Raw genomic sequence first — 72,089 nt, 5'->3', positions numbered from 1 at the left:
TCCTGTAATTACTTCCTGTGATACCCAACGTCTGCCGTTCACACCCCAGTGTCATCTCTGTTAAGGATCGTGTTACAACAGGATCAAAGCGTCACATTCCGTAATCCAGAATTACTAATTAACATTCCTTTGAGTCTGAGGATTACTTATACCTATTAATACCAATGAGATAAACAGGTGACAAGGATGAATCTACCCATCCTGTTATCTCAAGTCGGGTCCCCAATCCTAATGAACTCCTTTTCATTGGATCCACGTAACTGTCCAGATATCTGTATATATGAAGCTTGTGAGATCAGCTTTCTGTCGCGATAGAAGATATTGTTACATGCAAGTCTCAGCAGTGATATGTCAATCCTAAACATATTACTTGACTTGGGGTGGTTTTAAGTTTATTAGTTTATTATAAAGTTTCGTCTCACTCCATGCTTGTATGAACACTTTATAATCACTTTAAACAAACTTACGGATCTCCTTTTATTAGAATTTATTTAGTTCTTAAAAGGGATTGCCTTTATATAGTTATGAAACCATATCTCATTAAAACAAATGATATAAAGAACACTTCATTTACATTAAGTTTGTATCCTAGAACAATTGTCTATAGTGTTGGTCCCTTGTAGGGTTGCAAGTATAGTTCCAAGGGGGGGGGGGGGTTAGGAACTATTTAAACTTTTTCGCAATTAGGGCAGACTTTTTTTTCTAAGGAAAAAGATTTTAACAGCGGCGCTGAGTAAACAGCAAGATACTGGCTTAGTCAACTGGTGACTAGGTCAGTTTCTTAGCTTGAGTCAGGAGATAGCACTTAGAGTCTATTCCTGAGCTCAGATGTTTAACACGCACAACTCAACTTGACCTCTTTACTTGGTCAGTTTTTGGTTATTTTAAGCAAGCAATATATATAAGGAGTTAAAGGTAAGAAATACTTTACTTAGCAGATTTATCCAGGTTCGGCTTCTTCTAAGCCTACGTCCTGTCCCCGGAACACGTTCCGAGATTTCGAATCCTCTACTGAGCTCTTTAAAGGTAGAGCCTCAAACCTTTTACAATCTTAGCAACTGAGTATGACAAGAGTACCTTCCTCTATACCTCTACTCAATCCTAATCTCTTGCTGAGTACTATAACCGAGTACTCAGCCTCTCCTTTCTATTCTCTAGAAATGATAAGTGTTTTGTCCTATACAATGATTTGCTAAGACACTTTAGACGATTGAAATAATCACTCTAGACTTTTACACAGATGTATGAATTGTAGTGTAAGATTTGCTTTGCTTCTATGCTTGCAGAACTTGTGTAGAAATTTGGTCAGCGTAATGGCTTGATCAAGTTCTGTATTGAATGAAGCTTCTGATGGCCCTATTTATAGAGACGTCTGGGCATCGGTCATTTCGAATTTCGAAATAACCGTTGGAGGGAAACGGCTTCCTGTCGTTGTCATCCTGACTTGCTCAGAGCTCTCGGCCAATCAGATTTGTGTATCTTCTGTCCTCGGTCAGCTCAGCAGACTATCTCTCCTTTTATGGTAAAGTCAACTAGATAGCATACTGTGTCGTCTGAACTTTACCCAAAGTAGAAATACTTTGTCTGGAAGTTTTCCTTAGCCAGCTGCTGTCTTGTACGCTTTGTCGAGTCTACTCAGCAGCTTCATCTTGAAGTTGTTCCTGAAGGTCTTCTAGGTCCTTCTCTTGCTGAGTTGCGTTTTGTCCAAAGCGACAACGTTTTAACAAACGCGGGCCGAGTTGTACTGAGTTGTTTGACTTGGGCCTTGACTTCCGTATTGGGCTTGGGCCTTTTAATTCTTGTGTCTTATAAACAATTTTAACTCAACATTGAACAAACACATTAGTATAATAAATCAAAGCATTTAAACTTAGTGTGTTTAGAATATGTATTTCAATTATACTTAAACAATTTTGTCAAATCAAAATTATGTGGAAAGGTGTTTCAACAAACTCCCCCATTTTGATGTTGGCAAAACCATTCAGCGAGGAACTCAGTATTGAGCCCCCCCATGATAGTTGACCTATTATAACTTAGCAAACTCCCCCGTAAGGGTTGAGCTACTGACTTAGTTTTACTCTAAAACATTTAAAGGTTTAATTGAGTAAGTCTAAGGTCAGTTTTCAGATATAGGTCAGCTTATTCAACATATTCTATTTACTCAGTATTAAGTGGAAGGTTTAATCATTTTGAGTGCGCTGAGTAATTTGTTGTTCAATGAGTTCTTAACAGACAATGTTTTATAAACACATAGGTCAATGTCAAACATGTTATCAGCATTTGATTCAATCAGTAAGTTTTATAAGTCTTAAACATATCTGATTTAATTGAAGATACTTTAATAACTTATTACTTGGCATCAGATAAAGTAACTCGTAACTCATATAAAGAACGATGCAAGTAATTATATAAGTAGTCAATGCATTAGAAATAACAGAATTAGGTACAAAGGATAACATAATAGAAACGTTCTAGCCTATCTCTATTTCTTTTTCTTTTGCTGAGACTGACTACGCTCATGCTGAGCTCTAGCTGCTTGTTCTTTCTCCCCCATTTTATCAGCATCAGGAGGAGGAAGTCTGAAGGCATCAGTTAAGACAGCTCGAGTCAGTTCTTGAGACAGCTCCTTAAGTTTCTCAGCGCTTTTATTGACGCCATCAAAAATTGCAACTCCATCACCTGATACCTCTACGGGTATGTTTAGTTCAGCAGCACTGATCATGTTGACGTTAAACGCCTGAGCTTTGCCTTGCCAGATGAGTGCTTCAGTAAGACCAGCAAAGACTTGGTGAAAGGTCTTTAAAAGGGCTGTGTCGTAATACTGACGTTGAATATTGGTATGACGAATGTGGTTGAAGGTTTGTCGTGTGATAGACATCATCTCATTATGTTTCATTGCGTCAGTATCCATCTCTTGCTTATTCAGATTCAACAAGCGAACATCTTCACCAATTTGCTCCACTGAGCACTGATTGTAAGAGACCATTTGCTCATTGGTCTTGAGTTGCTCGGTGTGAAGCTGAGCAAAGAGCATCTTGACTTCAGATGAGGTGGCATAGTCGGTGTTCACAGCTGAAATTTCTGAACTTGTTGTTGTAAAGAGTTCAAGTGTTGCACAGTTGTCAGCTGAATTTCAGCCAGCCTGGCGATTGAATCCTGCTTAGCTTGCTGTGCTTGAAAAGAAATGATGACATTCAGCAAGTCCTTGAGTCCCTTAACTTCGTTGAGAAGCTGAGTGACCTGGGAGAGCTGAGTAGTCTCAATAGATGAAGACCCAGCAGCAGGAGGAGTGGACTGTTGAGGGTCTCTGATCAATGCTTGCACTGAGTCAATGATCTTTTTACCGGACTCAGTGGCATTCAGATAGCTTTGAGAGCCTTCAAGGACATCAGTGTGACCGGAAGGAAGAGGAGTGAAAGGAGTGACATGGTCAGTGACTGGAAGTGTTGTACTAATCTGCATTTGAGGTTCTGGGATAGTAGATTGATCGGCAGATAGATGAGTTGAAGAAGTAGTAATACGAATACTGTCTGTGCTGACGGGGGCAGAAGTGTGTGGAGTCAGCACCATGCTTGAAGAGATAGCATTAACAGTAATCGGCTCAACCTGACTGGTTGAGGTGGCAGAAGCATTTTGGTCGGCATGTTCCTGTTGGGAAGAAACAGAGGCTTGCTTTTCTAAGGATGCCGATGCAGTAGAAGTTGGTTGGCGTTTGAAAAACTTGAGCTTTACTGTGGAGGGGTCCTTGGTTGGCTTTGAAATAACAAAGTCAGGAAGAGTTGGTGGTGGCACAATAGGTTCACTGACAGTTTTCTCACTGGCCTTAACCAATTTTCTTCTTCTACGTGGTGGAGTGTTACCGTGAATAGCATCTCCTGAGTGAGAAGGAGAAGATTCGTGTTGCTCATCATGAGGTTGGTCAGTTTGCACTTGGACTTGATCAACATTGTGTTGGTCAAGTACTTGCTCTTCTCCAGCAGCATGCTCAGTCTCATGTTCGCTGGCTGTCTCCTCAGAGTCCTCAGCGTCATCCTGACCGCTGGCCTCTTCTTTTTCTTCTTCTTCTTCTTCTGTACTGTCACCATCAAGTTCTTCCTCAACTTGTGAGATGAAATGATCATCCAGTTGTACCTCATGTTCGTCATGCTCAGCTACTATACCTTGACACTGGGTGAAGTGAGAGTCACCAGGTACAACAAAGTCTGTAGGTATGGCGTTGAGGGGAGTCAGTGTAGAAGGCTTCTGCTTCTTCTGAGGTTGCTCAGTAGTTTCCTCAGTTCCAGGCTCACCTTGCCTGCTTCGTTTCTCAGCTGACTTACCAGCTGACTTCTGCCTTTTAGCTGGAAACTCAACATTTTTGGAAGGAGTCTCAGCAGCTTTTCTTTTTCGGGAAGCTGGGGCCTTAGTCCTTCTTCCTTGCTTTGGGACAGCAGTTCCCTCAGCGGCAGCAGCTTTACCTTTCTTCAAAGGCTATCCGAATTTTAATGCTCTCAGCGAAGCCGATGTGATCTCAGATTCTCGAGTCTTCTCTTCACCTCCGAGATCAACTTTGTGGTCAATCAGGATTCTGGTGATGATCGATCCTAGCCTCAGCGTACCAGAGTTGCATAGGAAGCCAGCGACAAGAAAAACTGGCATATTGATTGGTTTATACGTCAGCATATGCCAGATGAAGCATTGTTCGAAGTTCGTTGCTGAGGTAGTGCAGTTGATCTTTGGGTAGATGAAATAGGTCAGCAGATAATGAGCCATCTTCTGGTGCTGACCCATAGATGAAGCTGAGACTTCTCCTGAGTGACCCTCAGGTTTGCAGAAGTTGACCTCGTACCCAGTACCATCCTGATCTCCAGATCTTCTCAGCCTTGCTCCCTCAGTTTTTAATTTGAGCAGATTTCCTAAGTAGAGAGGGTTGATGAAGATGGTTTTCTCTTTCACCACTGTACACAGATAGTCAGTGTTGTCATTTGCAACGCGGAGGTTGTGGTAAAACTCCCTTACCAGGTCAGGGTAGGTGTCATCCCTAATCGAAAACAGCTCCGTCCAGCCATTTTGTGAAATCCACTCGCAGAAAGGTTGTTCGTTTTGTATGAAGGTTTCAGATACCCATCTTGAGGGCTCAACTTTCCATTCGCGGACGTTTTCGAAAACCTTGGTATAGGTCCTAACTTTTTCAGGCTTTCCCTGACCAGCTTTTCCTTTGCTGGGTGTTGGAGGATTTTTTGTAGGTTCATCGGAGCTAGGTTTAGAGTGACCAGCGCCGGAGATGTTGAGAGAAATCCTAGTCATTGTTGAAGATTTGAGAGCTTAGAGGGGTTTTTAGAGAGAAAGAATTTCTTTGCCAGAGAGTTCGATAAGCGTAAAGAATAAAAATGGGGAATTGCCCATTATTTATAGAGGTGAGAAATGGATTTTATCGAATCCATGTGTTAGTTTTGCCTCGGGATTGTGAACCGACAATAATCCTAGGTGGCTATACGCGTGCTTTTGCAATTATTCTAACGGATATAACACTCAGCGTTTAGAATACTAATCGTTTGATATTCTGAGTGGTCAGTATTGCATAATGGGATGATTTCTAAGTTTAAGTTTAAACTAACTTACTCAATGTGCAAGTTTACTCAGTATTTGCTGTTTAATTAATTTCAATGAGTACATAGCAAAACAATCATTCAGCATAGTAATTCACTCAGCATGCATATTCATTTAGTTCAGGAATTTACTGAAGAGGATTAAACATACCAATAGCTTCTCTCAGTATGCTGAACTGCTCACGGGCCAGTGGCTTCGTGAAGATATCCGCAAGCTGCTCGTCCGTTGGGACAAAGGTCAGCTTGATTTCACCCTTGAGTACATGGTCTCTAATGAAGTGATGTCTGATGCTGACATGCTTCATTCTGCTGTGTTGAATTGGGTTTTTTGAAAGATTAATTGCACTTTTGTTGTCACATTTGACTTCAATTGTCTTCGTTTGAACACCATAGTCTTCAAGCTGTTGCTTAATCCATAGGACTTGAGCAACACAATGACCAGCAGCAATGTACTCAGCTTCAGTGGTAGACAAAGCTACTGACGCCTGCTTTTTGCTGAACCAGGATACCAGACAGCTTCCTAAGAAGTGACATCCTCCAGAGGTGCTTTTACGTTCCAGCTTATCCCGTCCATAGTCAGCGTCAGTGTATCCGATGAGTGTGAAATCATGAGTATTGGGATACCATAAACCTGCGTTCACTGAGCTTTGCAAATATCTAAGGATTCTTTTTACATCAATGTAATGAGATTCCTTAGGGTTAGATTGATATCTAGCACAGTAGCATACTGAAAACTGAATGTTCGGTCTACTGGCTGTTAAGTAAAGTAGAGAGCCTATCATACCTCGATATAATTTGCTGTCTACTGACTTACCATTCTCGTCAGCGCAGAGGACAGTGTCAGTGCCCATAGGAGTGGATATTGGCTTACAATTTTCCAAGTCATATTTCTTTAATATCTCCTTGGCATATTTGGCTTGACTGATGAAGATGCCATTCTTTCCTTGTTTAATTTGAAGACTGAGGAAGAAGTTGAGTTCTCCCATCATGGACATTTCAAACTCAGTCTGCATTTGTTTGCTAAACTCCTTGCACATTGATTCGTTAGTTGCACCAAATATTATATCATCAACATAAATTTGGGCCAACAGGGTATCTTTACCCTTTCTCTTAATGAATAAGGTTGTATCAGCTTTACCCCTGACGTAATTTCTAGTCAGCAGGAAACTGGTCAGCCTCTCATACCAAGCACATGGTGCTTGCTTGAGGCCGTACAGAGCCTTTTTGAGTTTATAAGCGTGGTTAGGGAATTTATGGTCCTCAAAACCTGGAGGTTGATTAACATAAACCTCCTCGTTTATAACTCCATTAAGAAATGCACTTTTGACATCCATTTGGAATAATTTAAAGTTCATGTAAGATGCATATGCACATAGAATTCTAATTGCCTCTAGCCTTGCCACTGGGGCAAAGGTCTCACCGTAGTCAATACCTTCTTGCTGACTGTAGCCCTGAGCTACAAGCCTTGCTTTGTTCCTGACTACATTCCCTTGTTCATCCATCATGTTCCTGAAGACCCATCTTGTTCCAATGGTCTTTTGACTCTTTGGATGAGGCACTAGCTCCCATACATCGTTTCTTCTGAATTGATCGAGCTCCTCTTGCATTGCGTTCATCCAGAATTCATCGTACTCAGCTTCAGCGAAATTCTTCGGTTCTTGAACTGAGACGAAAGCAACATTGCTGAGGTACTTCCTGAGTTGATTCCTCATCATCAAGGTATTCCCAGCAGAATCAAGGATTGCACTTTCTGAGTGCCCTCTTGGAATCCTTATCTCTTTAGGTAGATTTATGTCTTGTGCTGTCTGTGTTTCAACAATCTCTGCAGAAGTAGATGGGTCAGTAAAAGTAATCTTAGGTTCACTCTTACTCTTAGTCAGCCTTTTCGTGAACGACTCAGTAGCTGGTTCTTGGTCAGCGGTTACTGAGTGTGGATCATCTTCGGTCAGCGGCTGGTATCTACCTGCAGGGTTAGTTTCATCGAACTCTACATGTATTGACTCTTCTAAAACTTGAGTTCGCTTATTAAAAACTCTGTATGCTTTGCTGTTTGTTGAGTAGCCCAAAAAGATAGCCTCATCAGCTTTTGAGTCAAACTTTGCTAAGCTATCTTTGGTATTTAAAATAAAACATTTACAGCCAAAGGCACGAAAGTATCCAATATTGGGCTTTCGTCCTTTCCAAAGTTCATAGGGGGTTTTCTTTTAATATAGGTCTAACTAGAGCCCTATTAAGAATATAGCATGCTGTGTTAACAACCTCTCCCCAAAAATACTTTGGAAGCCTATGCTCATCCAGCATTGTCCTGGCTATTTCAACCAGAGTTCTGTTCTTCCTTTCTACAACCCTATTTTGTTGAGGTGTTCTAGGAGCAGAGAAATTGTGGTCAATGTCGCTGGCTTCACAGAATTCAACAAACTTTTGGTTTTTGAATTCTCCACCATTATCGCTACGGATGTGAGCTAATTTTAGGTCTTTATCATTTTCAATTTTTCTAACCAAATTTGAAAATGTCTCAAAGGTTTCATCCTTGCTGGTCAGCAAGATGACCCACGTATACCGAGAGAAGTCATCTACAATGACCAAGGAAAATCTTCTTCCACCCAGACTCAGCGGCTGGACTGGATCGAAGAGATCCCAGTGTAGTAACTCTAACGGACGCTTAGTTGAGACAATATTTTTGCTGTGAAAAGATTGTTTGGTTTGTTTTCCAGCTTGGCAAGCGTGGCATAATTGATCTTTTTCAAATTTAAGTTCAGGCAGTCCCTCAACCAATTGCTTTCTTGCTAATTTGGCCAGGAGGTCCATGCTTACATGACCAAGTCTCCTGTGCCATAGCCAGGAATTCTCTTCCTTTGATACTAAGCACACAGTTTTTGAAAACTTATTCTCTAAGTCTAGCATAAAGACATTATCTATGCGAGGGGCATTTAAAATTAACTCATTTGTTTTACCCTCGTATATTTTACATCCAGTAGCATCAAATATAACTTTTCTCCCATTGTCACATAGCTGAGCTACACTGAGTAAGTTATATTTGAGTCCGCTGACTAGGGAGACAGATTCAATAGTAGGATTACCTCCGATGGTTCCTGACCCTACTATCTTACCCTTCTTGTTGTCTCCAAAACTTACACTTCCTCCTCGTTTATGCTCAAACGTGATGAACTGAGTTTCATCACCAGTCATATGCCTCGAGCATGCGCTGTCAATATACCACATATTTGACTTCTCAGCACATCTCAGGCTTACCTTCATTGTAACTAGTTACTTTTAGGTACCCAATTCTTTTTGGGTCCTTGCTTGTTAGGTGCAATAGGTAAAGCATCATATTTTATTTTATGGCGACATACTTGGACAGTATGGCCATTCTTTCCACAGAAGTCACAGCTGACCTTCTGTTTAGGATGTTTCACTGACTTGTCAGCACCCCAGTGCTGAGCGTGGCAGCACACCTTAGTGGTGTGTCCTTTCTTCCCACAAAAGTCACACTGGACTTTTCGCTGGGGATTCCATTTCTGCTGAGTACCTTGGTACTGAGTTCTCAGAGGAATGTTTCTTTTATTTGGAACCTTTAGTTGGTTCTGGATAGTTGTGACGTCCTTTCTCAGTTTCAATGAAACTGATTGGACTTCAGAGACAGACTCATGTATGATCTTCATGTTATCATGCAGAGTTGAATTGTCCTGAAGAAGGAATCCGAGGTCACTCAGTTTGACCTCTTCCACTTCATCACAGCGCCTGCTGAGTGCTCGAACTTTCTTATTACACTTATTGACAAGTGTGTAGAGATCACTCAGGGCATTAACCATATCGTTTCTGAGCTGGGGAAGAGTAATTACCTCATTTGATTGCTCTTCGTCATCTGATGCGACGGATAGGTCAGCATGCTCAGAGACGCACGGCTCAGCAAGTTCATCAGCCATGAAGCATATCTTCGCTGACTCGGTGGCCTCAGTTTCTATAGATGAAGACTCATCACTGTCGCTCCATGTAGCCACCATTGCCTTTTTGCCGTTCTTCTTGTCTTTCCTCAGTGTGGGGCAGCTTGACTTAATATGGCCGGTTTGATGGCACTCAAAGCATGTAATGGGCTTTGAGCTGTCCTTTTTGTATTTGCTATCGCTTGAGTCAGCTTTATACTTATCAAACTTTCTGTAAGTCTTCTTAGAGTATTTGTCATTCTTCCTGAATAGCCTTTTCATCTTCCTTGTGAACATGGCCATCTCCTCATCATCAGTTGAGCTCCCGTCAGTGGAGTCAGCTTTCATGACAAGGGATTTCTGCTTCTTGTCTTCAGATTTTTCCTTCACCTCAAAGTTTTTCATAGATATCTCATGGGTCAGCAATGAACCGATGAGTTCGTCATATTTGTAGCTGGTTAAATCCTGAGCTTCCTCAACAGCTGTCTTCTTTGCTTGCCAGTCTTTAGGAAGACTCCTGAGTATCTTTTTGACTTGTTCTTCCTCAGTGAAGATTTTCCCAAGTCTCTTGAGCTCATTAATGATGTTGGTAAACCTTGCATTCATGTCTGAAATGCCCTTATCATTGTTCATCTCGAACAGCTCGTACAGTCTCATCTGCTGATTCACCTTGGACTCCATTACTTTATTAGTTCCCTCGTAGGTGACTTCCAGCTTTTTCCAGATCTCTTGTGCCAACTCACAACCTGAGATTTTATTATATTCTGCAGCATCGAGCGCACAGTGAAGCATATTGATAGCCGAAGCGTGATTTTGGAGCTTCTTAAGATCATCCTCTGTCCATTTGGCCTCAGCTTTTACAACTGTTTGGCCAGCCACAACTTCGACAGGTACAAATGGGCCTTGGACTATAAATAGCCAGGCACTCATGTTTGTAGCCTGAATGAAGTTTTTCATCCTATTCTTCCAGAAGGTATAGTTAGACCCGAAGAATAAGGGAGGCCTAGTAATGGACAGCCCCTCAGGCAGTATCTGAGTTGTTTGGTTTCCAGGGAGAAACCGAGTGCTGTTTTCGCCCATGGTAGGGATCAGCTCAAGGTTGTTAGACCTTTTATAGTGAGCTTTTAAGCTCTGATACCACTTGTTGGTCCCTTGTAGGGTTGCAAGTATAGTTCCAAGGGGGGGTTAGGAACTATTTAAACTTTTTCGCAATTAGGGCAGACTTCTTTTTCTAAGGAAAAAGGTTTTAACAACGGCGCTGAGTAAACAGCAAGATACTGGCTTAGTCAACTGGTGACTAGGTCAGTTTCTTAGCTTGAGTCAGGAGACAGCACTTAGAGTCTATTCCTGAGCTCAGATGTTTAACACGCACAACTCAACTTGACCTCTTTACTTGGTCAGTTTTTGGTTATTTTAAGCAAGCAATATATATAAGGAGTTAAAGGTAAGAAATACTTTACTCAGCAGATTTATCCAGGTTCGGCTTCTTCTAAGCCTACGTCCTGTCCCCAGAACACGTTCCGAGATTTCGAATCCTCTACTGAGCTCTTTAAAGGTAGAGCCTCAAACCTTTTACAATCTTAGCAACTGAGTATGACAAGAGTACCCTCCTCTATACCTCTACTCAATCCTAATCTCTTTCTGAGTACTATAACCGAGTACTCAGCCTCTCCTTTCTATTCTCTAGAAATGATAAGTGTTTTGTCCTATACAATGATTTGCTAAGACACTTTAGACGATTGAAATAATCACTCTAGACTTTTACACAGATGTATGAATTGTAGTGTAAGATTTGCTTTGCTTCTTTGCTTGCAGAACTTGTGTAGAAATTTGGTCAGCGTAATGGCTTGATCAAGTTCTGTATTGAATGAAGCTTCTGATGGCCCTATTTATAGAGACGTCTGGGCATCGGTCATTTCGAATTTTGAAATAACCGTTGGAGGGAAATGGCTTCCTGTCGTTGTCATCCTGACTTGCTCAGAGCTCTCGGCCAATCAGATTTGTGTATCTTCTGTCCTCGGTCAGCTCAGCAGACTGTCTCTCCTTTTATGGTAAAGTCAACTAGACAGCATACTGTGTCGTCTGAACTTTACCCAAAGTAGAAATACTTTGTCTGGAAGTTTTCCTTAGCCAGCTGCTGTCTTGTACGCTTTATCGAGTCTACTCAGCAGCTTCATCTTGAAGTTGTTCCCGAAGGTCTTCTAGATCCTTCTCTTGCTGAGTTGCGTTTTGTCCAAAGCGACAACGTTTTAACAAACGCGGGCCGAGTTGTACTGAGTTGTTTGACTTGGGCCTTGACTTCCATATTGGGCTTGGGCCTTTTAATTCTTGTGTCTTATAAACAATTTTAACTCAACATTGAACAAACACATTAGTATAATAAATCAAAGCATTTAAACTTAGTGTGTTTAGAATATGTATTTCAATTATACTTAAACAATTTTGTCAAATCAAAATTATGTGGAAAGGTGTTTCAACATATAGGACACTAAAACCCCAACATCCTTGGGCACGCCGGGTTCTACCGAAGATTCATCAAAGACTTCTCAAAGATCGCGCTACCTTTGTCAGCTTTGCTACATAAAGATGTAGAATTCTCGTTCGATGCAAGATGTCTAGAAGCTTTTGAACTGTTGAAAGGCAAGCTGATCAACTCGCCCATACTGGCAGGACCCGACTGGGAACAGCCGTTTGAGATGATGTGTGACACTAGCGATACATGTGTGGGAGCTGTTCTTGGGCAGAGGATTGAAAAGAAGTTCAGACCTATCTACTATGCAAGCAAAACATTAACCGAAACCCAATAGAACTATACCACTACCGAGAAAGAGCTCCTGGCAGTAGTGTATGCTTTCGACAAGTTTCGCCCCTATTTGGTTCTGTCAAAAGTCATTGTTCACACAGACCACGCCGCGCTACGCTACTTGTTCACGAAGAAGGATGCAAAGCCAAGATTGATACGGTGGTTACTCTTGCTTCAAGAGTTCGATCTCGAAATTAAGGATAAGAAGGGAACAGAAAATGTAGCAGCTGATCATTTGTCAAGAATTTCTCACCAAGGCCACCAGGAACAACCAGAGATTTTGGAGAATTTTCCTGACGAGCGTCTGTATGCCATACAACCTGCTCCATAGTTTGCAGACATCGCCAATTATCTGGCCAGTTCACCTAAACCTCACAACCTGTCCACTAACCAAAGGAGGAAGTTCTATTCTGAGATAAAATATTACTTTTGGGAGGATACCTATCTCTTCAGGCTATGCACCGATCAAATTATTCGCAGGTGCATCTCTCACGAGGAAGGACAGGCTGTTCTGAGCCATTGTCATGACAGAGAAGTAAGAGGACACCATAGTGCCAGCAGGACTGCAGCCAAAATACTTCAATCAGGTTTTTTCTGGCCAACACTTTTTAAAGATGCCAACTTATTTGTTCGCACTTCCAATGAGTGACAACGAACATGCAATATTTCAGCTAGAAATGTCATGCCCCTCAATAACATAGTTGTTTGCGAAATTTTTGATATATGGGGCATAGATTTCATGGGACCATTCCCTACATCTTTTGGGCATAAATATATCTTAGTAGCGGTCGATTATGTAAGCAAATGGGTTGAAGCAATGGCTAGTCCCACCAATGACGCCCGTGTGGTTGTAAAATTCCTGAAAAGGCTGTTTGCCCGATTCGGTGTCCCACGAGCGGTCATTAGTGATCAAGGAACCCACTTCTGCAACGCTAAATTTGAGAATCTGATGGGCAAGCTTGGAGTCTCTCATAGAATTGCCACACGTTACCATCCACAAACTAGTGGACAGGTTGAGATTTCAAATCGAGAAATCAAAAGAATTTTAGAGAAAACTATTGGCAATTCTAGGAGAGACAGGGCAAACAAGCTTGACGATGCTCTCTGGGCGTATAGGACCGCATATAAGACACCCATAGGAATGTCCCCGTTTAGATTATTGTACGGTAAGTCCTGTCATTTGCCGGTTGAAATGGAACATAGGGCCTTTTGGGCATTAACTTTCTTGAATTTTGAGCAACAAGCTGTGGGAGACCAAAGAAGACTGCAACTCTGTGACATGGAAGAATTCAGGCTGTTTTCATATGAAAACGCAGTAAATTACAAAGACAAGACTAAGATGTGGCACGATAGAAAAATCCAGACAAAGACATTTCACGAAGGACATAGAGTTCTTTTGTACAATTCAAGACTCAGGATGTTCCCTGGAAAGCTAAAATCAAGATGGTCGGGGCCGTATCTGGTAAACAAGGTGTTTGGTCATGGAGCAGTCGAAATTGGCAAGGAGGGTCATGAACCTTTCAAAGTGAACGGGCAAAGATTGAAGCCTTATCTCGAGAATGATCACACAAGGAAGATTGACACAGTCCACTTCCAGGATCCCCCTAGCCAATAGACTCAATAACAGGGTGTTCGCTACAAACACCAATTATAGCACAAGTAACATTGCATTTTAAATATTTTACTTTCCCGTTTGTCAAATATTATTTAGCATAGTTTAGTTAAGATCAATTTTGTGTCATATGATGGTCCGTAATTTCGGTGATTCCTGTGCAAGCAAAGACGTGAAACTTTTACCATGCCTTATGGGTCCAGTTTTACATTTTTACTTGTTCAAAGTAGGAGAAATAAATAAATTTTTGTTGAAGAGCAACCCTTGGGAAACGGGAAGCGCACTGTGGATAGAAAAAGTAAACATCCAATCATCTGTCGCTTGGTACTATGGATATCCTACTAATGCACCCTTTCTCAGTAGAACCAAAGTGGGTAGGGGAATAGTCCATTCAAAATTAGAAAAGTAACCGTTTGCCACACCAGGAGTCTCTTCGACTGGACGTGCCTTTTGCCAACCACTCGTACAGGTGGCGTTCAATGGAACGCTATCATAATAACGGTTTGGCAGCAGGCCGTTCCCTCTTCTCCCTACTTAAAGAAACTGACCGCTTTAGCACCCTTATTAACATCTGCTTCACACACATTTATTTCACACTGTTCCCTATATATTTTTTTATGTGATAGTTATCTCTGGGAAACCCTATTTGAGACGATAGCACATGATGAGAACTCGAGGATCAGGGAAGCAGGTTAAAATCGAAGACACTAAGAAAGACAAAGGAAAGAGCAAAATGGTTGGCACAAGCACGGTTTGCATTTGTCCCCGACGAGAAATTAGTAAAGAAGTTGTCCCAGTTCAAGGACGCCGCCATACAACAATACCATGATGATCTGGCTCAGCTCGAGTTTGGACTAATACGAACTGTGTGCTGGGATACATTGAAAAAACTTAAACTTGCTGAACGAGTGAGGAAACTCATGGAGGCGGGACATTTCGGGTGTTTCTTTGAGATGAAAGAACCAGCGTATAAAGAACTCACCTTGGAGTTTCTTGCAACTTTCAAACACAATCCCGAGATCACCGACCCTGACGAAGAAGGAAAATTTAGTTTCCGGCTCATGACCCACACTCAACGGCCATCCTTGAACACATTCAACAATCTCCTAGGAGCGGCGGATGACAACGACTTGGAGTCTGAAGGGTATAAAGGGGCGTTCACGGAAACCCCTGATGAGTTCCACCCTTCGACTTTCTGGCATTCAATCTCGGGCCAGCCAAATTATGATGGTAGTGCATCTAAGGCGTCTGGTATTGAGGACTCAGCTATCAGGTATCTGCATAAACTGGTCTCGGGCACCATTTTCACATGAGAGAATCAGGCCACTATCCCTCATGCCGACCTTACCGCTCTGTGGAGTATGGTGCAAGGGCGCAGAATGAACCTGGGCTTTTGGTTCGGGGAATATATTAATGCGTTTGGTAGGAAGAACTCATCAGTCATATGCTGTGGAAGTATTGTGACTCGTATAGCGGAGGCAATTGGGGTGTTCAAGTCAGAAGATAAGAACCGGCTCACGGTGGTTAACCACCTGGACCAAATAGATTTGAAGAGCCTTCAGAGCATGTTATTTGGAAGGATGGTAAACGGAAAATGGGTCTGGATGTCAGACTTTGTGGAGGCAAAAAGGGCTGAAGGAAGGAAGAGGAAGCATGCGCCCGCGGTATTAGTATCATCCGAGTCGGAGCAAATCGAGCAAGCTAAAGATTTGGGCTTTTATCAGAAATGTGCTAAGCTCTCCACTGAAGACGTCCTTACCAAGTTCCACGCCCTGTTTGCTCAAAACCAGGCCAACAGAGAAATGATATTTGCTCTTGAGCGAAAGTATGCCGAGAAGCATGAGGAGATTGACATGCTCAAAACTCTCTGTATAGAGGAACATGGGAAGGAGAGTCCATGAGGTTTTTCGATTAAGAGTCCGGTAAGAACTAAACTTAAAACACCTGCCAACGCTGCTACCTCCTCGAAAGGGGATGGCTCTAGTGCCGCTGCGGATAGAGAGGTTGATTCCTCTCTCTCCCCACCCGTATGATCCTTCAAATATGTCGTTGTCCTAGTATCTGGTAACATTTATCAACCTTCTTTTAAATTTTTGCACACTCTGTGGTTTATCATGCCGATATTGTTTATCTTGCGTGCCTTCTTATTAACATTGCGGACAATGTTCCATTCTAATTTGGGGGTGGGGAATTACAAATTACAATATCTGTATGATTAAACATGATAAAAGCTTGAACAAGTTGTTAGGGTAGTTCAATTGTATGAATAACAAGTTATCCCTTCATGATGCTCATTTCCTAGTACATATTCTCGTGTTTCGATTGTTTTGTTTCTGCAGTAATCACTGAACAGACTGTGCTTGGTATGAGTGAAATGCATGGTGATAGCCTAGTGTTTGATTTTTATCTTCCCGAGTCGGGAAGTTCCAAAATTTTTGAAGTTTTAAATCAACTCTCACAAGAGGAACCCTTTGCCTTAATGCACAATCCCCAAAAATAGTGAGAACTTGAGCCTGCAATTGCATTTGAATATGCATTGAAATTTTTTTTGAGTGGGCCAGCACTTACCATCTTTAGGGAGAGTTTGCTTTGGTATGCCCTGTTGAAATGGAAATATAATTTTTGACAATCTTAGGATGAAAAAGGCATTTAGATCCCAATTCACTACACAAAAAGCCCACCTGTGCATTGCACTCACACTTTTAGGTATCCAACTTGTGCCTTAGCCTATTCTTTCTTAAACAACACACCACTAAAAAGAACCCTTTCCCTTCACTATTATCCCAAAACACCTTGAATCTGTCTCATGCCTCAAAACAAGCTGCTCTAATTAAAGAGAATATGAGTGTGTGAGGATAAATTGCTAAAATAAAGACATTTGGGGGATGATGTTGGAGTGAGGAAAGAATAAAAATCTTTGAATAAAGTATTTTCAATTTCTGGACACGTGTTCATATCTTGAGCCGGAAATAAAATGTTTGGATGGTTGTCTTTTGTGTGTTTAAAGAATAGTTTGGCCAATGTTGTGAAACAGGCCGTGTTGTGTATTTAGGTTGAGGCAGAATTGCTAAGTGTTGAGAACTGAGTATAGTTAGAAAGCATGAAGACATGATTCTTACACTTAAATAGCCATTCACTTCCATACCTTAGCCTTAGCCTAACATCACAACCTGTGTTCAAGACCTTTGGACTATGTTTGGAGAATTTTTGATCCATAAGACATAGGACCGAAAAGCAAACTCGCGCCCTAATGGTGTATTTACTGAGTTGAGGAGTGAAATTGCATTCCCTTCCTTATGGCGAATAAGTTCCATACGAGAGAGGGTGAAAAATTCCATTCCTTGGTGAGGCATGACAGGCAAACATGTTGTTCTTTGTGAAAATTGAGGTCTAATTTTAAGCTTTAAGGAAATTCTCGAGTAGGGTACACAATCTAACACTGGCATAACCTCATCAAAAGATCATACTTGCAAATAGTCTGTTAATATCTCGTCAGATCAAAACGATTATTATCACCCTCTCTTATCTCTGAAACACTCAAAAATCCTGTTTCCATATTCTTTCATTCGTAACTCTTTTTCCTTTGGATTAACTTGTTTCTATCTGTTGTTTACTTGAGGACAAGCAAAGATTCAATTTGGGGGTATTTGTTAGACATGAAATTGACTACATTTTAACGTATTAATTATAATAAATTAAGGGTGTTTTGATGTTTTATTACAAGAAAGAAGGTCTTATAGATGATTTTATGCAAATAAGGAAAGATTTAGTCGAACAGTCTGGAAGCAGCCTGTTTCGCACTTTCCATGAGGAGATTGAGCCATTCTTTGATCCAGCGGTCAAACGCCGGACTTCTGATGATGGATAGCGATAGGACGGGAAGTAGGTATGGCAGTAGGTGCAGGCAGAAAGGCGGATAAGTGCAGTCAGGAAGCAACAAGTGAAAAGAAAGCTTGACCCTTGAGTGTTCAAGGGTCAAAATGATCTTCACTACTTTTAGCATTTTAGATTTATGAACAATTGACTTTGATTTCTAATATTTTGTGCGGATACTTTTAGTACCGTATTGTCCCTGACCTGTCCTTTATATAGATAGAGTAACGAAAGGAAAGGGATCAGATCTTTTATTAAACTACAATATAGACTTTTGCATCGGAAAGAAATAAAAGCTCCATAGATGGAGTTTCAGAGTTTTGAACCAACAGATTGCTCACTCGCCCATATGAGTGAGTAGTCCTTTTGAATAGGCTCGACCAGTTGGGGCCGGTGATGTAAGTTTCTTAAGTCTATTAATGAATGAATGGTGTTTATTTCTGAAGTGTTTGATGAGGATTTACATTTCAGTGCTTATGCATATATGATTGTGTTAGATGAATGATAGGACACTGCTTTCATCTTCACCGAATTCTCTATCAAACATCCAACCCCGAAGCAGACATGTTAGGTGGTTGTATCAAGGGTTTTCTAATCTAAAATGATGCTTCGATCCTAATGCAAGAAAGAATAAGCTTTTAGGACGCTATTGGTTTTAGTAAGTCTTAGAATCTTAAGAACACACGAGAGTTGACTTAAGTGAGCATTAAAGTAGAAACCTTGGCTTCATCTGCATCATTCATGACTGATTAGGCTGTTTAGGAGCTTAAGGTAACCTGTTCCACTGTGCTGAGCCTGTTCTACCTCTTTATCATTATCAAGTAATCATTTTTATATGTAAAACCATTTGGTTAGCCACAGTTTTCAACATCTCTCAACATTCATCACTATAAAGAAGTCACACCTAACGAACACCTTATTCTACAACGTTTTTCTAGTAAGATTTAGTCCTCAATCCCCGTGGAGACGATACTTAACTTATCACTTTATTACTTGTATCTAGTACACTTGCTAGAGTCTGTTCGGAGGACAACAGACACCAATCCTCCAATGAGGCCAATGCAGCTGGTCTGTTATAAACTGCGGGGACTTCGCTCAGTTCTGTGTCAATGGAATAAAGAAGTGTTTAGGAATTTAGACAGAAATATTATAGCCAGCCAAGCTTCTCTAGATTCCATACAGATGGAACTTACCACCTCAGGATTTACAGAGGAACTTCACAAATAGGAACTGCTAGCGTATGAACTACTTGATCAGCATCTTTTTCAAAAAGAAATTTACTTGAAAGAGAAAAGTCGGGTTAAATGGTTGGAGGCCAGGGACAGGAACAATACCTTCTTTCACAGGATGGCCAATCAGAGACGGGCAACGGTAAGTATTTCTTTGATGAACATCGAGGGGGAAATTCGTACAGATAAAGAACGAATTGCGAGTCATATAACTGATTATTTCGATAATCAGTTCAGAAACCCAATGGAGGTGCCAGCGGACCTATCAGTCGTCAATGAGATTATCCTGAACTTGGTCACTTCTGAGATGAACGTAGAGTTGCTGTGATGCCCGTCTGATGATGAAATTAATGCGTCAGTTGAGAGTATGAGTGCGGGAAGTGCACCTGGGCCAGACGGATTCACAGGGAAATTTTTTCAAGCTTACTGGCACATTGTTGGGAAAAATGTTTGTCAGATGGTGATATGGTTTTTTCGCACAGGAATTATTAGCACAAGGCTAAACTCAAACATCATGGCTTTGCTTCCAAAAATTGAAAACGCTATGAGCATTGATGAGTACAGGCCAATTGTGATGAGCAACTTCGGATTCAAAATCATTTCCAAAATATTAGCTGACAGATTAGCTATGGTGGCAAGCTTGATAGTTTCCCCAAACCAGTTTGGGTTCATAAAAGGAAGAAATATTCATCAATGCATCGCATTGGCATCATAAGGGATAAACAGTTTGCAGAAGAAGAGCTTCGGGGGGAATATGAGTCTCAAAATTGACATTTCAAAGGCGTTTGACACGCTGGATTGGAATTTTATCTTAACAGTGCTCGAAGCTTTTGGTTTTTCTTTGCAGTTTCGGGATTGGATTCTGAATATTCTCTCCTCTGCGCAAATTTCAATTATCACTAGAGCTGGCACTAGGGGATACTTCGCCTGTTCTAGGGGCATCCGTCAAGGAGATCCTCTCTCTACGATTCTTTTCAGTTTGGCTGAGGATTTTTTGAGCAGGCTGCTAAATCGCTACACTGAATTTGGGAAGCTGACCCCATCTGTTTACTCTAGCTCTTACAACATGCCAACCCATCTTATGTATGCAGATGACATTCTCCTTTTTTGCAAAGCCTCTACCACTAACGTGCAAGTATTGACATCAATATTTGATCTTTATGGCAAGATCTCAGGCTAGAGGGTGAACTGGAGCAAATCAGATTTTTTTTTTGGTGATAGCATTACCCAGCGTCGACGAAGAAGGCTTTTTGAGCCGACGGATATCAGAATTGGTAAACTGCCATTTATATACTTAGGGGCGCCATTGTTTGTTGGGGCTCCCAGAGCAAGGTTTCTCTCCTCTATCGTAGATAGAATTGCTGGGAAATTCGCGAGATGGAAAGGCAGTGCACTGTCAATGGCAGGGCGATTAACTCTGATAAAGACGATAATTACGGGCTCCTTAACACATACTTTCATGCTTTATAAATGGCCATCCACCTTGATAAAACGAATGACGAAATACATGAAGAACTTTCTTTGGTTGGGATCAATCACTGGAAGGAAATCAGTTACTCCATCTTGGGCCTCTTGCTTAAAATCAATGTAGGAAGGAGGACTTGGTATCAAGAGTCTGGATGTCTGGAACACTGCGCTCATTGGGAAACTTGCTTGGGGAGTGTTGGCTGAAAAATATTTATGCCTTAAGGTTTTACATTCCCGCTTTATAAATTTGGCCGGCCTTCCAAGGAGAATACCCGCTCTCTCCTTTGTCTGGTGCTCTATCAAAAATGTTTACAATACTTTGCGAGAGAATTGTCAATGGCTGTTAGGGGTGGATACAAATCTCTCCTTTTGGAATATAGAATGGATTGTTCCAACCATTGCAGACCGAATGGGGATCAACATGTCTGAAAGAGCTAAGCTCCACGATAGCACAAGGGACTTCCGCTTCCATAATAGCTGGCGTGATATGCCGGAATTAAGCTAAGGTGTTTCTGATGAGGTAGAACGGATCTGAGGTAGCGGGGAGGAAAAAGATAGATGTTGCTGGAGACCGGCATCTGATGGGATATTTACAGTGAAACTCTTCTATAAATGGTTGCGGAATCCGCCACAGCCTCAACCGGTTAACTTGATCTGGCAACCTAGCATACCGCCGTCATATTCGATGATCCTTTGGCGAACTTACATGGGGGAAAATACCAACATAGGACCTCCTGAAGGCTAGGGGGATGGTGATAGTTTCCCGCTGTTGTTTTTGTTTGGTGTAGGAGGAGACGATTGAACACCTAATGATGAGATATGATTTTGCACAGCAGATTTGGCATGGCATTGCAACGTTATTTGGGAGACGGATAAGGCGTGATGGTAATATCTTTGAAACAGTTGATGATGCAATGAGAATGTGTTTCAGCCCGCAAATAAAAAACCTATGGATAAGTGTGATTATACATGTATTTTGGGTAATCTGGAGAGCTAGAAATGCTTGCTTCTTTGATAATGTGGTGCCAAACATTCATGTAACACTCAGACTACTTTGGACTCAAATCCGATAGACCGATCTCTTGGGAAGAGGCACTATTTGGAATGCAATGACTGAAAATAAAATACTTGACTCGCTCGCGCTCACTCCCAGGCTTCAGCATGCCCCGAGGATTATCCCGGTTAGATGGCAGACTCCACCTGTTGGTTGGGTAAAGGCAAATACAGATGCATCAGTCATGAACTCAACGGCTGGTTGTGGGGGAATTTTCAGCGACAGCTCGGGTCGGGCACTGGGAGCGTTCACCTTTCCAACGACTGCACACATCGTCCACATAGCGGAGCTACAGGCGGCAATTACAGCAGTTGAGCATGCTCATAGATAGGGTTGGTATCGGCTTTGGATTAAAACCGACTCGTCGTACGTAGTTACAGTCATGCGATCACGCACGAGCCGCGTCCCGTGGCAATTTGTTGCTGCATGGTCAGATTGCAAAAATAAATTGGAATGTATGCAGGTCACTATATCCCACATCTACCGTGAAGGCAATCAAGTTGCTGATTGTCTTGCTAACTATCGCCGAACCAGTACAAGAGAGGATTGGTGGGATACCCCGCCTGATTTCTGCAAATTTTTGCTCCAAGACAATGTCTCTGGCAGGGCCTTTTTTAGGTTCTCCTAAATTGGACAATATTCTTTGATTCTTTAATTATGTATCTATTTTTTCTTTCTTATTAATAAATCGGGTCGGAGATTTGCTCCCTCCTCACTTCCAATCAAAAAAATCTTTTATTTGGATACGATAAGTCTCTAATTTTTATTTTGTCTCATTAAACTCTTAATGACCAAAAACATCAGTTTTGAACGTAAAACTTGGTGAACAAACTGTTATTCACTTTATATTCGTTCGAAATTTGTATTTTCATAATTTGAAAGCAAATTTTAATATATGTAATGTGATTATAGGAAAAGGGTAAAAATATAATATTTAACACTGTTGAAATAAATAACGCAATTTTAACTGAATTAGATGTTCGTATTGAACTAATTTAATAAGCAATGGTTTGATGTGACGAAAAATAAAAAACTTAATGTGTCTAAATAAAATAGCAAATACTTAATGATCAGGGGCGGAGAGAGGGCCGGGTCCCTCCGACTGCCAGAACCACCATGGTCATGACTAGTTTCGGCCACCCGGTCTCCACAAAATTTGAGGTTATGGTGGTTCCGACCTCCCTGTTTCCAAAAAATTTAGATCGGGTGCTGAATTAGTATCCAAAATTGGCACAGGTTCTGTTAGGTCTTTTTTAAATCCAAAATTCCTGTTTTTTTTTTTGCTTGTTAGCCCTCATTAAATCCAAATTTCTAATTTTTTTTGGGTATGTTAGACCCTTCTTAAATCTAAATTTCTATTTTTTTTATCTATTAGGCACTCTAAATCCGAATTTTTTCTATTAGCCACCAATTTAGCAAAAAATAATAATTTACACACCATTTATAGAATAGGCCCTCCAACCGAACAATCATGTATTCGCCATTGTTAATGAATTAAAAAATCAAAAATCAAAGAACTCAAGTATATAATTAATCTTAAACCTGATATAAACGAAATCTAGTTCAATTAATTAATTCAAATTTAGAATTTGTGTATTAAATTAATGATTTATTTATTTATTATTAAATTAGTGTAATATAAAAAGTAATTTGGATGAATATGGAGAGTGGGTAGTTCGCATGAATTATCTGGATATATGAATAAAACAAAATAAATAATATAAACAATAAGTGGATGAAAATAAGGGTTTTGTTTGCAGTATCCAGAATTGTGATCATTGAACCCTAGCTACCCACTTTACAAGTACTATATATACTTGCCTCTTCATTAATCTTTTTTATAGCAGTGCATGCATCCTGTGATATCATATTATCTATACATTCTGTTGCAACTGTCAAGTAGCGGTTGAAACCCGAAATACGGTGGTGTAGCAGCTTTAGCCGTTTTGGAAACGAAACCCGTTTCTCCTTTTCCTGTTTCTCCTTCACCTTCCATTCATCTGGTATGTTTCTCCTTCCATTGTTTCTCCTTTTTTTTCATTCTTAATCAGTATATGTACTGTTGTTTCTCCTTCCATTCATCAGGTCTGTATTTCATTCTTAATCAGTATATGTCTTGTTGTTTCTCTTTCCATTCATCTGGTATGTTTCTCCTTCTATAACCCTTTATATTTTCAAACTTTTATATTTTGAAACCATTCTATTACAGTCTGATTTTCCTTAAGTGTATTATTAATCTCTAATATTGTTTACAGTGATATTGCTTATACTGATGTATTAAACTTTTAAACTTACTTAAAGTAATGTACTTCAATTTATTCAAAATTACCTATTGCTCTCTTATTTACAAAAACAAAAGTTCTGCTAATACTCATCTTTTCATGTTAGTTATATATAATTTTTTCCATTATATTTTTCTAAAACATAAAGTAAAATGAATTTATAAACAAATTCATTATTTCGTATACATACACACAACAAAAATGATAGATTCATATATATGAAAGGTCTGTTATATAGGAAATATGTATATGTAGTCTATTAGGAAATACGTGATTAGACTTAATTTTTGTAATTAGCTAGTCTTGTGTAGGAATATGTGTGATTATAGTTTCCATATAATTTTAATAGTGTGGTGTATATATATTTGTTATACTTTCTGAATAAAGTCATGTTATCACACTTTTTTTAAACAAAAACCCTTTCCCACATATATTTATTCTTCTTTTTCCTTTAAGATATATATGATATAACCACTACCCATGTACTCAATTATCGTCCTAGATAATTGTACCCACGTTCAGCACGATCATTTATCGATAACTCACAGGTAACTTCCTCCCTTATTCCTATAAATAGGTTTAAAGCTGAAGAGGAAAGGGTTGGCTTTTGGAGAGGAAAAAGAATACTATATTTTACGATATCTGACTTAAGCATCGGAGCGTTTGTGGGAAGACCGCTTCCCACACTGTAACAGGTTTAATCCTCAAGGAAGATCAACCTTCGCCAGGGATGATCAACCTTCATCTAGAGACGTTCAACCTTCATCCAGGGACGTTCAACCTTCATCCGAATACATTCAACCTTCATCCAGGGACGCTTAAACTTCATCCAGGAGGTTTGATCCTCAAGGAACGTCGACTGTCATCATTCTGATTGGAAGGACCGCCTTCCTTCAGAAGTTCAACGATTGATCTCCCATCTTACAAATTTATTGTTTAGTTCAGGCTACAACAATTGGCACCGTTTGTGCGAAACGATCAAAAAGTCATTCATTCAACATTATCTACTTTTCGTAATAAAAAAGATGCCTCCCAAGAAATCTCAAGTTCCACCTTCTCAAGCATCGCATATTCCGGACGAACACGATGCACATCCAACCAATGAAGAAGAACGTGTTGAAAATGTTGAAGACCAACACGGGCCGTCAAGAACAAATCCACCTACCGTCCCCTTGGCGGATTATGAAGAGTTGAAGAAAAATTTTGAAGAAAACAATAATCAACTCCAAGAATTAATGCTTTTTGTCCAAGAAGAAATGCGAGACAAAGAGTTTCGAAACAAGGAAAAAGGTCATGAGGTCGAGTTACCACACGATGAAATTGAAGTCTCAGAACCACATGAAGGAGGAAAGCGCAAGGGAAACAACTTAAAGATCCATGAAGTTGTGGAAAGTTCTTGCAAAGAAAATTCGAAGGCACATGAGAAAGCCAGAGAAGAATCCTTGTTCAACGCGAAAGAGACAGTAGACCTTAAGAAGATGATTGAAAAGGTGCTAAAACAAAAAGAAGCTAGTTTCGAGCAATGACGAACAAGCAGCAAGGAAAATTCCTTTTTCGGGAGAGATCATGAATAAACCTCTCCCTCAAAAATTCAAGATGCCCCAACTCGCCACTTATTCCGAAAAGGGTGATCCCTACGATCATATGCAGAAGCGGTAATGCTATTACATGGATGGGAAGATGCCATAATGTGTTGAGCTTTCTCCCTCACTCTATCATATCATGCTTGCGCGTGGTTCAATAGCTTAAAGGAAAGCTCCATCTCTAACTTTGATCAATTGAGAAGAGAATTCATAAAAGCATTCATCATCAACACCAGAAGGAAGAAGGATGCGACGTATCTCCTCACAATAAAGCAAGATGAAAAGGAAAGTTTAAAGGACTACATAGAAAGGTTTCGCGTTGCAACTCTGGAGATTCAAGATCTCCAAGCTGGAATGGCAGTTGCACGAATACTCCAGGGAACGAGATCATGAGATCTCTAAAAATCTCTTTCTTATGATCAACCCTAAACCTTGGGAGATTTGTTCAGCCCGGCTAATAAGTTCATCCTTTCCGAGGATGTGATGAAGAACATGGGGGCGAGGAAAAATCAAGATAGGAAAAGAAAGGAAAGGGACGAGGTTGGTGATGTAAAAAAGGGAAGAAGGAACGAAGCAAGACATGCTCCAAGGCCGAAATATAAGAATTTCACACCTTTACTCCAACCACGTTCTAATATCCGGGCATCCAAGGGACGATGGGCAGAGTGACGTATGCTTATTATCGATTCCACAAGATTCATGGTCACTCAACTGATCGATGTAGGCAATTGATGAATGAAATAGAGTCATTGGTACGACAAGGTAAGCTTGAAAATCTTGTCTATAATGTGGAGAAGGGAAAAGCCACAAAACCCCAACGAAGAAAGGTATTTGGAAAACAGAGACAAGGATGGTTGAACATACACCAAAGGAAAGGAAGATAAGAAAGATAAAGCCATAGCCCTTGATAACAAACCGGCGTATCCAACAATAAATGTTATCTCCGGAGGGGAAACTTTAGCCGGTGAATCCTCTTCATCAAGGAAGGCCTATGTTAGACAAGCTTATGAAGTCAACAATATGATGAAAGCCCAAGAAGAAGAGTCCATAACCTTTACCCCGGCAGATCCAGGAAATGTAGTGATACCCCATGATGATGCAATGGTGGTTTCTCCTACCATAATGAAGTTCCCAGTGGAAAGAATTCTCATTGACAGTGGGAGTTCAGTCAACCTCCTCTATTGGAATTGTTTCAAGAAGATGAATTTATCTCTGGATAGATTGAAGAAGGTGTCAGCCCCACTCTTTAGCTTCTCGAGGGAAGCTGTCCAAGTGGCAGGGTCTATCCAATTACCAATCAAGTTGGGCGATGAGCCTTGTAATGTTACAAGGATGGTGAATTTTATGGTAGTAAAATCTATATCTCTAGCCTACAATATGATACTAGGAAGTCCATTAATTATTAGCAGGGGAGCCATGATATCATCGGGAGACTTATTGACGAAGTTTCCTACACCAAGCGGTATAAGGCAAGTGAGAAGAGAGCGAAAGAAAGCTCGCAACTGCTACATTTTTTCCATTAAAGGAAAAGCATGGTGCAAGTGCAGAGACGATGGTGATTTCTGAAGAATTTGACAATAAGCCAAAACCAAAGCCAGTTGAAGAAGTTGAAGCGATACCGCTGACAGAAGATGATCCAGAAAAAAATAACATATATTGGAAGTAAAATGGCAGAAGAAGTGAAGGGTGAATCGCATGCCTTAAGAGGAACATGGACGTGTGTGCTTGGGTTCCTACAGTTATGCCTGGCATAAGCTTGAGGGTAGCTTCCCACCACTTGAATGTTGATCCAAGCATCAAGCGAATCAAGCAAAAGAAAAGAAGAATAGCTCCAGAGAGGCAAACGGCTTTAGAAGAAGAAGTTGACAAGTTGCTTGAGGCAAACTTTATTCGAGAAGTTTATTACCCAGATTGGCTTGCAAACATTACGATGGTGAAGAAACCCAACGGAAAGTGGAGAGTATGCATAGATTTCACTGATCTAAACAAAGCTTGCCCGAAAGATTCATATCTGTTGCCCCAAACTGATAAGATGGTGGATGAAACATCTAGCTATAAGATGTTGAGCTTTATCGACTCATACATAGGGTATCATCAAGTAAAGGTGAACCCTCCCGATGAAGAGAAAACTGTACTTATCACTGAAAGAGGAACCTACCGCTACAAAGTTGTGCCTTATGGGCTTAAAAATGCAAGAGCCACATACCCTATAATGGTTAACAAAGTCTTCAAATCTTTGTTGGATAATACCATAGAAACTTACGTAGATGACAAGATTATCAAAAGTAAGAAGGGTGAATCACATGCGAAAAAGCTCGACAAAAGTGCTCGATGTATTGAAGACCCACGCTATAAAGCTAAATCCTAACAAATATACTTTCGAAATACAATCAGAAAATTTGTTAGGTTACATGAGAACTGAAAGGAAAATTGAGGCAAGTCCAGAGAAAATCCAAGCCATTTCAGAGATGAAGCCTCCTACGTCCATTAAAGAAGTTCAACGCCTAAGATGGAATGCAAATTACTTGAAGCTCAAAGCAATTACATTGTACAATGCTCATTATGAATAAAAGAAGGTCAACCGTCATCGAGGAACCTTTGTCATCATTCTGGTTGGAAGGACTGCCTTCTTTCAGAAGTTCAATCCTCAAGGAGGTCCGATCATCAAGGAGGTTCGATCATCAAGAAGGTTCGATCATCAAGGGGGTTCAACCCTCAAGGAGGTTCAATCCTCAAGGAGGTTCAGTCCTTAAAGAACTCGACCTTCATCATCATTCTGGTTGGAAGGTATCCCTTCCTTCCGGAGTTCAATCCTCAAGAAGGTTTGGTCCTCAAGGAGGTTCCATCTTCAATAAGGTTCGATCCTCAAGGAGGTTCAATCCTCAAAGAACTCGACCTTCGTCATCATTCTGGTTGGTAGGTACGTGTTAGGCATGAAATTGACTTAGTTTAACATAATATTTATATATGATTTTGGGTGTTTTTTACGTTATATTGCAAGATAAAGGACTGATTAATGTTTTTTATAGGTGAGCATTGATAAAAGCCAAACTCGCTGGAAACAGTTTGTTTCGCTACCGCCAATAAGGAGTGGAGCCTTATTTTGATCCAGCGGTTAAGCGCCAGATACTCAATGACGGACAGCGACAGATCAGAGGTGGCAGAGGCAGAGGCAGAGCAGCAGGTGGAAAAGTGTTAAGGTGGCATTACTCAAAGAAGCAAGATGACATGAAGTATCAACCCTTGAGCGTTCAAGGGTCAAAAAGGATTCCGAATCATTTCACTTTATTTTTGTTTTAGTATTAGTTGACTTAATTTCTGTAAAGGTACTTGACTTGTACCAATTTTGTCCTTGTCTTTCTCCTTTAAGTAGGCGTAGCGAAGGAAAGATAACCAGCTCGGATAGTTTTAGTTTTTAGAGGATAGTCAAGTTCTTTTAGAAAAAGCTTTTGAAGAGAGCTCCAATGGAGTCTCTGAATGTATTAAGAACAACCGATTACTCACTGCTCGATATGAGTGAGTAATCCTTTTGAATGGGCAAGGCCAGTCCGGGCCAGTAATGTAAGTCTTATTTCGTTTCAATGAATGTGTTGCATTTTGCCAATGTTGTGATTGATGAGGATTTAACTTCTGTGCTTCGGCATTTATGCATGTGATAGATGAATGTTAGGAAACTGCTTGCATCTTCACTGATATCTCTATTAATCTCATAACCTCGAAGCAGACTTGTTAGATGGTTATGTCGAAGGTTTTCTTAAATAGAAATGCAGCTTCGATCTTAATGCAAGAAAGAACGTATCTTTAGGACGCTAAAGGTTCTAGTAAATCTCAAGAACTTAAGAACACACGAAAGTTGACTTAAGCGGGCATTAAAGCTGATACTTTGGCTTCGTTGGCATCATAACTAATTCATTGGAATGTTGTAAGACTTAGCACAACCTGTTCGGCAGTGCCTAGCCTGTTTTATCTTTTAAACTGTCTTCTATTTGTCATATCTCTCATAACTTTAGCACACTATTGTTCTAACCATCTCACTCAAACACTCAATCCTACAAGAAAAAAGATACCTTCACACACACACTCTGTTCAGCAACGATTTTCTCGTATAATTTTGATCTCAATCCCTGTGGATACGATACTTGAATTATCACTTTATTACTTATATCTAGTACACTTGCTAGAGTCACACCAGAGGACAACAAGTTTTTGGCTTCGTTGCCGGGGATTAAGCAACAAAATTTATCTGAAATTTCTGTGAAACAGGGTGTTTTTAATCCGTTTGCTAAGGCGTGCAGGAAACAAAGAAGTGCTTAACCTGTTTATGCATAGAGCTGAACCTCCTGTTTTTCCTATCGATCTCGAATTAGAGAGGACGTGTAGATGACACAAAGCGGGAGCTCGACGTGCTAGATAGAGAGAAAGACAAAGAGAGAGAAGAATGGCTGGAAGGGTACCACCCGAGCAACCAGTTCAACCAAACCAAGAAGAAGAAGGAGAGAATAACAACCCTCCTGTTATGCGAATCAGAGACTATTCGAGGCCAACCACAGAGGGAAATTCCTCATGTATCGTGTTACCCAACGAGGGGAACAACATGTTCGAGGTGAAAGGGTCTATGATACAGATGATCCAGGCCTCAGTACAATTTAATGGGTTTCAATCTGAAGATCCAAATGGGCATATTCAAGGATTCATCACGTTGTGCAACACATTCAGGTCAAACAGGGGTGTTTCTGACGACGTAATCAGATTGAAGCTGTTTCCTTTTTCCCTAAGGGATAAAGCGAAGAATTGGTTAAGAAATTTATAGCCAGGAACAATCACAAGTTGGGAAGAGATGGCGCGAGCCTTTCTGATGAAATATTTCCCACCTCGACAGGCCATAAAACTGAGAAATGAAGTGTCTCGGTTCATACAAGAAGAGGATGAGTCGCTGGCAGAAGCCTAGGAGAGATATAAAGAATTATTGAGAAGGGTGCCAAATCATGGTATCCCTATGTGGATGCAAGTGCCAAATTTCTACAATGGTGTGACCAACATTTACAAAATTCAAATCGAATCCATTGCTAACGGTAATCTAGAAGATCTCGAGCCACAAGCTTTGTATGACCTTATTGAGAAGGTAGTCAGCACAAGCTACAGCTGGCACTCAGCCAGAAGTGAAGGGAAAAAGATGGGAAATGATGATGTTGTGTCAAAATTGACCAGTCAGATAGAACAGCTTGCTCGACAGCTGGGAAAGATAAATGTGTCTTCGATCCACAATGAACCACCATTCAATGACATTTGTGATTTTTGCGGAGGAGCTCATTTCAATATAAATTGTCCCGGAGTTAAGCAGGGAAAGAGCGCACAGGCTGAATGTGACTACGCAGGGTATAATCAAAGGAACCAGCCTAACCGCTATTCTAACACATACAACTCTGAAACCAGGAACCATCCAAATTTTGGATGGACAGGCCAACCAGACCAGCTGGGGCAACCACGGTATCAAGACCAGCCAAGGTATCAACAACAGCAGGGAGGACAGTACCAAAGACAGCCTCAGTAGCACTACAAGCAACCTGTACCACCAAAGGAAGACGTAGAGCCAGATATGAAAACAATGATGATACAGTTCATGAAACAGACACAAGCATCAATAAAAAGTCGGGAAACACAAGTTCACCAGATAGCTGCATCCACGTCAAAAGGAAAGGGAATAATGCCGAGCAACACAGAGCCAAATCCTAAGGGCGACGTCATGGCAATCACCCTAAGGTCTGGTAAGGAAACTCAACCAAATGTTTTGACTGATAAGAATGCTGAGTGTGCAGGAACATCCAAGGAAGCTGAAGGGGAGCAGGAATAAGCTGCTCCTAGTGATGAAGAAACAAGGAAGACAACCTGTGCAAGTAAGCCGGATCAAGAGGAAAGCGAAAGAATGTATAAACCACCACCGCCATATGTTCCACCTGTGCCATATCCAACGCGTCTAATCAACAAGAAGCTGGAAGAACAGAATTCGAAAGTGTTGGATACCTTTAGGAAGTTATACATCAACATTCCTTTTGTAGAAGCACTGGCACAGATGCCGTCATACGCCAAGTTCCTCAAAGACATCCTGTCAAACAAAAAGAAGTTGGAAAACATTTCCATGATACAACTCAACAGAGATTGTTCGTCTATACTGCAGAACAAGCAGCAGCTACCTAAGAAGCTAAAAGATCCAGGGAGTTTTTCTATTCCTTGTTCAATTGGAAAGCTAAATATTGAAAATGCACTATGTGATCTAGGAGCTAGCATAAATCTGATGCCTTATTCTGTATATGCTAAACTTGGATTAGGAGAACCCCAACCTACTCATATGTCTATTCAGTTAGCTGATCGTTCAGTATGCTATCCTAGGGGGGTTGTGGAAGATGTGCTAGTCAAAGTAGGGAAATTTATTTTGCCCGTTGATTTCATTATAATGGACATTGATGAAGACTTGCATGTTCCGTTCATCCTAGGTAGACCATTCTTAGCCACGGGGAGAGCATTGATAAATGTAGGCGAGGGACAATTATTTTAAGGATTAATAGGGAAGAAGTCATCTTTAAAATGAACGAGGCAATGAGACGTGCAAATAATAATGATGACACATGTTGTTTCTTGGATGACTTTCAAAGTCTGTCTACTTTGCAGGAACAGGACACTCTAGAAACTTTGTTGGAAGAAGAGGTGAACATATGCGAAGGAACAAGCTGTTCCATAGAATCCAATCTACCGGCATCTCCTTTCGATCCTACTGTTCCTACTCATCAAGAACCACCGGAGATACCAACTGTGCCGGTGACTAAACCAGAATTGAAACCGTTGCCTGCACACCTCGAGTATGCGTTCCTTGAACCACCCAGCGGAAGTCCGGTCATCATATCCTCAAAGTTAACTCCTGATCAAAAGGCGCAACTTATGGCAGTTTTACGAAGAAACAAGGATGCGATCGCATGGAAAATTGATGACATTAAAGGAATCAGTCCTGCAGTCTGTGTTCACAGAATCTTGATGGAAAAGGAGCACAAACCAACTATTCAACCGCAACGCAGACTAAATCCCCACATAAAGGAGGTTGTGCGAAAAGAAGTGATCAAGCTTCTCGATGCTGGCATTATTTACCCAATCTCTGATAGTGTGTGGACAAGCCCTGTTCACGTGGTGCCAAAAAAGGGAGGAACAACAGTAGTCCTCAACGAGAAAGACGAGTTGGTGCCCACAAGAACGATTATAGGGTGGAGAGTTTGTGTTGATTACAGAAAGCTCAACGAAGCCACGAGGAAGGATCATTTCCCTTTGCCCTTCATTGATAAGATGCTAGAGCGGTTAGCAGGATATGCATTCTATTGTTTTCTCGATGGATATTCAGGATACAACCAAATCGCAATTCACAGTGAAGATCAAGAGAAGACAACGTTCACATGTCCGTATGGGACCTATGCCTACAGAAGAATGCCGTTCGGGCTGTGCAACGCTCCAACAACTTTCCAAAGATGTATGATGTCCATTTTTCATGACATGGTGGAGCGGACTGTAGAAATATTCATGGACGACTTCTCGGTTTATGGAAACTCATTTGATAGCTGTCTAAACAACCTCAAAGCTGTGCTTGTGCGGTGCAAGGAAACTCACTTAGTCTTAAATTGGGAAAAGTGCCACTTTATGGTCACGGGAGGAGTTGTCCTTGGGCATAAAATTTCAGAGAAAGGGATGGAAGTGGACAAAGCGAAGGTGGAGGTGATAGAAAAGCTAGCTGTGCCTGCCAATGTAAAAGATGTGCGAAGTTTTCTGGGACACGCATGGTTTTATCGCAGGTTTATTAAAGATTTTTCAAAGATTGCACTACCATTGTCAGCATTACTTCATAAGGAAGCCGAATTCTCTTTCGATGCAAACTATTTGAAGGTGTTTGAGCTCTTAAAGACCAAGCTGATCAACTCGCCTATACTGGCAGGACCAGACTGGGAACAACCTTTTGAGATGATGTGCGATGCAAGCGATACTTGTGTGGGGGCTGTCCTTGGGCAAAGAATAGAGAAAAAGTTTAGGCCAATATACTATGCAAGCAAAACGCTAAACGATGCCCAGCAGAATTACACAACTACACAAAAAGAGCTTCTTGCAGTTGTGTATGCCTTCGACAAATTTCGACCTTACTTGGTGTTATCTAAAGTAGTTGTACACACAGACCACGCTGCACTATGCTACTTGTTCGCGAAAAAGGATGCTAAGCCGAGATTAATCCATTGGCTATTGTTACTCCAAGAGTTTGATCTCGAGATTAAGGATAAGAAGGGAACTGAAAATGTCGCGGCTGATCATTTGTCAAGGATTTCTCACCAAAGTAGCCAGGAACAACCAGAGATTCTGGAAAGATTTCCAGATGAGCATCTATATGCCGCACAGTTTGCGCCGTGGTTTGCCCATATTGCCAATTACCTTGCAAGTTCGCTCAAGCCACACAACCTGTCCACGAATCAAAGAAGGAAGTTTTTTTCTGAAATTAAATATTATTTTTGGGATGACCCTTATCTTTTCAGGTTATGCGCTGATCAAATCATTCGGAGATGTATATCACAAGAAGAGGGACAGGATGTTCTAAGCCACTGTCATGACCGTGAAGCTGGAGGACATCATAGTGCTAGCAGAACTGCGGCCAAGGTTCTTCAATCAGGTTTTTGGCCAACTCTTTTCAAAGATGCCCATCTATTTGTTAGCACTTGTAATGAGTGCCAACGAACAGGCAACATCTCGGCTAGGAATGCTATGCCTCTCAACAACATAGTTGTTTGCGAGATTTTTGATATTTGGGGCATAGATTTTATGGGCCCATTCCCTACATCTTTTGGGAATAAATATATCTTAGTGGCTGTAGATTATGTGAGCAAGTGGGTTGAAGCAATGGCTAGTCCCACCAATGACGCCCGTGTGGTTGTAAAATTCCTAAAAAGGCTGTTCACCAGATTCGGTGTCCCACGAGCGATCATTAGTGATCAAGGAACCCACTTTTGCAATGCCAAATTCGAGAAGCTAATGGGAAAGCTTAGAGTCTCTCACAGAATTACCACACCTTACCATCCACAAACAAGTGGACAGGTAGAGATCTCCAATCGTGAAATCAAAAGAATTTTAGAAAAAACTGTTGGAAATTCTAGGAAAGACTGGGCAAACAAGCTTGACGATGCTCTTTGGGCATATAGAACAGCCTATAAGACACCAATTGGAATGTCTCCGTTTAGATTGTTATACGGAAAATCTTGTCACCTGCTAGTAGAAATGGAACACAGGGCCTTTTGGGCATTAACGTTTGATGACAAGTAGAGAAATTCTGATCAACTTCCGTCCCTGTGGGGGCGTCGTTGGGTTCGACGGGGGGAAGCTCCGATGCCAAAGTCAGTAAGGAGGAACAAAAGGGCAAACTGAATTGACAAAGGGTAAGGGAATGTGTGTACCTGGATAGCCTGAGACGTAGGCTATATATAGCTAGAAAGTTGTAACCTTCAGTAACTAGAAAGTCTCCATTAATGTTCCATTAATGGCGGTTACAAGTTATCCTTAAGCTGGCGGTTAGCTAATTGATAGCTCATTAATGGTCTTTATGGCCAGGTCGGCTCAGCCGTTATAATGGCGAATGAGTTTCCAAGGAGATTCGCCTCATAGGTTCGCCGGCGGGTCTCTTTTAATGGGCCCTTGGAGATCCGGTGATCCGCCAGGCGGATCTCGTCAATACGCGGCGTTTCCTTAGGTGAATATCCCCCTAAGTCCTCGGGATAATATCTCAATGTTATAAGAAGTCCCCCCTAAGTTCCCTTAAAGTCCTTTAGGGCTTTTGAGCTTCTACGCGCCGTCATGACTACCTGCATTAATGAGCACTCTGTTCGATGCCAATCGCAGAGTGACACGTGTGACAAGCGCCTTGTCCAAGGAAAGAGAAGATGCCTTCTTCTTCTTTCTCTTTCTCTTTTTTCCCCATCTCATTTCATTTGCCTTTTCACTGCTTCGAAGCTTTTCCTGGGAGTTTCAGAGTTCCTTCAAAGCTTTTTTACATGTAAGTTCATCTTTTCTCATTCTATTTTCTCTGAATGTTTAAGAGTTCTTCGTCTTCTTCTAGGTCAACCTCTGAGCTTTTTAATTTGACCCCTCCTCCCGAAATTCTGGTTAGTTTTAGTTGGACCACATCATCATCGGAAAATTCATCTTCCTTCAAGGACACAACTTGCTCCGATTTAGCTGAGTTACGTAACTCGGCGTGTAATCGCTACCAAACTCGGTCTACTAGGAGTCAAATTCATTCTTCTCCGGCCACCGGAGCCACGCCGACAGTAGGTTTTAGGCGTTCTTTGGGAACAATGGCCTCTTCCTCTTCCCAACCTAGGAAATCCCCGAGCGGAGTCCACTTCGTCTCGCATGAGTGCCACGGATCTGGCGGATCTAGCGATTCGCTTTCCTTGGATTAATAACTATGAGACTCAATTAGCGGCGGCTCATCAACGTCCCTCCTGTCCGCCAAGTGGCTTTTTAACTGTGTACTGTAGTCACGTAGAGAGAGGGTTCCGACTTCCTCTTCCCAAGATGATGGCGGACATCCTTTCTTATTTTGATATCACCGCCAGCCAACTACACCCCAATGGCTGGTTGGATATTGCTTTAGATTGCTATCTAGCTTCAAACTTAGGGGTAGTATACACTGGGCGGATCTTTAGAGCTTTTCACAAACCGTCGAAGCAAAAGTCTGAGTCGTTCCTTACTTTTGCAAAATTTGGAGTGTATTCGCCATTCAGTGGCAAAATGTCTAATGTCCACTGTTGGGATGAGAAATTCTTCTACGTGAAGATAAACGAGGGCGAATCATTGGGTTTTCCAACATTATGGAATCCCAAACCTCTGCATATGGCGGGTGATATGCGAATACTGACGGCGAGTGATGAGGTAGTGGCGGACCTCATGAAGAGTGTCAAGGCGGATGCCTGGACATATGCGGATGCTTTAGCGTTCATGATGAGCGATATTCCCATGATTCACAGAGATGGGGACAAGTTCATTTACTCGAAGATTACACAGTTTGATCAAGGTAACTTTGTTTTCTTCTTGAACCTTGATTACTTTATTGTTTTCTTTGGCAGGGGTTTATATAAGGCCAATCACGCTCTTGCAGAGAAGCGTAGGAAGTTGTTGGAGGACGAGGCCCGCAAGAAAGCTCAGGTGGCGAATCCTCAAAAGGACACGGGGAAACGTCTGGCGGATGCAATGGTTGATCCGCCTCTGAAAAGGAGGAAGCCTCCAGCTTCCGGGGGTCCCAAGTTTATGGCGAACGCCATGCGATCCGCCATGCCTGCGGGAGAGATGGAACAAGTAGGTCGCCCCTATTTTTTGCCCGTTCATTATGTTTAGAATTTAAGTTTTGATCCTTACTTCTCCGTGCAGACGGCGAAGCCTGACCTAGGCAAATACTGGTCCGCTAAGTATGGGGCCGAGGGATCCTTAGAGAATGAGTCTGTTATCAATGACTTGGATGAGGCTCTGGGTCAATTGGGCGAAGTGCAGAGAAATCAGAATCAGATTCGCAGATCGATTCATGCACAAAAGGGGAAGACAGAGCTTCTTACGGTAGGTCCCCTTATTAGAAAGGAACTTTGTCAAAAAAAGCTATACCTTTGTTCTTTCATTTTTGACGAAAGGGTTTGCCCTTGACAGATGTATACTCGCATTCGTGCTATGGAGGCGGAGCTCCTTCAAGGTGTGGCGGATAAGGCTACCATAGATAGGCTGGAGAAGGAAATAGCCGATGCCAGGGCGAATATAGCATCCGCCACGACTGTCATGGCCCTCAAGGATGCCGAGATAAAGAAGCTGAAGGAGAAGATTGAGGCTGATGCCAAGGAGCTCGAGAATGCTGTAGGAGAAGCTGAGTACATGGCTGGCGAGCAGGCTTTCTTTTACAGCGAACTGATCATGGCGTATGTCTCGCTGGCGCATCCTGAGATCGATTTCACAGATCCGCAGTTCGCCGTTCCAGAGCCAGAAGATGTTCTTAAATTTAACAAAATTCCTGACATCAAGGAATACCTCCGAGACTATGTTCGGAAATGGATGAAGGGACCCGTTGAAGAAAGTAAACCTGCCACCACCATCCAACTAGTGGATCTTAAAGAAGTGCCCCCGAAGTCTGGTGAGGAGCTGATAATCGATGGCACCGTTCTTCCTGGGGAAACACTTTCTGTGAAAAAGGAAGTCCCCTTGGCGAGCGTATCCGAGGCTGTCGAGAAGGAAGCCTCTCAAACAGGTGCTTCTCAAGCGGGTGCTTCTGGCGAGAAGAATGTTAAGGAGGATGCTCCTGTGATTACTTGATGTCTTTTTTGTTTTGTAAAACTTGTTAAGTACAATTTGTTTAATCCTCATGGTAGCTATTTGTTTTACTTTTACATTTGTGTAAGTAAATATATAAGCGTCTAGGATTTATTTTGGAGTAGGTGGCCAGCCATACTCCATTGTGCGAACCTTTAGAGGAAGTTGTTTTGAAGCTGTTTTATTCCTTTAGAGGAAGTAAAGCCGCCTTCAGGGATCATCTTGCGACCTATCTTTGAGGTGAAGTGATTCGCCTAGAGGACTTTGTAAACCCTTCTTTGGAAAGGGAGTAAGAGAGTGTAAAGACCTTGCGTCCAAGGATCGTTTTAACTCTATCTCAAATGGGGATCCTCTAGAGATGGATCCGCCCATGAGACTTGTCCTCTTATCTTTGAGGAGAAAAAGTAGCTATAAGATAACAGTCCTTTATCAATGTGGAGAGCGTTGGATGCCCCCCTTCTTTTTAAGACTGGAATATTTATATTGCTGCAATAAAATATTTTAAAAAGAACATAGACAATAGAACAATTGATGTTTATTGATAGGAGAAATGCCTTATTACAGCAAGTTGGTCTTACATGTGAGCCTCGTTAAAACCTTTAATAAGAAAAACCACATGGGAAAAAAGCTTACTAAAGGAAAAAGAGTACTCAAGACCGTATGTACATCTTATTTTCTGACAAAGTATTTGCGGAGATTTTGGAGGTTCCATGTGCGTGGTAATGTGTTCCCCTCCATGTCTTGAATCTTAAATGTGGCGAACCCAATCTTGTCTACTATTTGATATGGTCCGGTCCAGGTGAGCCCTAGCTTGCCCTTCCCTTCTCGAGACTGGATTTTGTCCGCCTTGCGAAGCACAAGGTCTCCTACATTCAGGTCTACAGGTTTGGCATTTTTGTCATGGTAAGCGGCGATCCGCTGCTTGTATGCCGCCATACGTACATAAACCTTGTCTCTTCGCTCCTCCACTTGATCAAGACTCTCTGTTAGTCTGTGGTTGTTGGCCTCCTCGCAATAAAATGCAACTCTATCACTTGGGACTAGTATTTCAACCGGGATCACAGCTTCCACGCCATGAGAAAGGGCAAATGGTGTTTCTCCTGTGGCCGTTCTAGGAGTGGTGTGATACGCCCATAAGACGCTTGTGAACTGATCCGCCCACTTCTTATCATGTTCCCCCAATCTTTTCTTTATTCCTTTTACGATCGTCCGATTCGTAACTTCAGTCATACCGTTGGATTGAGGATAATAAACGGAGGCGAATTTGTTTAAAATGCCCAATTTCTCACAGAAAGTTTTGAATTGTCACAGTTGAACTGTGTTCCGTTATCAGTGATGATGGTGTGGGGTACGCCATATCTTCCCACGATATTGTCTTTGACAAATTCCACCATTCGTTCGGCCGTGATGGAGGAGACAGCTTCGGCTTCTACCCATTTGGTGAAGTGATCTACTGCCACTACCACATATTTCCTCTGTCTACGAGTTGGAGGAAACGGTCCGACGATGTCAATTCCCCAGATGGCAAAGGGTCGCCCTTCAATGATAGGCCTCTGGTGATGCTTGGCCGTGTGTGATTCATTCGCATGAATCTGACAACTATGGCATGATTCCACCAATTTTTGTGCGTCAAGCTCGGCAGTGGGCCAATAAAACCCTGCTAACCTGGATTTTTTTACGATAGTGGCGGATGCCTCATGGGCCCCACACGATCCCTCGTGCAGCTCCTTGAGGACCTGTTGTCCCTCTTCTGGTAGAATGCATTTTAACCATGGATGGCTAAATGACTTCCTATAGAGGCAATCATTGATCATGGAGAAATAGGCCGCTTTTCTAACGATCCGCCGAGCCTCCTCCTTATCGATGGGTAGAGCTCCCTCTGACAAATACTGGCGAAGGGCTATCCGCCAATCATCTTCTACCGTTGTGAGTAGGGATACCTCTTCGGAGATGAATGCCGGAGCTGCTTTAACCTCAAAGGGACACTGCGGATCTATCCAGCTTTCTTCATTGGAAGCCATTTTTGCTAGATGGTCGGCTTCAGTGTTTGATTCTCGGGGTACGTGGACCAATTCCCATTTGGTTTCTTTAGCTTCGAGGTAGTCCAACAACTTTTTGACCTCGGTAACGTATTTGGCTAGAACGTCATCCTTCACCTCATAATTTTTGATCACTTGGTTGACCATCAACTTGGAGTCACTATAGATCACGATCCGCTCGGGAGTGATTTCTTTAAGCAGGCGTAACCCTAATATTAGAGCCTCATATTCTGCGGCATTGTTGGTGGCATGGAAATCCAACTTTGCAGCGTACCGTAATTTTATGTATTGGGGGCCTTTGATCACGATACCTATGCCAGCTCCCTCCGCAGAGGAAGCCCCATCCGTGTACATCGTCCACTCCTCTACTTGAGATTTAGGGAGATTCACCCCTTCTTCTGTGAATTCATTCACAAAGTCTGCCAAGACCTGACTTTTTAAGGCGGTCCTGCTCTCATATCGCACATCAAATTCTCTGAGGCGAATTGCCCATTCCATCAATCTCCCTGAAGTGTCCGGCTTTTGCAATACCTTTCTCATGGGTATATTCATACGAACTATGACAGTGTGGGCCTGGAAGTATGGCCTAAGGCGGATTGCCGTGGTGACGACGGCCAGAGCCATTTTATCAAGTTTAGAATACCTGGTTTCAGCATCCTTCAATACTTTGCTCACATAATAGATAGGATACTTCTGGTCATCCTCTTCTCTTATCATGACTGTGCACACAGCTTTCTCCGTAACTGAGACATACATGTAGAGATTTTCACCTTTTAGAGGTCGCTCATCATGGGCGGTTCCGTGAGAAACCGTTTGATCCCCTCGAAAGCCCTTTCACAATCCTCATTCCACTCGAATGCCTTTTGCTTCTTGATGACTTCATAAAAGGGCTGACACCTACGAGCTGAACAGGAAATAAACCTGCCCAAGGCCACGATCCGCCCGTTGAGGCGTTGCACTTCCCTAATGTTTCGTGGTGCCTGCATTTCCAGAACGGCCTTAACTTTGTCGGGATTTGGGCTCACTCCTTTTTCGCTAATCATGAATCCCATGAACTTTCCATATGTTGCGCCAAAAGTACATTTTTCCGGGTTTAGCTTAATATTGTGGCGTCGGAGTACGGCCAGTACCTCCCTTACATCATCAACATGCTTTTCCACAGTGGTGCTTTTGATGATCATGTCATCCACATAGACAGAGTAGTTATCACCTTTGCTTTCCGCGAATATTTTGTTCATCATCCGCTGATAGGTGGCGCCTGTGTTCTTAAGCCCAAAGGGCATGACCTTGAAGCAATAAGTGGCTTGGTGAGTCACGAACGAGGTCTTGATTCTATCTGAAGGCTCCATGGGGATTTGATGATAACTCGACTTCATGTCTGTGAAGGAATACATAGCATGTCCAGCGGTTCCATCTACGAGTATGTCAATACATGGCAAAGGATAATTGTCCTTAGGACAAGCTTTGTTGAGATCCGTAAAGTCGATGCACATGCGGTAGGATCCGCCTGCCTTCTTCACCAAAACGACGTTCGCCAACCATTGTGTATAAAGGACCTCTTCAATGGCGTCCGCTCGTTGGAGCTTGGTGATCTCTTCCTCTATCACCTTCTGCCTTTCAAGGCCATGGTTTCTCCGTTTCTGAGCTACGAGAACTGCATCTTTGTCGATGTTAAGTTTGTGAGTGATCACATCTGGACTGATCCCTGGGAGGATCTCATCTTTCCATGCAAAGACGTCCTCCGCTTCATGGAGAACTTTGGTGATTGCTTCTTTAATTTCGCCTTTGAGCCCTTTAGCCATTCGGACCTGCTTTTCGTCTGCCATGTGGTACATTTCAGTCTCGCCCAAGGCCATTATGACGAGTTCCTCTTCATCTTCGTCCTTAGATTGGGGGTGGATCATTAGTGATGCCGAATATGTCTCCTGAGCCATCTTTTGGCTCCCTCTGATCATTACGCCACCTTTGGTCGTAGGGATATAAAGAGTTAAGTGGCGTATGGAGATGAGGGCAGCTGCCTCGGAGATAAAGGGCCATCCGAGTATAATATTATAAGCTAACTGACCATCCAAGATAGAAAATTCCAGATCACCCCTCCAGACCTGATCTTCATCTGCTAACTCACAATCCAACGTTACCTAGCCTTTTGTCTGAATGGTATGTCCTGTCACTCCCAGGATATCCACTACAGTTGGTTCTACTTGGACTGGATCGACCATGAGTTTGGCGAAAGCTCCTCTTGTGATGACATTGCATGAGCTCCCAGTATCGATCATCACCCTTTTCATCTCCCAGCCTTCCATCATCATAGTAATGACCAAGGCATCTGCATGAGGAGAGATCTCTGGTCCTGCGTCTGCAAATGGGCGATTCAGCGATGTCCTATCAAGAGCAGTGGTTTTTGCCTTTTTCAGTACTGGTTGGTATCCAGGTCCGCCTGCTATGACATTGATGGTCCCCTTTCCTTTTTTCTTAAGGTCATCCTTGGATCTATCACCATCTCCCTTTTTGCCATCATTTTGGATGAACCGATCCAATTTGCCCCTCTCAATGAGACGCTCAATTTCTCGAGCTAACTCCCAACATGCATCTGTGTCATGGCCGTTTTTCTTATGATACTTACAATAATTTTTAGGATTTTTACCAGTATTGGTATAGTCCCCCCCTTTTGGTTCGGGGTATGAAATGCTCCGCTTGTGTTGACTGTTCTCAATCCACATAAGCACTTCACTTTTGGAAGCATTGAGAGGTGTGAAGGAGGTGACAAATGCCGATTTGTTCTTAGAACCTCTTCGCCTACTTCGAGAGGAGGAATCCTGATGCTTGTCCTTTTCCCTATCTCGATGACGAGATTCGCTTTTGTCCCTCCTAGGCGGAGATGCTGATTCACGGCAAATGTCATCTACCTCCATAAAGTCCTTGCAGCGCTCTATTAGTTCTGCCATGCTGGTAGGCTTCTTGCGAATTAGATCCTCCTGTAAACTCTTACAAGTGGTATTTTTTACCAGAGATTCCACTGCCATGGAGATATCTACATCCACAATTTGTATACACAATTTGTTGAAGGAGTTTATATAATCTCGAAGGGATTCATTCGCCTTCTGCTTTAATTCAAAGAGCTTCCTGGATTTGACCACTGGAGGGATACAGCCAGCGAATTTAGCACAAAACTCTCTGCTTAGTTGGTCCCAACTATCTATCGAGCCAGGTGGTAATGATTGGAACCAGCCATAAGCGGGACCTCCTAACGTGGTGACAAACATTTTGCAAAGCACTGTCTCAGTTGCACGGTTGAGGCGAAGCAATATTCGGTATTTTCGGACATAGGCCTCTGGGTTGTCAACACCCGTGTATATGGCGAGATTTGGTATTTTAAAATGCCTATCCATTTCCTCTGCTTCAATCCAAGCCGTGAAGGGCGAATCTCGATTGGCGAACGGATTATGCCTGGTATTCTCCTCGTTCATGCGAAGCACCGCAGCTCGAACTCTGTCGTTAAAATTCTCCAGATCCGCCCTTGGGCGACCCCTTCGTGGGGATCTGCTTGGAGAAGATGATGAACTAGATCCCGAAGATGGATCTGAAGGTGATCGTCCAGCACGTCCGCCTCCGCTTCTATGTCCGCCCCTTCCTCCACCTCCACCTCCTCCACCCGGGGGAGCCTGACCGTTACCCCCTCCAGAGCCTCCTAAAGGAATGTGTCCATCATTCCCGTGGCGTGGTGGTGGTGGTGGCTCGCTTGGATGTGGCGCGTCTATTGGCCTTTTGCTCTGTCTATGCCCAGTAGGTGGGGGTGATCTGCCCTTGCGGGAGGATCTCGGTTTTCTGGACGAGGGCGACTCGGACCGCCTATTTTTCTCTTTTTTACGCTTTTTGTGTTTCCGCCCTTCCGATCCACCCAAGGAGAGATTTGACCGTGGTCGCCTTGGGATACCTGATCCGCCCAGATTGATCCCATGGCTAGTGGATCCGCCAGCAAGAGTTTGATTGTTCCTTTGACTTCCTCCTGCGCCAGCAGGGAATAACTCTCGATTGATCGGTCGTTCTCCCAACGCCGCCGTGGTAGTTACTATAGATTCTGTATTGTGGGCTTGGAGAAATGAAGAATAGTGGGCGTTTGGTCCTAGATTCATCTGGGGCCAAAAAGATATCGTAGATGAAGGCGCTAAGCTCCAAACCGGAGGAATGGTCATGAACGACCGTAGGCGGTCACCTGTTTCAGAGCCAAACTTTTCCCCTATAGCTTCTGCACACATGTTGATGAATGCGTCCGGGGGCATACTACTTTCAGCTTGTGTTGTGGGAACATTCGGATCAGTGCGGCCAGCACTAGTTATTGGCGGTGTTTCAACCCCTGAGGAGGGGTTATGATCTCCATTTGTCATATTTCTTCTAATCATGAATGAAAACCCTTTATTTGTTTAAGGATTCCACGTTCACCGCACCAGTTGATGATAAGTAGAGAAATTCTGATCAACTTCCGTCCCTGTGGGGGCGTCGTTGGGTTCGACGGGGGGAAGCTCCGATGACAAAGTCAGTAAGGAGGAACAAAAGGGCAAACTGAATTGACAAAGGGTAAGGGAATGTGTGTACCTGGATAGCCTGAGACGTAGGCTATATATAGCTAGAAAGTTGTAACCTTCAGTAACTAGAAAGTCTCCATTAATGTTCCATTAATGGCGGTTACAAGTTATCCTTAAGCTGGCGGTTAGCTAATTGATAGCTCATTAATGGTCTTTATGGCCAGGTCGGCTCAGCCGTTATAATGGAGAATGAGTGTCCAAGGAGATTCGCCTCATAGGTTCGTCGACGGGTCTCTTTTAATGGGCCCTTGGAGATCCAGTGATCCGCCAGGCGGATCTCGTCAATACGCGGCGTTTCCTTAGGTGAATATCCCCCTAAGTCCTCGGGATAATATCTCAATGTTATCAACGTTCTTAAATTTTGAGACACAGGCTATTGGAGAACAGAGACGCATGCAACTGTGCGACATGGAAGAATTCAGGCTGTTCTCATATGAGAATGCAGTGAATTACAAAGACAAGACAAAGGTGTGGCATGATAAGAAAATCCAGACCAAGACATTCCACGAAGGTCAGAGAGTCCTCATGTACAATTCAAGACTCAGGTTGTTTCCTGGGAAGCTAAAGTCAAGATGGACGGGACCTTATCTGGTGCGCAAGGTGTTTGGTCATGGAGCAGTTGAGATTGGCAGGGAAGGTTAGGAACCTTTTAAGGTAAATGGGAAAAGATTGAAACAATATTTAGAGAGCGATCACACAAGGAAGATCGACACAGTTCACTTTCAGGATCCCCCAAGCCAGTAGAAGCAAAAAGGGTGTTCGCTACAAACACCAATTGTAGCACAAGTAACTTTGCATTTAAATTATTTTTCTTATTTTATTTAAGTTTAAATTTCAGAATTTTGTTAAGAAGTATCAATTGTAGAATAAAGTAACTATATGTCAATCATTGTTCCGTAATGAGTATCTCTGGAACGAGCACAGTCGTAAAACTCACACCCTTTCCTAAAGGTGAAGTTTTACTCTTGTACCTGTTCAGAAAAGGGAGTGGTTTAACATGGGAAGTTGGGCGGTGAAATAAAAATCAGAAAAGTAAAAACGTCTAATCCTATATCCCTAGGCACTCATTTCTCCTGTCTTCCTCGATGAAATCAAATGGGTAGGGTGCAATAAATTCGAAATTTAAATCATGACCGTTCGTCACCCCTATTCATATTCGAACGAACGCGCCTTTTGTCTAATTTGTCCAGGTGGCGTCCTCTAGACCGCCCTCATAAGGACAGATTGGCAATGGAACGTTTCTGTTCTCCCTACTTAAAGAGACCTACCTCATTACGGTCATTCGCTCACTGTATTTTCTTTTCCTTTGTTAGCTCCTTTCACTTAGACTTCACATGCTCTGTGCCCTTTATCACTGGGAAACCTTATTTAAATTAGAGCGCAGTATGAGAACTCGTGGTTCGAGAAAACACGTAAAGGTTGAGGGTTCGGCCAGGAAAGAAAAGGAAAAAGGGAAGATGACGGAACCGAGCGCTGTAGCTTTTGTTCCAGATGAAAAGCTCATAAAGAAACTCTCCCAGTTCAAAGATCCTGAGGTACAAAAGTATTACGAAGATCTGGCTAAACTTGAGTTCGGACCCATCCACACAGTTTGTTGGGACACCTTGAGGAGGCTTAAGCTCGATGATCGCGTGCGCACGCTCATGAAGGCAGACCATTTAGGCTGCTTCTTTGAGATGACAGAACCTGCGTACAAAGAATTGACGCTCGAATTCCTGGCTACTTTCAAGCACGACACTATGATCACCGATCCTGAAGAAGAAGGGAAGTTCAGTTTCCGGCTTATGGGTCACACTCAGAGACCTTCGCTGAATCTGTTCAATCAAATGCTAGGTGCTGCGGATGATGATGACCTAGAGTCCGAGAGCTACAAGGAGGCGTTCACCAAGACCCCTGATGTCTTTGACCCTACTGCCTTCTAGAATTCTCTTACAGGTCAGCAGCATTATGACGGGAGTGTCTCCAAGGCATCCAATATTGACGACTATGCTATTCGCTACTTGCATAAGTTGGTTTCCGTCACGATCTTCGCACGAGAAAATCAAGCCACCATGCCACATGCAGATGTGACAGCGTTGTGGAGTATGGCAGTTGGACCAAGAATGAACCTAGGTTACTGGTTTGGGGAGTACATCAGTGCTTTTTGTAAGAAGAACTCATCGCTTATCTGTTGCGGGAGCATTGTCACGAGAATTGCTGAATCTATCGGAGTCTTTAAGCCTGAGGACCACTCTCGGCTCACTATTGTGAACCACCCAGACCAGATCGACCTAAAGAGCCTGCAGAAGATGTTATTCGATAAAATGGTGAACGGGAAGTGGGTTTGGATGTCGGACTTTGTGACATCAAGGAAAGTAGAGAGCCGGAAAAGAAAGAATGAGCCAACTGTGTCGGTCTCATCAGATTCTGAACAGGTCGAGCTGCCCAAGGATCTGAACTTCTATAAGAAATGTGCAAAGCTCTCGAGCGAGGACATCCTTGACAGATTAAATGCCCTGTGTGCTCAAAATCAAGCCAACCGTGAGATGATATTTGCACTTGAGCAAAAGTCTGAGTCCCATGAGGTATCGATCGACATGCTAAAAACCATCTGTATTGAGGAGCAGGGTAAGGAGAGTCCATCCGGTTTTTCTGTAAAAAGTCCGATAAGAAAAATGCCTGAAACACCTGCTACTACTAATGCTAATGCTGAAACTTCCTCGAAAGGGGAGGGCATTCCTACCGCTGCGGATAGAGAGGTTAACTCCTCTCTCTCCCAGCCCGCCTGATCTGTCAACATGGTCGCTGTCCTAGCATTTGGTAACCTCTAACACCCTTATTCTATCCACTGTGCTATGTCTGTGATGTATGCTTTAATTGATTTACAATCTGCTGCCATCATTATAACATTGAGGACAATGTTCTGTTTTAATTAGGGGGTGGGGGTTGTGTATCACAATAAATGCAGGCATAACATGATAAATGCTAAATTCTGTTGTTTAACTAGTGATTTGATGTAGAACAAATATCCCTTGAGAATCTTTGATGCATATGTCCTTTTGTGATTTCTGTGATTTCAGTTTCTTCATTCTCATCTCCTTGTTTAAATCACCATCTATTCGATAGTTTTGTGTTCAAGGGGAATCACTAAACAGACTGTGCGTGTTTTGATGTAATTATTGAGTTTTACTTGTTTGTTTGAATTTTATCTCCCCGAATCGGGAAGTTCCAAAATTTTTGCACATTTTTAAATCTTCTTTCACAATTAAGTAACCCTTGTCTTGCTGCAATTTCCCCGAAAATAGTGAGAACTCGAGCCTGAAAGTGCATCTATAGTATGCATTGATTCTTTTCTGAGAGGGCCAGCGCTCACTATCTTTAGGGAGAATTTGCCTTGGTTTGCCTTGTTGAAATGGAGATTCTTTTTGACAAGCATAGGAAGATAAAGGCATTAGTTCCCCCTTCCACTACATAAAAAGCCACATGTGCTTTGCACTCACATTTTAGGATACCCAACTTGAGCCATAACCCGTTCTTCCTGAATACCATGCAAAATACCCCCGTCCTTTCACTAATATTCCCAAATACCCTGAGTTCTGTCTTGTGCTTCAAAACCAACTGTTTAAATTGAAATTATGTGCTTTTAAAATTACACAGCAAAGGCAGTTGTGCAGATAATAAACATAAGATAGAAGGGAACTTGGGAAGTTTGTGTTTGGATGGAAGGGTCTTTAATGATTGATAAGATCAGAAAGGATAGGTTGTCTTAAGAAAACAGGCTGTTTGAATGTGGAAATGGATAAATCACTTTGATTGTTGAAAGCTGTATCGGTTAAATAAATTGCATAAAGACAGAATTCATACACTGAAAAAGCTTTCCACTATCAAACCTGATACCGAGCCTATCATTACAACCTTTGTCAAGTCCTTTGGACTATGCTTGAAAGAATTTTGACCCGTGGATTCAGGACCAAAAGCAAACTCACACCCTAAGGGTGTGGTGTCTGAGCTGAGGAGTGAAATCGAATTTTTTTCTCCTATGGTAAATAAATGTCATGCAAGAGTGAGTGAAATTTTCCATTCCTTAGCGAGGCATGTTTGGCAAGTGGTAGCTTCTTGTGAAAGTAGAAGTCTAAATTGTAAGCTTTAAGGAAGTTCTCGAGTAAAAGGAAGCACTGTTTAAAACAAGCTCTAAACTCTTTGAAAAAAATCATAGCACGCATCTGTTAAATTCCTCTTTGGGCAAAACAATATCTGTTTCCCTTTTCCTGTCTCCGACAAATTTCATTCCTAACTCTTTTCTGTTACAGTATTCTTTCTTACAAGTTGTGCTTGAGGACAAGCAAAGGTTCAATTTGGGGGTATTTGTTAGGCATGAAATTGACTTAGTTTAACATAATATTTATATATGATTTTGGGTGTTTTTTACGTTATATTGCAAGATAAAGGACTGATTAATTTTTTTTTATAGGTGAGCATTGATAAAAGCCAAACTCGCTGGAAACAGCTTGTTTCGCTACCGCCAAGAAGCAGTGGAGCCTTATTTTGATCCAGCGGTTAACCGCCGGATACTCAATGACGGACAACGACAGATCAGAGGTGGCAGAGGCAGAGGCAGAGCAGCAGGTGGAAAAGTGTTAAGGTGGCATTACTCAAAGAAGCAAGATGACATGAATTATCAACCTTTGAGTGTTCAAGGGTCAAAAAGGATTCCGAATTATTTCACTTTATTTTTGTTTTAGTATTAGTTGACTTAATTTCTGTAAAGGTACTTGACTTGTACCAATTTTGTCCCTGTCTTTCTCCTTTAAGTAGGCGTAGCGAAGGAAAGATAACCAGCTCGGATAGTTTTAGTTTTTAGAGGATAGTTAAGTTCTTTTAGAAAAAGCTTTTGAAGAGAGCTCCAATGGAGTCTCTGAATGTATCAAGAACAACCGATTACTCACTGCTCGATATGAGTGAGTAATCCATTTTGAATGGGCAAGGCCAGTCCGGGCCAGTAATGTAAGTCTTATTTCGTTTCAATGAATGTGTTGCATTTTGCCAATGTTGTGATTGATGAGGATTTAACTTTTGTGCTTCGGCATTTATGCATGTGATAGATGAATGTTAGGACACTGCTTGCATCTTCACTGATATCTCTATTAATCTCATAACCTTGAAGCAGACCTGTTAGATGGTTATGTCAAAGGTTTTCTTAAATAGAAATGCAGCTTCGATCTTAATGCAAGAAAGAACGTATCTTTAGGACGCTAAAGGTTCTAGTAAATCTCAGGAACTTAAGAACACATAAAAGTTGACTTAAGCGGGCATTAAAGCTGATACTTTGGCTTCGTTGGCATCTTAACTAATTCATTGGAATGTTGTAAGACTTAGCACAACCTGTTCGGCAGTGCCTAGCATATTCTATCTTTTAAACTGTCTTCTATTTGTCATATCTCTCATAACTTTAGCACACTATTGTTCTAACCATCTCACTCAAACACTCAATCCTACAAGAAAAAAGATACCTTCACACACACACTCTGTTCAGCAACGATTTTCTCGTATAATTTTGATCTCAATCCATGTGGATACGATACTTGACTTATCACTTTATTACTTGTATCTAGTACACTTGATAGAGTCACACCAGAGCACAACAGTACGCCTTCTTTCAAGAGTTTAATCCTCAAGAAGGTTCGATCCTCAAGGAGGTTCCATCATCAAGGAGGTTCCATCATCAAGAAGGTTCGATCATCAAGGAGGTTCAATCCTCAAGGAGGTTCAATCCTCAAGGAGGTTCAATCCTTAAAGAACTTGACCTTCGTCATCATTCTGGTTGGAAGGTATGCCTTCCTTCAGGAGTTCAATCCTCAAGAAGGTTTGGTCCGCAAAGAGGTTCCATCATCAAGAAGGTTCGATCCTCAAGGAGGTTCAATCCTCAAAGAACTCGACCTTCGTCATCATTCTGGTTGGAAGGTACGCCTTCCTTCAGGAGTTCAATCCTCAAGAAGGTTCGATCATCAAGGAGGTTTGATCATCAAGGAGATTCGATCATCAAGACGGTTCGATCATCAAGAAGGTTCAATCCTCAAGGAGGTTCGACCCTCAAAGAACTCGACCTTTATCAAGGATGTTCAATCCTCGAGGAATGTCAACCGTCATAGAGGAACGTCAACCGTCCTCAAGGAGGTTCAATCCTCAAGGAACTCGACCTTCGTCCTCACTCTGATTGGAAGGCCCACCTTCCTTCAGAACTTCACCGATTGACCTCTCATCTTACCTTATTTATGATACATACTCCTGAATTATATATATATATATATATATATATATAATATGGAGGAAAAGCTAACGCTTTCACCATTGTGTATGCAGTTGTCTCTATCAAAACCGTTAAGACATATGGGTGTAACAGACCATGGATGCACGCGGATCAAGGCTGTTAAGACGCCTGGTGTAGAAAAAATCATAAACACTTTCACCACGGTGCACGCAGTTATCAAGGCTGTTAAGACACCCGGTGTAGAAAAAAGCGAAACGCTTTCACCATGGTGCACGCAATTATCAAGGCTGTTAAGACGCCTGGTGTAGAAAAAAGCATAAACACTTTCACCACGGTGCACGCAGTTATGAAGGCTGTTAAGACACTCGGTGTAGAAAAAAGCGAAACGCTTTCACCTTGGTGCACGCAGTTATCAAAACCGTTAAGACATATGGGTGTAACAGACCATAAATGCACGTGGATCAAGGCTGTGAAGATGCCTGGTGTAGAAAAAAGCATAAACGCTTTCACCACGGTGCACGCAGTTATCAAGGCTGTTAAGACACCCAGTGTAGAAAAAAGTGAAACGCTTTCACCTTGGTGCACGCAGTTATAAAACCATTAAGACATATGGGTGTAACAGACCATGAATGCACGCGGATCAAAGCTGTTAAGACGCCTGGTGTAGAAAAAAGCATAAACGCTTTCACCACGGTGCACACAGTTATCAAAACCGTTAAGACATGTGGGTGTAACAGACCATGAATGCACGCGGATAAAGGCTGTTAAGACGCCTGGTGTAGAAAAAAGCATAAACGCTTTCACCACGGTGCATGCAGTTATCAAGGCTGTTAAGATGCCTGGTGTAGAAAAAAGCAAAACGCTTTCACCATGGTGCACACAGTTATCAAGGCTGTTAAGACACATGGTGTAGAAAAAATCAAAGCGCTTTCACCATGGTGCACACAGTTATCAATGATGTTAAGGCACATGGTGTAGAAAAAAGCAAAACGCTTTCACCTTGGTGCACGCAGTTATCAGGGCTGTTAAGACACATGGTGTAGAAAAAAGCTAAATGCTTTCACCAAAGTGCACGCAGTTATTTCTATTAAAGCAATGTCAATAAAGTTCATCAAAATCACATTCAATTCAGATTGAATTTCAAGTGATTGGGGAGCAGGAATGATTGAATCCAGAAGAGTTCAGGTTCAAAATCAAATCAAAAGCATTTTTATGCTGAGCTCCCTGCAAAAGAGGAATTTACCTCAAAGAGGAATCTACATTCAATTCTGATTGAATTTCAAGTGATTAGGGAGCAGGAATGATTGAATCCAGAAGAGTTCAGGTTCAAAATCAAATCAAAAGCATTTTTTATGCTGAGCTCCCTGCAAAAGAGGAATCTACCTCAAAGAGGAATTTACATCAAAGAGGAATCTACCTCAAAGAAGATTTTACCTTAAAGAGGAATCTACCTCAAAGAGGAATCTACATCAAAGAGGAATTTACCTCAAAGAGGAATCTATATTCAATTCTGATTGAATTTCAAGTGATTGGGGAGCAGGAATGATTGAATCTGGAAGGGTTCAGGATCAAAATCAAATCAAAAGCATCTTTTACATTGAGCTTCCTACAAAAAAGGAATCTACATCAGAGAGGAATCTACCTCAAGGAGGAATTTACCTCAAAGAGGAATTTATCTCAGACGAAACAAGCTAACTGTAGAAGAAAAAGCTCAAAAACAATTAAGATGAAAATCGGAAAAACGGTGAAGTTCGAACCATTTGAAAAAAGGAAAAAAAAGCAGAAATCGTCAAAAAAGCATTGAAGTCATAACCTGTTTAAGTCATTCACCAGGCTCAGGTATGAACTGTGGAGAATCTTCCGACAATTCAGACGTCAAAGGAACAATAAATTATTGCTCAACCAAGGATGGGCTATCGACGAAATCAGATGCGGATGTCATGTCTGTAAGGCCAGGGGCCGTAGTTGTTTTTTCCGATGAAGAGCAAAAACTTTTGCCTTCTTTCACAGATGTCAAGGATGGAGTAATCTCCCAACCAATCGTGATACGACGGAAAGCTTTTAAAAAGTGACTAAGAGGATTTTTCGCATACTGAAGAATAAGAATCTCGGATGAATATCTATCTAAAAGTTTGGAATGCGATGGACGTGAGATGCCTCGCCTAATCCAACACCAGCTCCATGGAAGAGGAATGTTCCATGTCCTTGCAGGAGGAAAAACGACAATCCATCTATCTCCATACTTCTCGATGGGAAGAAGATCATCGATGAATAATCCCTCCTCACACATATCGGTCCTCTGAAGAGAAAATCGCTTGGATTTGTCCTTGAGAGATCTAAGAAGTTAGAAAAGATGAAAAAGGTTGATGGCCGGAACTACTCCTTTTTCGTTACAAAGAGCGTAAAATGCCAGAAGCAATCTCCATCCTTGAGGATGAAGCTGAGACGGAGATAATTTGTTGCTCTTCAAAAATTCCATGAAGAAAGAAGGTAAAGGAAAACGAACTCCCATTTCCAACAAGACCTCATGAATGGAAAACGATTCTGAAGGCACAAAGGCAAAAGAAGTCTTCGAGTCTGAAGGGAGGCAGACCTCCCAATCAGACGGAAACGAGAACATTGTCTTGAAAGTACGAACATCATCTTGTGATAGACAAGTAGGAACACACAAGGCTAATACATCCAAGGAATGTGGCCCCAATGCTTCGAATATATGTCTTGATGTTTGCTTAGTATGAACCATGATGAATATCTTCAGACAAAGTAAGCCAGCTGCAGAAGAAAAAGCTCAAAAGCAATTAGAAACGAAAAAACGTTAGATGTTCGAGTTTCATTCGAAATCGCAGAAAGCGTTGAGGATCGTTTTTATTCAAAATGAAAAAACGGTAGAGGCTCGAGTTTCGTTCAAAAGCATTGAGAATCGTTTTTATTTAAAACTAAAAAATGGTAGAGGTTCGAGTTTTGTTTAAAATCGCAAAAGCGTTGAGGATCGTTTTTATTCAAAACGAAAAAACACTAAAAGTTCGAGCTCTATTTGAAATCGCAGAAACGTTGAGGATCAATTTTATCCAAAACGAAAGAGCATTAAAGGTTCGAACCATAGAAATCATCAAAAAGTGTTGAGGATCGTTTTTATTCAAAACAAAAAAATGTTTGAGGTTCGAGCTCTGTTCAAAATCACAAAAAGCGTTGAGGGTCGTTTTTATTCAAAATGAAAAAACAGTAGAGGCTCGAGTTTCGTTCGAAAGCGTTGAGGATCATTTTTATTCAAAACGAAAAAACGTTAAAGGTTCGAGTTGCGTTCAAAATCGCAGAAAGCGTTGAGGATTGTTTTTATTCAAAACGAAAAAACGGTAGAGGCTCGAGTTTCGTTCGAAAGCGTTGAGGATCGTTTTAATTCAAAACGAAAAACCCTTAGAGGTTCGGTTTCTGTTTTAATCGCAAGAAGCATGGAGGATCAATTTTATCAAAAATGAGAAAGCGTTAGAGTTGAGTGTCGCTGGAAAAAATCGAGGATCGTTTTTTACGAAAAAGCGGTTGAGGATCATTTTTTACGAAAAAGCGGTTGAGGATCGTTTTTAATTGAAATGAAAAAGTGGTTGAGGATCGTTTTTAATCGAAACAAAAAAGCGGTTTAGGATCGTTTTTTAATTGAAACAAAAAAGCGGTTGAGGATCGTTTTTTACGAAAAAGCGGTTGAGGATCGTTTTTTACAAAAAAGTGGTTGAGGATCGTTTTTTACGAAAAAGCGGTTGAGGATTGTTTTTAATTGAAACGAAAAAACGGTTGAGGATCGTTTTTAATTGAAACGAAAAAGTGGTGGAGGATCGTTTTTAATCGAAACGAAAAAACGGTTTAGGATCATTTTTTAATTGAAACGAAAAAGCGGTTGAGGATCGTTTTTAATTGAAACGAAAAGGCGGTTGAGGATCGTTTTTTACGAAAAAGCGGTTGAGAATCGTTTTTAATTGAAACGAAAAAGCGGTTGAGGATCGTTTTTTACGAAAAAGCGGTTGAGGATCATTTTTAATTGAAATGAAAAAGTGGTTGAGGATCGTGTTTTAATTCAAACGAAAAAACGGTAGAGGCTCCTTTTTTCATTCGAAAGCGTCGAGAGTCATTTTTTTAAGCCTTGGCAGATTTTGTTGTTTTAAAAAAAACATGTAAGTCTGATTTTATTCAGAAGCGCAAAACGTCAGGGATTCGAGGCTGTTCGATCCCAAAAATCGTTTGCGGATTCGACTGTTTGAAAAAACAAAAGTCGAAAAAACCTTATAGGTTCAGACTTATTCAAAATAGAAAAATCGCAAAAACGGAGTCTCATCGCAAAAAAGAAAAAAACGCACCGTCAATTATCTAAGTTACAGATTGATCGAACGTTTTTCTCCTATTCCTTTAACCGATATAATATAATTTTTGCATTCCACAGATATAAAACTTTGGAATCAAGGGAGAAGCTAGCCTGAAAATGGAGTTTTTCCCGAAGCCAAAGGAATCCAAGACTAAGCACAGAGGAGAGAAAATCGGTGCACTTGAGGTAAAAAAGAAATCCTATGCTAACATCCTTAAATACTGAGGATATCTTGTGGAATCCTAAAAGGAATAGGATTCTTATATTTATTATTATTATTGTTTATCCTAATCCTAAACAGAATATGATTCTTATATTTATTATTATTATTATTATTTATTATATTTACTAAATATCCTTAGTATTAGAGCGTATATTCTGGGAACAGGCCTTTATAGTTGATTTGTTTTACTCTCAGTTCCAAAGAAGTTATTAAAATTTGATTTGATATGATCTGTACTTTCTGATACGCGATTCATCGCAGTTGTTACTTTTATTTTTGAAACCTGATAATTTGTTCAATCAGTTATGATTTTCTGATTTATATAGGTATACTATATGTTTTCAAACTGGTACAAGTGCTCAGTATATCTGTATCTGTTATCTGGCCTCTCACCGATCTTCATAACATTAGGATTTTGCATTTGTCTTCGAGTCATGATGTCAGTTGTCAGTTTTATCGTCAGTCGTGTCAACATTAGAATCATGCATAAGATCGGTGAAGGCAATTATCTGTTATTTGTATCTGTTATTGGTAGCGCTTACCATTTATCTGGCCCTGGTGGTGTGCAGTATCACCACTCTGTTACACTGTACCATGTGTTTTAAAGCTTTTGTCTTATTTTCTGATTATACTAATATTTGATATTTTGAAAGGTTTCAGTGTTATGTTTGACAATTGATTGTCAGCATTTTGGAATTGATTATCTTATATTGCCCTTTTAGTTTAACTGATTTTGAAATACTATATTTTGAACTATATTTGTCATGATTTAGAAGTGTCAGCTTGCCTGCCTGTTCCCTTTCTGTTGTGTGCTGTAGCTACTACTCACTGAGGTTTTCGCTCGTATAGACGAAAATCTCATACCACGTTGAATCTTTCTTTTTCAGATTAAGGTCCCTATTCGTGAGGTAACCCTTGGATTGATGTTGAAGGAGATTGCCTAATAAATTAGCTTTATATTATCTTTAGAGAATTTTGATTTTTGAGGTTTAGACTTGCACATTTTATTCTTTTAAGGTTTATTCATGTAATTGAGACGAGTTTGATATTCTGTTAGTAAATTTTGGAATTTCTATTAGTTCAGAATTTAGGCTAGCATAGATTAAAGTTAATTTAATTTATGCGCCGGTCATGGCCTGGGTTGGGTCTTGACAAAGGTGGTATCAAAGCCTAGGTTTAGGTTCTTATAGACTTACTGTATAGGATTCACGTGTTCTGTTCGTATCCCTTATCTTGCATATCTATCTGGGTCTTCTTATTTAATCATTTTCAATATCTCATTTGCTAAAGTGTCTAACTCTGCTGCATGGATAGGTAATCATGCCTCCTAAAGGAAGAAAAAGAGGCAAGAATACAGTTAATGTCAGTACTAGGAGTAGGGTGACCGTTGAGAATTCATCCCAACTTGATGGGGGAGCTTCACACCCTATTGGAGGACCAGCTCCAGCATCTGAACCAATTTTGCAACCAGCTGGAGGGTCATCTCAGCCCACGCATACAGCTTCAACTTCTCAGCCTACTCAAATATCTAACACTGATTTGGCTGCTGGATTGCAAGGGGTCTTTCAAGCAGTTGAAAGGCTAACAAATGTGGTAGGTGAAAACAGACAACCAAGAACTACAGGATCTGCTATACCTAATGATAGAGCTTAATTACAGGATCTCAGTGACTTCTTGAGGTTACAACCTCCAAAGTTTTCGGGTAAGGATTCTATAACAGATCCTATGGATTTTCTGGATGCTATAGACAAATGTTATGAGGTCTTGGGATGTACCAGTGCTAGGATGGTATTGTTAGCAGGGAATCAGTTACAAGGAGTGGCACGTAGTTGGTATCTTTCCAAGAGAGGGAATGGACTTGATAACGCTTTCCTTTGGCCACAGTTCCGTGATTCTTTCTTAGAGAGGTTCCTTCCTCCTAGTGTTAAGGAAGCTAAAGCTTTAGAGTTTGAAGTGCTGAAACAGGGTGGTATGACTGTGAGTGAATATGAAATGAAATTCACTCGACTTGCTCGTTTCGGTGAGCATCTTATTCCAACTGAGGAGAGGAAGGCAAGGAGGTTTGAGAGGGGACTTCGGGACAGACTGTTAGACCGAATTGCTCCTCTACGATTGTCTAGCTTTGAGGAAGTAGTGGATCGATCCAGGAAGATGGAGATGTTTGATGATCAACGTAGGGCTCGTGATCAAAACAAACGTACTCGATATGACAACCAGAGTGGTCAGCATAGTAGGGGAAGTAACTATTCAGTATCTCATGGGTCCCATTCCTTACCTGGTCAAGGAGGGCAATACTCCAAGAATAATCAGAGATATGGTCAGAGGGCTCAGTCCACTGGTACTCAGAATAGTCAAAGTTCATCTAGATCATCATTCCCTACTTGTCAGCTTTGCGGTAAATTCCATGGTAACTCTCCATGCCATCGAGCAACTGGGGCTTGTTTTGGTTGTGGTCAGGTGGGACATAAAAGAAAGGATTGCCCAAGCAGTAACACAACACTAGCTGTGGGTCAGGATACAGTTTCTGCTCCTTTTATCGGTACTCAGCCATCTTCTCAGTATGGTGGTAGAGGCCAGAGTTCAGGAGGTCGAGGTTAGGGTGGTCGAGGTCCCAATTCAGCTCCTAATCATGCAATAGCAGGTCGAGGTCAGTCTAGAGCCTTTGCTTTGACACATCAGGATGCTCAGGCATCTAATGCAGTGGTGACAGGTACCATTTCTGTATGTTCATTTGATGCTAGAGTTTTGATTGATCCTGGTGCTACACATTCCTTTGTTTCTCCTTGTTTTTCTATGAAATTTGGTGTACCACCCACTATGTTAGATTGTCCTTTATCTGTGGCAACACCTATAGGAGATGTCCTTGACATAAATCTAACTTTTAAGAATTGCTTAGTAAAAGTAGGGGAAATGGAACTCTTAGCTGATCTTGTATTACTTGAAAGACTTGCTTTTGGGAATGGATTGGTTAGCCTCATATCATGCCTCTTTAGACTGTTATAGCAAGTCTGTAACTTTCAAAATTCTTGGGGAGATAGAATTTCAGTTTCAAGGAGATCGTAGCATGGCTCCTTATAGTCTTATTTCTGCTATTGCTGCAAGAAAAATGTTGTATAAGAACTGTGAAGGGTTTCTAGCTTATGTTAAGGATACTCAAACAAAGGGTGTCGAGTTGGAGAATGTTGATGTGGTGAATGAGTTTGCTGATGTTGACTTAGCACCCGAAACAAGACCCATATCTATGCCTCCTTACCAAATGGCTCCTGAGGAACTAAAGGAGTTGAAGGAACAATTGCAAGACTTGCTTGACAAGGGGTTCATCCGCCCTAGTGTCTCTTCTTGGGGTGCTCCTGTGTTATTTGTGAAGAAGAAGAATGGATCAATGAGATTGTGCATCGATTATCGACAGTTGAACAAGGTCACAATACGTAACAAATACCCTCTTCCTCGAATTGATGATCTTTTTGATCAGCTCCAGGGTGCAAAGTACTTTTCTAAGATCGATCTGAGGTCCGGTTATCATCAGTTGAGGGTTAAAAATGTTGACATACCTAAGACAGCTTTCAGGACTAGGTATGGTCACTATGAATTTCTGGTGATGCCTTTTGGTCTCACTAATGCTCCTGCAGCTTTTATGGATCTAATGAATAGGGTGTTTAAGCCCTTCCTCGATCGTTTTGTGATAGTGTTCATAGATGACATTCTGGTGTATTCTAAAAGTAAAGAAGAACATGAGCAACATCTGAGGCTTGTTCTTCAGACCCTAAGAGAGAACCAGTTGTATGCCAAGTTCTCAAAATGTGAATTCTGGTTGGATAGTGTTGCATTCTTAGGGCACATAGTATCCAAAGATGGGGTGAGTGTTGATCAGAAAAAGGTTGATGCAGTTCTTCATTGGCCAAGGCCTAGTTCAGTGTCGGAGATTCGAAGTTTTCTTGGGTTAGCGGGTTACTATCGACGTTTTGTGCAAGACTTTTCTCGAATAGCTTCTCCTTTAACCAAGTTAACCCAGAAGAATGTGAAGTTTCAGTGGTCAGAAGCATGTGAGAAGAGTTTTGAAGAATTGAAAGTTCGTTTGACTTCAGCACCAGTGTTAGCCCTTCCATTCGGATCGGGGGGCTACTCAGTATTTTGTGATGCTTCAAGGATTGGCCTGGGTTGTGTATTGATGCAACATGGTCATGTCATTGCGTATGCTTCTCGCCAATTAAAGCAACATGAACAGAATTATCCAACTCATGATTTGGAAATGGCAGTAGTGATCTTTGCCCTGAAGATATGGAGACATTACTTGTATAGGGAGACATGTGAGATTTTCACTGACCATAAAAGTCTCAAATACATCTTTGATCAGCATGATTTGAATTTGAGGCAGAGAAGATGGGTGGAGTTTCTCAAGGATTATGATTGCACAATTCAGTACCATCCAGGGAAAGCAAACATTGTAGCAGATGCTTTAAGTAGGAAATCTCTAGGTAGCTTAGCTCATCTTTCCATAGTGAGGAGACCTTTGATTGGTGATATTCATGAATTGATTGATCAAGGAGTAGAATTTGAGGCAACATCCGAAGCGTTAGTAGCTCATTTTCGTGTTAGACCTATTCTGTTAGATAGAATCAAGGCAGCCCAACAAGAAGATCCTCAATTGTGTAAAGTTAGGGATGATGTTTGTCAGGGTAAGGTTCAAGACTTCGTGATTGGTGACGATGGAGTTCTTCGTTATGGGACTAGACTGTGTGTTCCTAGTGTTGATGATTTAAAAAGGGAAATTTTGGAGGAAGCACACTGTTCAGCTTATACAGTTCATCCTGGTTCCACTAAGATGTATAGAGATTTAAGGGAATTATACTGGTGGAGTGGAATAAGGAGAGATGTTGCAGACTTTGTTACTAAATGCCTTACTTGTCAACAAGTCAAGGCAGAACATCAGAGACCGTCTGGGTTGCTCCAACCATTACCTATTCCTGAGTGGAAGTGGGAGAACATTGCTATGGACTTCGTGGTAGGATTGCCTCGTACTAGGGGAGGGTATGATTCTATTTGGGTGATAGTCGATCGTTTAACTAAGTCAGCTCATTTTCTTCATATGAAGACAACTTATGATTTCTCTAAGCTTGCTCAGTTATACATTGATGAGATTGTTAGACTTCATGGAGTTCCAGTCTCTATTGTGTCAGATCATGGCACTCAATTCACTTCTCGATTCTGGAAGAAATTTCAAGAAGCGCTAGGTACAAGACTCCAGTTTAGCACAGCGTTTCATCCTCAGACCGATGGTCAGTCAGAGAGGACTATTCAGACTTTAGAGGATATGCTTCGAGCTTGTATCTTTGATTTTGGTCAAAATTGGGATCATCATTTACCTTTGGTGGAGTTTGCCTATAATAATAACTATCAAGCTAGCATTGAGATGGCACCTTATGAAGCTTTGTATGGTCGTAAGTGCCGATCGCCAATTTGTTGGGATGAGGTTGGAGAAAGGAGACTCACTAGACCTGAATTGATACAGTTAACTTCAAATAAAGTTCGTGTTATTCGTGGTAGGCTATTAACAGCTCAGAGTAGGCAAAAGAGTTATGTTGATCCGAGGCGCAAGAATGTGGAATTTCAGGTCGGTGAACATGTGTTTCTGAAGGTCTCTCCGATGAAAGGAATTATGCGTTTTGGCAAGAAAGGAAAATTAAGTCCACGTTATGTAGGCCCATTTGAGATTCTTGAAAGGATTGGTGCAGTTGCATATCGTTTAGTTCTTCCACCTGATTTCTCTAAGGTTCATTCGGTATTCCATATATCGATGCTTAGGAAATACATTCCTGATGCTTCCCATGTCTTGCAACCTCAAACTATACAAGTTAGAGATGATCTGACCTATGAAGAGCAACCCATTGGCATCTTAGACAACCAAGTTCGGAAGCTACGTTCTAAAGAAATTCCATTAGTCAAAGTTCTTTGGAAAAACCACTCTAGTAATGAGGCTACTTGGGAAACTGAATCTGAAATGCGAATTAGATACCCTCATTTATTCGATGCGTCAGGTTAGTCTCTTTATAATTTAAATTCGGGGACCAAATTTTCTTTAGGGGGGAAGAATGTAATAACCTTAATTTTGGGTATGTATATATAAAATAATAGTATTATGAGTAAAATAAAATTAGATTTTAAAAAAATTATTAATTGGATATAATATATTATTATTTAAAATTTTATCTTATTCCTAAACTTTAACCACTACTTTTGAAAATCTAGCCTGTGTCAAAAAAAAAAAAAAAACTGTTTCCTCTTTCTCTTTCAAGAAAGCTGCCGCCACTCTCTTGTTCCCCTTTACGTTTTTTTTGAAGGAAAAACTAAAACCTCAAGTTCTGCTGCATTTTTTTTGGACCTTCTATGTGCTAAGCCAAGGCTATCAAAATCTATATAGGTAAGTCTAATTATTCTCTACAATATTATATGTATTCAAGGTTGTCTTTTTCTTTGTAAATTGTTCCTCAAATCCCATCTTTTCAGAGACATGTCTTTTCTAAAAACTCTTAAGATTTTGAAAACTGTACCCAAATTGATTTTTTTTTTTATTTCTTTTCTTCTTTATGGAACTATTAAATTTACTAGCTTCAACCCTATCTTTTCCCGTAGACCCACCTTTTCTAGGTTTGTGCTTAGTAATTCATTATGTTATTTTAAAAAAAATATAAAATTGTAAATGTCTTTGAACCCATCCATTTTTTATTTATTATATATAGTAGTTTGGTTCATGTAATTGTTTGTTTTGCTGGGTTTGGTTACTTCCCTGCACAATTTCTTTTTTTATAAATTAATCTTAAATTAGGGGAGTTGGTATTGTTTGTATCAATTATCCTATTACCTACAAATGATTAACTTCCTTTTTAAAGCCTTCCATATTTTACAAATGCTATGCCTTACATATTTAAATGAGTGATTATTCCATTGGTAATTTTTCTTCCAAATTAATTCCGATCAAATTGGTTTCTCAACATATAATATTTTTATAGTCTTTAGTCAAGTTTCCAGATTACTTGAATTTTTTTGTAGAATTTTGAATGTCTATTATTCATCCCCTAAAGCGATAATTGTCCCCGTTAGTTTAGACATGATTAAGATTAGTTTACTCATTCTCAATTGTTACTGAACCAATAGAAAATTCTGATATTCCTCCCGTTGATTGAGAGACGAGCTGTCGGGGTTGGATTTCTGCTTAAGTTCCAGGTGAGTGGTAATTACAGTACATGACACAATTTGATTGAGATATCAGAATGGAAACCGTTTATCAAAAATTGGCATTTGATCGTATGTTTTCCTTTATAAAAGCGTGTATTTGAACATTTATGTTTACTAAATATCCTTAGTATTAGAGCGTATATTCTGGGAACAGGCCTTTATAGTTGATTTGTTTTACTCTCAGTTCCAAAGAAGTTATTAAAATTTGATTTGATATGATCTGTACTTTCTGATACGCGATTCATCGCAGTTATTACTTTTATTTTTGAAACCTGATAATTTGTTCAATCAGTTATGATTTTCTGATTTATATAGGTATACTATATGTTTTCAAACTGGTACAAGTGCTCAGTATATCTGTATCTGTTATCTGGCCTCTCATCGATCTTCATAACATTAGGATTTTGAATTTGTCTTCGAGTCATGATGTCAGTTGTCAGTTTTGTCGTTAGTCGTGTCAACATTAGAATCATGCATAAGATCGGTGAAGGCAATTATCTGTTATCTGTATCTGTTATTGGTAGCGCTTACCATTTATCTGGCCCTGGTGGTGTGCAGTATCACCACTCTGTTACACTGTACCATGTGTTTTAAAGCTTTTGTCTTATTTTCTGATTATACTAATATTTGATATTTTGAAAGGTTTCAGTGTTATGTTTGACAATTGATTGTCAGCATTTTGGAATTGATTATCTTATATTGCCCTTTTAGTTTAACTGATTTTGAACTATATTTGTCATGATTTAGAAGTGTCAGCTTGCCTGCCTATTCCCTTTCTGTTGTGTGCTGTAGCTACTACTCACTGAGGTTTTCGCTCGTATAGACGAAAATCTCATACCACGTTGAATCTTTCTTTTTCAGATTAAGGTCCCTGTTCGTGAGGTAACCCTTGGATTGATGTTGAAGGAGATTGCCTAATAAATTAGCTTTATATTATCTTTAGAGAATTTTGATTTTTGAGGTTTAGACTTGCACATTTGATTCTTTTAAGGTTTATTCATGTAATTGAGACGAGTTTGATATTCTGTTAGTAAATTTTGGAATTTCTATTAGTTCAGAATTTAGGCTAGCATAGATTAAAGTTAATTTAATTTATGCGCCAGTCATGGCCTGGGCTGGGTCTTGACATTATCCTTGTCAGGGTAATCAAGCCAAGCTGTATCCCGTAAAAACGCAATAACGGGAGAGAAAACCGATTTTTTCTATCTCATCGGGAGAGAACCCGATTCTTCTTCATTCCTATTTCTAATTCTGTTTTCTCTTCTCGTAAAAAATTGATAATCCTAACAGGAAGATTCGTGCTGCCATTTTTTAAAATTATTTATCGAGCGGTTAAGGATATTTATTTTTCTCACTCTTATTTTGGAAAATAATCTGAAAATAACAGTGGGGAGCAATTGATATAACCACTACCCACGTACTCAATTATCGTCCTAGATAATTGTACCCACGTTCAACACGATCTTTTATTGATAACTCACAGGTAACTTCCTCCCTTATTCCTATAAATAGGTTTAAAGCTGAAGAGGAAATGGTTGGCTTTTGGAGAGGAAAAAGAATACTATATTTTACGATATCTGACTTAAGCATCGGAGTGTTTGTGGGAAGACCGCTTCCCACACTGTAACAGGTTTAATCCTCAAGGAAGATCAACCTTCGCCAGGGACGATCAAACTTCATCCAGAGACGTTCAACCTTCATCCAGGGACGCTCAACCTTCATCCAGGAGGTTTGATCCTCAAGGAACGTCGGCTGTCATCATTCTGATTGGAAGGACTGTCTTCCTTCAGAAGTTCAACGATTGATCTCCCATCTTACAAATTTATTGTTTAGTTCAGGCTACAACAATATAGTATAATTGAACTATTCATTTTATTAACGTATATATTGAATACTTATATATATATATATATATAATTATGATAATCGAACCATAATTTAAGAGTAATATTATATATTACATATATGTATATAGTCACTTATTTCAATTAGTCGATTTGAGACTCATCATATATCAATAAATTCTCAATAATCGAATTTCAATTTTATCTTTTGATTTTTTATTTTGTAGCAGACCCGTAGTTATATTTATCTTGAAAGGTTATTGGTGAAGTAAGAAGTTTATGATATGAACTTTGATCCTCCATTTGAAGAGCACTACGAGGTACTTATCAAGAATTCAGTTGCACAAGCTAAAGATGAGAATGTTTTCGTGGCTGAGGAATGTGAGTTGCCTCTTTTTGATATGGAATCTTTATTGACAAAACAAAATTGCATAAAAGAGGTTGGTAAAGCTGCAAGTGAATGGGGTTTCTTTTAAGTTAAAAATCATGGGATTCCACTAGAAACTTTAGAGGCGATGCAATATCAACAAAGGAAAGTATTTTATGAGCCATTTAACAGGAAATCTGAAGATTGTTTCTTAAATTTACCAGCAAATAGTTACCGCTGGGGGAACCCTAAAGCTACTTCTTTGTACCAACTTTCTTGGTTTGAAGCTTTCCACGTACCGTATATCTCAAAAATTCATGACTATCAAGGGCTCAGGTACCAAAGCTATCAACTTCTATTTAACAACTTAAGTTGCAATAAATATATAAAGCATAAACTACAAATTTAGCTATACGATTATTGAGTATGAGCATATTTAGTAATCAAGTGCAAAATATTGTAATCTTAAACTGATATTAATTCTTGATAATTTTCAGATCAACAATACGAACATTCGGAGAAAAAGCAGGCGCCTTGACAGAAGGGTTGGCTGAAATTGAGTAGTGGAAAGAATGCCTAAAAGCTTAAATAGTATGGCTAGAGCACTGTTAAAATAAGGAAATTTTCGAGTTTAATTTTGAAGAGAGGTCCATGCCACCATAGTTATCAACATGTATTTAATCAGTGTATTGAAATAGAGGACACCTTATTAGGTGTTTTATTGGCACAAACAAGATTATATAAGTCACAACCAAAATTTTGGATAGATAAAGGACCATATAATGTTTTAAACCTAGTTTAAATGATGATATTGTCTGTACGTCCTTGGTTGTTCCCCCCCCCCCCCCCATTAATCAGGTATGTTTTTCCTTCCATTCATCAGGTCTGTTTTTCATTCTTAATCACTATATGTTGTTTTAATTTTTGTTTATGTTTCTATATTTTCTGTATTCAAATTTTGTTTTTCTCTTCCAAGATGTTGACCAACTAAGCATTTTCTCTTGCAACTAATCTATAATAATGAATTAATGCATTATATCTTCTTAGTGTCATATAACCCTTTATATTTTCAAACTTTTATGTATGTGTGTATTTGTTATACTTTATAAATAAAGTCCAGTTGTAAAATATTTTTTAACAACTCTCTCCTATATATATTTATCCTTATTTTTCTTGTGGGGATATACATTAACTAAACTATATGCATGTTTATTTATGTATATATATCAAATACTTATTAACATATTTTTATTATTCTTGATTATGATATCCAACCATGATTAAAGAGTAATTATATATAATCACTTATTTCGATTGTTCGATTTCACATTGATCATATATGAATAAATTCTCAATAATTGAATTTGAATTCTGTCATTTGATTTTTTTTTATCTTGGATCAGTCACTAAGTAATATTTATATTAAATGGTTACCGGTGAACCAAAATCAATATTTTTAATAGTTTTACAAAAATCAATAATATCTTCTAAAGTCCAATTAATCATGATGACATCTTAAAAAAACATTATTTGCATGTGTTATACAATTAATTTGAGTGTATATCAGATATATTGATTTTGTGTGTCCAAATAATTTTAGATAAAGTACACATCAATCATTAATAATGTTAGAGACGAAGAAGAAGAATAGAAAGTAAAGTATTACTGATTTATTATGAATCCCCAATTAACTAAAATAGAAAATACATTGGTCTTTATATACTAGTTATAGTAACAACTATAACAAATTTGTAACTACTTGCTTAGTCAGCAGTAACTAATTATACTTCATCTTGAACCTTTATAATCTTAACATGCCCCCCACAAGATGAAGTATCATATCTGAACTTTACCATTCCCATTTTTACTAGAGATGGTAGCATAACATGATAGCTCAAGGATTTCGTAAAAATATCTGCCAATTGCTTATGTGTATACACATGTGGTGTCACTAAGAAACCTGATGAAATATGATCTCTCACTACGTGGCAATCGATTTCGACGTGTTTGATCTTTTCATGGAAAACAGGATTCTTAGCAATCGCGATAGCAGCGACATTATCACAATACAATGGAATTGGTTTATTGCTGTGAACTCTAAACTCTTCAAGCAAATAATCTACCCATTTTACTTCACAACATGTCTGAGCCATACTCCTATACTCCGCTTCTACTGATGATTTGCTTACAACAGTTTGCTTTTTTGTTTTCCAAGAAACAAGTGCACCTCCAATGAACACATAATATCCGGTGATGGATCTACGTGTCTTTTTACAAGTGCCCCAATCTGAATCACAGAATGCACTAATATTGAACTGGTTTTGAGATTGTACAGGGTAGAAAATACCATAATTCTGAGTCCCTTTCTAGTATTTTAGCACACGAATTGCTGCTTGTAAATGATGTTTTGCTGGATGTTGCATATACTGACTTAACTGTTGACTTGCATACGTGATATCTGGTCTGGTGAACCCCAAATATAACAATCTACCAACAATTCGCCTATATATTTCTGGATTTTCAATCAACTCTCCTTCTTCCGTAAGCATTAAACCATGATTCATGGGACTGCTAACCGGAACAGCTTCAGACATACCAGCATCCTTTAAAATATCTGAAATGTATTTAGTTTGAGATAGAAGAGTACCTGCCTCTGATCTTGCCACTTCAATGCCAAGAAAATATTTGACATGACCCAAATCTTTGATGGTGAACAATTGATTCAAATATTCTTTCACAGCTACAATATTATCTTCTTTTGCACTTGTGAGCAGTATATCGTCAACATAGATTACCAAGAACACAGAAGATCCATCTGTATATGTTTTGGTAAACAAACAATGATCATGACATGATCGTTTGAACCCGTAATCGATCAGTTTAGCAGATATCTCCTTGTGCCATTGTCTTCCTGCTTGCTTCAAGCCATATAATGACTTGATTAGTTGACATACTTTCCCTTGTGGACATTTATCATATCCAGGTGGTGGTTTAAGAAATAGCTCCTCTTCAAGAAAACCATGTAGATATGCGTTATTTACGTCTATTTGATGTATGGGCCATTGTTTAGCTGATGCAACTGCTAAAAATACTCTTACTGTCACCACTTTAGCCACTGGACTGAACGATTCATGGTAATCAACCCCTTGAGCTTGATTATAACCTTTCGCCACTAATCTCGCCTTGAAACGTTCAATTTCACCATTTGGCTGATATTTAATTTTGAATATCCATCTAGATTCAATGCACCTTTTGTCTGATGGAAGCTGTACAAACTTCCAAGTTTGGTTATGTTCCAATGCCTCTAGCTCCTTCTCCATTGCTTCAACCCATCGTGGATCTTTAATAGCCTCTGCATAACTGGTAGGCTCTTTTTCTGTGTTAACATTAGCAATAAAACCTGTATGTTCAGGAGAAAAAATGTTAACTTCTTTCATCTCTATAATATCTTTATTATCGGCAGTGTGTAGAACAAAGTCTTTGAGCCAAGTGGGTTTATTAATTTATCTTGAGGACCTTTTTGATATTTGTACTATTTCTTTGGATTGAGTGGGATTTGTGGGATTTATTGGATTCACGGGTTCAGAGGAGGAATTAGGAGTATTTTGGGTTTTTGATTTATTAGTACAAATAGTGGTAGTGGGTGGTACTATTTGTGATATATCAGATAAAAGGTTTTGGTTTTGATTAGGTAATGACAAAATAGGTGCTGGCAAGATATCTTGGAAATGAGTATTGGTAGGGGTAATGACACAAGGAAATATAGTATCTTGAAATACTACATCTCTTGAAACTTGTAATTTATTTGTATGTATATCCAAGAGTTTATAACCCTTTTGACCTGCAGAAAAACCCATGAATAAAGCTTTGTGAGCACGTGGTGCTAGTTTGTCTTTGTATGGTTTAGTGTCTGTATAATAGCACAAGCTGCCAAAGGGATGAAAAACTTCATAATTTGGCACTTTATCATTCAACACTTCATAAGGAGACCTCCAATTTAATAATTTTGTGGGCAATGCATTTATAACCGTAGTAGCTAGTTGTATAGCCTCTCCCCAATATTTTTTTGACAGTCCAGCTTGAAACAGAAAAGCCCTTGTGATATTTAACAACTGTCTATGCTTTCTTTCGACCACCCCATTTTGTTGGGGAGTATATGTGCAAGATTTCTGATGAATAATGCCCATGTCTTGAAATAAGGACCTACATTGTGAATTGAAAAATTCTGTACCATTATCACTCCTCACTGTCTGCACTTTTGCTGCATATTGTTTTTCAATCATCAGTAAAAAAAACTTCCAATGCCCTGTATACTTGAGCTTTGTTCTGAATTAATATCACCCAAGTGGCTCTGCTAAAATCATCAACTATTGTAATAAAATAATTTGCACCAGTTAATGAAGCTAGCTTGTAAGGTCCCCAAAGATCAATGTGTAATAACTGCAATTTGTACTTAGTAGAAACAGTACTATTATTGAATGATAAACGATGTTGTTTTGCACTTGGACAAGTGCCACATACAAAAACTTTGTTCTTTACAATCACACCCGGGATATGACTAATTACTTCGTCTGATACATGACCCATCTTCAAATGCCATAACATAAGCTCATTATCTGAGTTATGAGTTATTGAACTAGAAAAATCAACAATATATGGCAGTCCTTGCATGATTGAATCTGCAGAATTTTTGTCAAAGGATTTGTGATTTAGAATGTATAGTCCTCCAATCATCCATCCCACTGCTATGACTTTAGACTTGGTTAGGTCCTGCAAATAACAGTATTTTGAGTGAAAAATAACTGCTATATTGGATTGTTGTAACAATTGACCTACAGATAATAGGTTGTGTTGGAAACAAGGAATATGTAGGACATCCTGTATGACAAAATTTGAAGATAAAGGAACTTTTCCAATATGCTTCACATCTTGATAATTTCCATCTGGCATGATCACTGTTCTTCTATTATTTACTTCTTTGTATGATGTGAATGATGACAAGTTAGAACACATGTGACTAGTTGCACCACTATCTACTATCCAGACCATATTATGTAAATCAGTATCAGAAGAAACATTACCAGAGAAACCAGAAAAATTGGCAAATGCTGAATAATCTGTTGTAGAGTTTGAAGTTGAGCCTTGTTGTTGCTGTGACTTCCCTTTCATCATTCTGTATACTTCTTGGATCATCTGTCCCATGGCTTTTGCATCAAGTGTATTATCTCCTTCATCTGCCTCACTATCTATGGGTGAATTCTGAACTTCATTAGTTGCCATGTTAGCCCTGTGTGATCTATTGTTTGAGCCAGAAGAAGATTTCCCTTTATTTTTTCCTTTTTTAGGATCTTTAAACCAGTCTGGATAACCTACCAATTTGAAACATTCTGTTTTGACATGCCCTGATTTTCTGCAGTAATTGCAAAACTTGCCTTCCTTTCTCATCTTACTTTCTACCGCTTTAGTTTTCTCAGTATTATTGAACCTATGTGCAGTGTAATTTGCAACCTCAATGTTTTGTTCAACAACAATTTCTTTCTGTTTTTCAATCTTCAGCATCATTGAGAAAGCTTTGTTAATAGTTGGCAATGGATCTAACAGCAGTACTTGATTAATCACATGTTCATAGGCTTCATTTAGTCCACTAAGAAATTGCATCAATTTATCTTCCTCATTCATGTCATATATCCTCTTAAAAGCATTGCATATACAATCTTTTGCTACTCCACATTGACATTCAGGCATAGGTCTTAATAAACTCAGTTCATCCCATAGCTTCTTCAATACAGTAAAATATGCACAGATAGTGAGATTACCTTGAACAGTAGAACTGATTTGTCTGCGTATTTTGAACAGCATAGGTGAATTGTTATCCCCAAACCTTTGCTCCAAATCCTTCCATAGAGATCGAGCAGATGTTGCGAAATTAAAAGCTTCAGCATAATCCTTGTGGATCGAATTGAGGATCCAAGCAACAACTAGGCAATCGTTTTCCTTCCACTCTTCATACTCATGTGTGGTCTTTGACGGTGGAGAATCATCCGATTGAATAAATTTCAATTTCTTCTTGACTTTGAGTGCCCTAACCATCGCATGACTCCATGTGAAATAATTGGAATTAGTAAGTAGCGTACCTACTATAACAGCTCCAGGATTATCATGATTAGAACATGATGAATGTGATCGATGTTGATTCTGATTTTGATTTGGCGGATTTTGGTTCTGATTTCGATTTATGTTCATATTGATGTTGCGATCTTCTTGATTTCTATCTTCTAGATCTCTGTATTCCTCTTCAGTGTTGTTTTCTTCTTGATTGAAATCTTCTTGATCTAGATCTGCGTATTCTTCTTCTTCTTCGGAATATAGGATTGGGTCAGGATCTATATGTAATCTTTTCTCAGTTTCAATTAGAGATTTGGTATTCTGATTTCCCTTCTTTTTTCTTCCAACCATTGCTCTGATACCATGTTAGAGACGAAGAAGAAGAATAGAAAGTAAAGTATTACTGATTTATTATGAATCCCCAATTAACTAAAATAGAAAATACATTGGTCATTATATACTAGTTATAGTAACAACTATAACAAATTTGTAACTAATTGCTTAGTCAGTAGTAACTAATTATACTTCATCTTGAACCTTTATAATCTTAACAAATAAATTACAGTTTCAATCCTAAAATGTATATTCCTATATCATGAAGTCATGCATTTATATCTATATTCTCGTAATTTTTTTGGAATATCTAAACATGCTGAGGAGATCTGCATGCTTTATTCAAAAACCAGAATGGATGATGATTTATAATTAATCAAGTAATGTGGGTTCGAATCACATGGGTGGAATGGATTGAGGGTTTTCTTTGTCTTTAATGTAATTTTCATTTGTTTAATATAAGTGCATTGCGCACAACTTTAAAAAAAAAAAAAAGTAATATGTGGAGATAATATTAGCTACACATTCTCCAATTTTCGTTTATCTATAATTCTTGATCACTTATGCTTCAATTTTTGTTTCTCTATTTGAATTTGCTTTTCTTTTAAATATGCAAATAAACTAAGCATTTTGCTCCTACAACTAATGAAAAATATATTTATATATTTATATTGGTTCACAAAAGTCATATAATTTTATATTTAGAAACTGTTCTATTACCCTTTGAATTTGTTTAAAAAAGATCATTTTACTTTCTTAAAGTGTATAATTAATCCTCTAATATTGCTTACAATGGCATATTAGACTTTTTTTTTTTTTATATAGAAACATTTATATCTTTATAAATCTTTAATAGATGAACAAGCAAGTACAAAAAAAAAAACATAAGGAATAAAACCTTACAAGAACGACTAGAAAGAGCAAAAATAACATAAAGCGTATTAAAAACATAAAAGAACAAGAAAATATATACTTCTCGTAAATCCAAAC

The sequence above is a fragment of the Euphorbia lathyris genome, chromosome 2 (genome assembly GCF_963576675.1).
Source record: "Euphorbia lathyris chromosome 2, ddEupLath1.1, whole genome shotgun sequence".
In the NCBI taxonomy this organism is placed as follows: Eukaryota; Viridiplantae; Streptophyta; class Magnoliopsida; order Malpighiales; family Euphorbiaceae; genus Euphorbia; species Euphorbia lathyris.
This window is presented reverse-complemented; position numbering follows the sequence as displayed.